The sequence below is a fragment of the Vigna umbellata genome, chromosome 2 (genome assembly GCF_029865625.1).
Source record: "Vigna umbellata cultivar VRB3 chromosome 2, Vumbellata_1.0, whole genome shotgun sequence".
NCBI classification, from domain to species: domain Eukaryota; kingdom Viridiplantae; phylum Streptophyta; class Magnoliopsida; order Fabales; family Fabaceae; genus Vigna; species Vigna umbellata.
Genome location: NC_142166.1, coordinates 42,148,481 through 42,220,569, shown reverse-complemented (window position 1 = coordinate 42,220,569; position 72,089 = coordinate 42,148,481). Strand labels below are relative to the sequence as shown.

General features: G+C 31.1%; 4 protein-coding genes across 5 annotated transcripts; 2 read left to right on the top strand and 2 right to left on the bottom strand.

The window, feature by feature from the left end:
• Positions 1 to 12,267: 12,267 nt before the first annotated feature.
• Positions 12,268 to 27,976, top strand: LOC124848275 (acetyl-CoA carboxylase 1-like). The gene is made up of 32 exons (XM_088106904.1): positions 12,268 to 12,905; positions 13,707 to 14,078; positions 14,453 to 14,659; positions 14,738 to 14,899; positions 15,121 to 15,213; positions 15,300 to 15,395; positions 15,475 to 15,648; positions 15,832 to 15,925; positions 16,824 to 17,011; positions 17,093 to 17,143; positions 17,220 to 17,259; positions 18,658 to 18,782; positions 18,866 to 18,982; positions 19,077 to 19,151; positions 19,234 to 19,290; positions 19,401 to 19,505; positions 20,231 to 20,317; positions 20,395 to 20,586; positions 20,666 to 20,854; positions 21,058 to 21,168; positions 21,255 to 21,341; positions 21,424 to 21,600; positions 21,985 to 22,062; positions 22,165 to 22,287; positions 22,500 to 22,769; positions 22,865 to 23,205; positions 23,502 to 23,739; positions 23,838 to 24,193; positions 24,280 to 24,493; positions 25,063 to 25,239; positions 25,350 to 27,503; positions 27,611 to 27,976. Exons 2-32 carry the CDS (start codon positions 13,731 to 13,733, stop codon positions 27,665 to 27,667), a joined length of 6,783 nt encoding a protein of 2,260 aa, XP_087963030.1. The 5' UTR covers positions 12,268 to 12,905; positions 13,707 to 13,730; the 3' UTR covers positions 27,668 to 27,976.
• A 1,356-nt stretch (positions 27,977 to 29,332) lies between these two features.
• On the bottom strand, positions 29,333 to 33,543 carry LOC148204056 (uncharacterized). Its single transcript, XM_088106903.1, has 8 exons — positions 32,942 to 33,543; positions 32,728 to 32,849; positions 32,435 to 32,638; positions 31,850 to 31,909; positions 31,443 to 31,581; positions 30,983 to 31,101; positions 30,223 to 30,453; positions 29,333 to 29,818 (listed from the first exon to the last, which is right to left on the bottom strand). Exons 1-8 carry the CDS (start codon positions 33,507 to 33,509, stop codon positions 29,624 to 29,626), a joined length of 1,638 nt encoding a protein of 545 aa, XP_087963029.1. The 5' UTR covers positions 33,510 to 33,543; the 3' UTR covers positions 29,333 to 29,623.
• A 3,163-nt stretch (positions 33,544 to 36,706) lies between these two features.
• On the bottom strand, positions 36,707 to 41,433 carry LOC148204055 (sulfate transporter 1.3-like). Of its 2 annotated transcripts, none has more exons than XM_088106901.1 (14): positions 41,294 to 41,433; positions 40,711 to 41,066; positions 40,550 to 40,598; positions 40,248 to 40,455; positions 39,905 to 40,085; positions 39,675 to 39,740; positions 39,458 to 39,571; positions 39,222 to 39,338; positions 39,006 to 39,132; positions 38,442 to 38,728; positions 38,152 to 38,342; positions 37,579 to 37,664; positions 37,384 to 37,460; positions 36,707 to 37,262 (listed from the first exon to the last, which is right to left on the bottom strand). In XM_088106901.1, exons 2-14 carry the CDS (start codon positions 41,047 to 41,049, stop codon positions 37,119 to 37,121), a joined length of 1,986 nt encoding a protein of 661 aa, XP_087963027.1. In that variant the 5' UTR covers positions 41,050 to 41,066; positions 41,294 to 41,433; the 3' UTR covers positions 36,707 to 37,118. The 2 variants fall into 2 exon arrangements, with proteins under 2 accessions (XP_087963027.1, XP_087963028.1); XM_088106902.1 differs by having other exon boundaries at positions 41,184 to 41,419.
• A 24,123-nt stretch (positions 41,434 to 65,556) lies between these two features.
• Positions 65,557 to 69,781, top strand: LOC148204054 (low affinity sulfate transporter 3-like). The gene is made up of 12 exons (XM_088106900.1): positions 65,557 to 66,077; positions 66,185 to 66,233; positions 66,328 to 66,535; positions 66,619 to 66,811; positions 66,984 to 67,049; positions 67,135 to 67,365; positions 67,465 to 67,591; positions 67,814 to 68,100; positions 68,766 to 68,959; positions 69,047 to 69,123; positions 69,215 to 69,291; positions 69,524 to 69,781. Exons 1-12 carry the CDS (start codon positions 65,769 to 65,771, stop codon positions 69,665 to 69,667), a joined length of 1,962 nt encoding a protein of 653 aa, XP_087963026.1. The 5' UTR covers positions 65,557 to 65,768; the 3' UTR covers positions 69,668 to 69,781.
• The last annotated feature ends 2,308 nt before the right edge of the window (positions 69,782 to 72,089 follow it).

The window sequence follows — 72,089 nt, the reverse complement described above, 5'->3', positions numbered from 1 at the left end:
TAAGGATTAACATCATTTTTTGGGTGACGATGATGGTGGATACAAATCTGTGCTAACCACGTGCCCATAGATTTTCGGGCTTTTACTTGTGACAACTTTAGTTTATATTAGTTCATACAAAATTGAAAATGAGTTTTGGATATATGAAATACCAAAACTATGCCACATTTGCTAATTTTATGCTTTTCAGGTTTGGTAAAACTCTAAAATGATTCATTTGCTAATAAAAAGCAAAGCATGAACGTCTGAAAATGCGTCATTTGACTAATTTGTTGTCAAAAATGATTATTTCATACATTAATTGAGTGAGAAATAATCATTTTTAGACGTTATTTGATGTAAAAATATGTTCATATTCCGATGTCAATTTATTTTTGAAAATAATCATTTTTTTATGTCGATTAACATCATTTTTAATATTAATTATATAACGTGTGCAAATGGTCATTTTTACGTTAATCAAGGTCTCTAGCGTTGGTATTTTTGCATATGATAAAAGTAAAAAAATAACATATGTTAAATTTAATGGATATACCAAGTGTAAAGACCTAAAATTAAGAAAATAAGTGTTTAATTTTCCGGAAATACATAAAGGAAAAAGTTTGAAAAACTGCATCATAACCTTTTATAATTCTCAGTTTTATAATAAAAATGTGTTTGTCTATTTATTTATTTTTAGATTATATTCTTGATATAATTAATATAAAGAAAAAAATCAATTATCATCACAAAAATTGACATAGATGACACATAAATATGTATTATAGTAAAAGAATACTAAAATTGAAATGAATATATATTTCATTAGAACATTTCCGGTATAGGAGTAATGATCTTAAGTTCAAGATATCCATGTTGTGAAATATCACATATTAAATTATGTTGATATGATATTAATTTTAAGATCTTAAATTATAAAAATAAAAAAAATATTTTTCCATTTTAAACTCATCTCTTAGGTCGCCAATCGAATGAAATAATTATTAAAATATGAATGTTGTAAACACACTTTCTTTCAGTATAAAATATTATTTTTAAGATCATAAAGTTAAGATATAGATATTATGAAATTTCTATATTTTGACCATATTCATATGATATAAACTTTAAACTTTTCGATTCGAAAAGAAAAAGTTATTTTTATATCTTAAAGATATTTTTATATCAATAAATAAATAAAAGTTAGAATATGAATTTTATAAATTATTTCATTGAAATATAAATATTTAAAAAATAACATGAAATTCGTTAAAAATGAATTAAGGCGTGAACGTGATAAGATGAGTTCAGAATGACTTTTATTATTCTGTATCTCATTTTTAATTAAAAATTAATTTTTATTTTCTATATTCATTAATTATAAAATTTTTATGTCCTTTTCATTCCATTAAACATATACCTATACCCAATTTTTCATTATTACAAATATTAATTAAATATTTTTTATATAAAAAAATAACATCAAATGTTAGGAAGTATTTAATATCAATGTATTTACTTTTTCTCCAATATCAAATAAAAAAAAATTATAATAAGTGTTAAAGAAGAACATCAATATTAAATTAAAAACTAAATAATGTTAAGTTATATCTTAAAAGTAAATTTGAACACTAAACAATTAATAAAGGAATATAATTTTTTATTATTACGTAATAAAATTAAAATATTTAAAAAAAATTTAAACATATAGAAGGATTGAACTAAATGACATGAGATGGTGACCAAAGTAAATGAGTTTTGTTTTTCAAATACGGGTTAATTTACTTTTGAAATTACATATATATGATTTTGAATTAATTATAAGAAGGATTTAGTCTATCTCATGATTACGATTTTGTTTTGAGTAAGTCATGAAATGTATATACGATTTTTTAATAAAATTGAAGTTATATTTGTGTTTGGTGATTTTTTGAAGATTAAACCTAATTAATTACAAAATTAATCTCACGGACATCATAATAGTAAGACTATTTCTGTCCAAAATCACATTCAAGTAAAATTGAATATAGGTTTAACGATTTCAACTTAACTTGTATATAGAAGATATTAAACATGATTTTGAATAGAAGGTTACGACGATTTTGTTTCAAGGTTAATTCCGTAATTAATTAAGTTTAATCTTCACAAAAATGTCAAATATAAATACGACTTTAAATTATTAAGTAGTCATGCATTTTACGATTTTTTTTAGAACATAGTCATGATCACTTAACCTTTTTGGTAATTAATTCAAAATCAGACCGATATTTATAATTTTAAAAGTAAATTAATCCAAATTTATAAAAAAAGTAAAATTAATGTATACATACTTATCATTATCTTCATATATAATTTACAAAAATAAATATTATTTTATTTTCAAATCAAATATAAAAAATATAATATTACCCATCATACTTATATTTATTTTATTCAAAATAATCATGAAGAAACGAAAAAAAAATAAAAATTAAAGTAATACCCAGATATTGATTTGTGATCCTGATTGTATTTTATATGGCATGGCTAATTGATGATGGTCACAACTCGCAATGAAGTTGCCCCCATAAGACAATGCTCGTCTTTAATGCGACCTCAACTCTGCACACAACGAGACAAAAGGTCCCAACTCTCAACATTGCCAATCACAATAATATCTATAAGATCCTCTAGCCTTCACCAAACATATTATTGCTCAAATAAAACGACTTTTCAGTATACAAACTGAATTTATAATTGTTCCACTCAATTAGTAATAGTATCCATAAGCTACAAGCATTCAAAAATTAATGTGTAACCTTTCTCGTTATTATTCAAATAAAGTGATATTAGACATCACTATCAATTCTCGTCATTATTATTAAATCTATTAACATCTATCTTATCAATTAATCAACATTTTTTCTATTTCTAGATCAGTACTGTGTCTTTGGATCCCATAAACAAGAGACTTATCACCACCACACAACTTCTTTGATCTTAATATGAAAAAACGTAAAATTAAAAAAATATTTTTCAAATACTAACTCTCGATGTTGAGTCTACCACCACTAATACGTATATATATAAAATTAAATTACAATATATAAATCAAATTTAGATATATAAATATTATTTTATAAAGTAATTTAAAATTAATTAAACTTAAAATTTACTATTTAATATTAGTTATATTTTTTTCTTCAAAAATTGAATGAAATAAAATCGAAGCATGAAACTAATAACTGCACATACTACACTCCATTTTGAAACTGCATGGACTCCCATTCCCTGAAAATGTATTTCTTTATGCATGGAATGCGGAATCTGAAGATGCATAACATTGATTAACTAACTCACAAGACAGTTTAGGCCACGCCAGCGTGTAAACCTCTGTGGACGACGTCTGTCATCATCATTTGGTCGGAACCTACCTATGCCAACATGCCACACAAAAGTTAAAAAAAAATGCAGAACTTCATTGTCATGTTGAAAATTGTGTTTTTGATGTCACTGTTTGGTCCGAACGGAGCTCCAGAGGACAGGGGTGGCCCCAATGGAATGTTAAAAATACAAGAACAGTTTCCAGAGATGTGAATCAAAAGATGCTTATAATTTAGAAAAAAAGCGATTTTTCACGTTATTTTTACTTGTTTTCAGTGAATGTAAAATTGCAATTTACCATACTCAAAGGTTGAATCAAATTATCGGAAAATAATATTTTTTTTATAAACTGGAATGAAGATTACAGTAGAAACTCGGTGACCACTGGTATTTTAAGTAAAGCGTAGGTCCCTTTCCGTTTGACGCTTCATTTCCCACGCCGTGCTTTAAAATTATACTACTGATGAGTTAGAAAATAGGTAGGCTGGTACAATAATTAAGAAAAAAAAATAATTAGTAGTCAGCAAGTTATAAAATATGGTGAAGTGCTAGAGATGGTATCCTAAAAGATAATGTTGATTAATATGATTTATTAGGTTGTATCCACTTGCATCAACACAAATAAGCATGAGGTAATGTGAACTGCTGTGGTTACATGTTAAGCCACTTTGCCATCTCGCTATTGACAAATCACACAAAAGGAAACCCACTCATTCATCAATTCATTATTAACAATTTTCAACGCTGTGTTCTGGCTTCCGGTGAACAAAATAGTAATACTATGTAATATAATTTTCTCCAAAGTATAAAACATTTTTTCTTTTTTTCAAAATGTTTTAAATTTAAATTCCGTATATAGAAGACTAAGAATGTGATTGAAATAAAGTTAGATTTAACACTAGAATCTGTTAATAATATAAAAAGATATACATAATTGTAGATAAGCACATTTGAAATTTAGTATAAATTTAACATTTTTCAATATGAATAGTGAAAATATCAATTTATAATATATAAAATGGATGTAAATATTATTTTTTAAGTTAATTTTATAATTTTGAGTTGAAATTAAAATTCATTTTTAACTATAGTGAGTTTTGGTGACAGACTAATATAAATATAAGGAATGAATGACCATAAATGTATATTACCTTACGATTTTATATTGAAAGTGATTTCAATTTGGTGTATGAGTTGGACTCGAGTTCTATTGGTTTTAAGCCTCCCTAATTTTCTTTTGGAAATATTCATTAATGGTATTATAATTATTAATTAGAACATATGTATGTACACAAGATGGTATAATGAAAATCTCACATCAATTAATGATAAAATCAATTTATAAAGTAACTAACAAGTAAAACCTTATAGGTGAGTTGTTTTCATGACCCACTTAATCACCCACATGCAACAATTGTGTAATAAAGTTTATACCTAAAAACCACTAGTACAAAATGTCTTTTTATATTGATTAAAAAATGTATTTTGATACTGGTTTCAGAACCAATATAAAAAAGGGGAGTATAAAAATTATTGAACTTTCTATACTGATTCCAAAATCGGTACAAAAAGTTTCATTTTTATACTGTTTAAGGCCACAACCAGTATGCAAAGTGTTTTCACATTATGCCTTTAATAGACCATCACTCATTCATGCATATTGGAGTCATTCTCATGCAAGAACAATTATATTCATCACATGATAAGTGAAAAAGCAAAAAGTAGAATCACCTAATGCACATAATTTATCATTTTCCAAAATTATAAATCATTTTTAGAAAGGAAAATAAATGTACTAACTTCTATTTTGATGTTTAATTGAATTGCATACTAATATCCCAACAATGTTTCATCTTTTCCCATCATATTACAATGATAAATAATAAAAAAATATTATAAGTCAAATAGAAAGAGGAAAAGATTGAATGGGCTTGAAGAGGGAGGGATAAGTGTGGTGACACTTGAGATTTTGCTAGAAGAGTTTCCATGCAAAGAAGAAGAAGAAGTAGTGGCATCTCCGATTAGTGGTTCCTCCATTTATAGGTGGCGATGTGAATGTCGCTCCACGGTTGCGTGTTTGGAGGAAAGAAAAAGGAAAAACCTAATGCCAACGGTGAGGTTTCATTCAGGCTTTGTGGTAGTGCTGACAATGATGGTTCTAACGGTGATAGAGTTGCACGACGGTGGCATTAGCCAAATGATGAAGACAAAATTAGGGGAGGTGAAGTGAAGAGCAACATCAGTGTTGGAAATGCTTCCAATGGTTACCATCGCTGTCGGCGGCCTTGTGAGAAACAACAATGGTATATGCCTTGTGTTTGCCTTAGTTAGATTGGAGATGAAGATGGAGGAAGAGGAACGACCATGTGAACGCAGTCACCGCAACCACTATGTTGGTTGAGAAACACCTTAGAAAATGAAACCTTAAACATGGTTTATAAATAAAAAAATTGCTTTTTATATGGGTTATAATTAGAATAGGTATAGAAAGTTTTTTCTTATATTACAAAAGTATCACTACATTGCTTCCTATATTGGTTATAACTCGAACATATATAAAAAGTTTTTATAATTTATTACAAAAATGCCACCACATCATTTTTATATTAATTCTAGGTTTAATGATATAAAAATTCTCGCATGATTTACAAAATTATCACTGAATCATTTTTTATACCTAATGGATTAGAATCTTTAGTAATATGTTGTTATAAAAAGTGTTTTTTGTATTAATGAATTCAACTTAGTTTTTCTTATACCAAAATTCCACCCCAACTTTAGAAACTACTGAAAATTAAAATTGTGATTGTAAATTCAACGTCGATTTGTACGATAGGTCTAATACTAGGAAAAATGTTGATTAGATCAATAGGTATAATACCTATATGAAAATAGAAAAAAGTTGTTTAATTCAATAGTACCAATATCAATCTAAGGATATGAAAAATGCCTATTAGACTAATAGGCGTAATATAAATATAGATATAGAAAAAATCTCATCGGCTGATAGGATAAATGTTAATAGATTTGATAATGATAAAGGAGTTAGAAGCTAGGAAACGTTTTATTATAATATTATTTAAATAAATGAGAAGTTTTTAGAATCTTGAGATTGATACGAATTAAAAAAAAATCTGAAATAAAAAAGAATAAAAAATATTTTGGAAGATGAAAAAAAAACATTTCATTTGTTTCTAACTAATTGATAATAGTACTTGTTGACCAGGAAAAGTTAAAAAAATAAAAAGAAAATAAAAGACCAAGACGTAGGAAAAACATACAATAACTAAAAAATCTAGTTTTTTTCACAAACTGAAGGACTACAGATTCCGGACCCTAGTTGCAATATATAAACTACATTACAGATTAACACATTTTTGAACCTAACTTGTAACATCAAACTTAAAACTTTAGCTTCGATCAAATATTAGTGGTATTACACATATTAATTTATGATTTTATTTAAATATAATTTTAATATATTATAAAAAAATATAAATATAAATAAATGAAGAGAACCAACACTATTTTATTAATAACATAAGAACTATTAATATTTATATTAAAACAATAAAAAATATGAATGTTGGACGGATGCGATTTTTCTATAAGTGAACTATACGATTTTTATTTTTTTAAAAAGTTACTTTGCATATTAAAACTTTAATTTTTAAATTTTTGCAATTTTTTCTCAAATTTTAGTTAATATTATATTTTAAATTAAAATAATAGAGATGAGTGACTCTTCATTAAAAATATAAAAAAATGGAGTTTTCATAAAAGAATTTACGATAATGAATACTATATTTGTTTAAAAACAAGGGAAGGGAATGTCTTTTATAATTAGAGATGGTGTGATTCTCATTTTCATAAAATTAAAAAAAATCAGTTTACAAAAAATATAAAAATATAAATTTCTGGGAACAAAATAAAGGAGATTAATATTATTTTAGTAAAAATACATAAAGAAAATACATATTTTTAATACGTGTGACTAGCAAAGATTTAAGCAAGATACTAAAGAGTATTTTAGTATATCCCAAATCAAGAAAAATATAGCACCAGAAAATAAATACAATTTCTCTTAAAAAATAAGTAGTTAATATATGAGTAATGCAAATAAGATATATAATTGTATTATTAATCACATTAACACTTCTCTTTATATTGTTTTTTCTCTTTAATATTTATTAGTCCAAAGTGTAAAGCCTATGAAAATATTTATCCTAATAAATGATAATAATTTTTTTAGTGTTATTATTAGTAATAATTTTATGAGTAGAAACTATGATTAATAAGTTATGAGGTAAGTTAAACAAGGTAATTAAAAAAGAATAAAAACAAAGAATAAACTAACTTTTGATGCAATTAGGATGCCAATCATCCAAGTCATTTTGGTGGATTGAAAACATAATAATGATTACGAATTAAAATAATGATAATAATAATAAAAGATAGACCTTTTTCAGTTTATAAATAGGAAATGATTGTTCTATAGAAATGGCAGGAATAAACCAAAGTTAAAGAAAATTTTAGTTGTTAATTTCATCATAAGAAGAGGAGAGTTGTCAAAAGGTTATTGGGCGCAATTTTCGACTGAGAGAAAATTTATGGAGAAGAGACAGGGAGAGCTAACTCTCTTTGTACATGATAGATGTATATTTTAAGTTTATGATTTTGATGTGAACATGATGGATTTTTTTGTACAATTAGCTACATGTTTACCGGTTTTAGTTGTTTTTGCCTATGTTTTTTTTGTGTTTTCCATTTTTGAGTTATCATAGTAAAACCTTAATCTCTATTTTGTTTATGGTTAGATTAAGCTTAAATTTTGATATATGATTCCTGAGATATATTAATACACTTTTACCGTTTAAAATTTTAATTTAAGGTTTGTAACTAAAGAAATTTTAATTTAAGGTTTGTAACTAAAGAAATGAATTTCGCAATCTTTTAAGTAAATTGATCACCACTTTATTTCTGTCTCAAAGTTACTTTAGTAAAATTTTAATCTTCACTTGATTTACTGTTAGATTAAACTGAAATGTTTACACATGATTCCTGAATGATCTTAATCCCTTTTGATCCTTAGGATTTTTATTCAGAGATATGTATTTAGAGGAATAAATTCCGCATTTTGAGTAACTTGATTAACACTATAATTCTGTCATTAAGTTACCTTAGTTAAAACTTTATTCCACGCTTTGTTTACCATTAGATTGACATGATAATTTGATATATGATCTATAAGACATATAAAATCATATTGACCGCTCGGATTCTTAATTGGATGACGATCAATTAATTTCGCATTTTTAGTAGATATGAAAACCACTTAAATTATGTTTTTAACTTACTTCTGTAAAACTTTAATTTCAACCTAGTTAACCGATAGATTAACCTAAAATTTTAATATGCAGTTCCTATGACATATTTATTCTTCTTGACCGCTCGGATTTTTAATTGGATGTCTATATCTAGAGAAATTATTTTCGGGTTTATTAGAAAACTCAACCCCATCTTAAGTAAAATTAAGATTTTCACTTCATTAACGGTTGGATAGAACTAAAACTTTTACAGTAGGTTCTAAACATGTTTTTATTTACTTTAATCAATCAAATCTTTGATTAGAGGTCTATAATGAGAATAATCATCCCACGTAATACTATAACTGTTTAAATTGTTAACAATATTTGATCATATTGGATGAAATTTTAAGTAATTGTATTTATTGATTTGTATGTCTAAATTTATCATTGACTTGAACATTTTTGTATGTTAAGCTACGAACATAATTTGTATCAAATATGTGTTGCATGATGAAATGAGTTGATGAATATGATCATGATTTGAGATTGATCAAGGGTCTTGTGGAGAAACTTTGTGGTTGTAATTAATTAGTGTACTCCTGTTGTTGGAGGTTATCCTGATACTCTAATAACCATCCAATCTCAAATAGAAAAAGATGAGTTATGTGTTGAGAGGGGCAGGAAGTCCTAGTCTATGTGCCATTTTTGGGCATAGGTGTTAAGGGCTAACCTTGTGGATGCATTAAGTATTGTATTGGAAGTATATGTGTAAAGATCAATGGAGGCCACCACAAGTGTACAACCTCTCGTGATTTCACATCAACATCTCATCTGGATGAGTGTGTTTGACATGATTATTATATGATGAGATGATTGTGTATATTGTGATTATTAAAAGCCTAGTATAATTAATATATGATAATATGATTATTGTTATGTGTAGTAATATAATTATGCATGTTTTATAAATGATGTGTTGCATGTTAGCTCCCTCCTACTTGTTTGTGTTTGTGTTAATATATATATTTTGTGAGATGATCGTATAACGTGTGTGTTATATGGAAATAAATGAGGGAATGTTGTCTGATCACTTCAAGTGAAGAAAATGATCGAAGAATAATATAGAAGAGTTTGAGTTATCTTTTTTAGTGTTGTATTTGAAATTTAAAATATGTATTGTAAGTGACATTCTTTATCTTTTCTTATGAATGACTATATAATGCTACAATATATCAACTATGAAATATCAAGAGAAAATTGAATGTTATATAAAATATCTGCAGATAATTTTTTCTATAAGATAGAGGTATTTAGAGAAAAAAATATCAAACATAAATATATCATTTATTTTGAACTGGTTCGATATTAAAAATATAGATGAGATGTCTAAAAATTGATTTAAAATTTATATGTTTAGACATTAGACCAAATTCCTTCTTATAACCAGTTTGATTTAATTAATATATATTATGGTATGAGAAATATTTTAGTAAAAGATAAAAGAGTTTATATTATGTTATTATTTTTAAATTTTGGAATTAAAATATTATTTTCTTATTTAGAAGATAAATAATTTATAACCATTTTATTTATAAATAGAAAGATTTACTTAAACTAAAACACTTCAATTTTCTGACATGGTTAACTTTAAGTTACATTATTTATTATTTATAGGTTTTCAATTTAGGACACTCAACTTGAAACAATAAGTAATTAATTCAAACCGTTATTTTCTTTAATATATTAGTTAAGTTTCATAAAATTATTATTAAAAATTGTCTCCATTTAAATATTCTATATTGATTTTATATTTAGTTAATACGAAAATTTTAATATATTTTTGGCTTAATTAAGTTTTAAGTTATTGATAAATTTTAAGACTTTCAATAGAATTTCTAATAAATTTTTATGTTTTATTCAACCTCTAATAAATTTATATTTTTCAATTGAGTATTAATTGTTTAATTTTTATATTAATTGAGAGATATAACTGTTAAGTGACTAACACAATTGTTATCTACATATTATTTTAAAATTCTATAAAATTACAATTATAAATTTATCATGGATTTAAAACTTAATTAAATCTATATTTTTTTTATCTTAAAGTTAAACATCTTAAACATAAGATAAATATCTGTAAATTATTGGATAAAAATTTAACACTGGATAATAAATAAACATAATAAATGTTATAAAAACTTGTGATACCATGCTAATTAATAAAACGAAGTTTACTATACATTGTCACGAAACTGGTTTACATGATTAAGATGATCTCATTTGTATATATATCTCTCTATATAAAAGAAATCTTGGTTAGGAGGATCAAATAATTAGAAAAGCATGTGAAGAAATATAAATTGTCTGCCCGGAAAACCAAGAAAAGAAATATTGGTTTGTCTGGCGTATAATCTTCTTGTGATATAACATTGGTATTTGGACAAATTTGTGCTTGGGGGCAATGGGCACGTGTAGTACATATAAATCCAGATTCAAATTATTCTGAGCCAGAAAAAATTCATTACCTAAGCACAGCCACTTATAAAGATTGCCAAAATAAAACTGGTCCTCACCTACCCACTTTCTAACACAAACAAAATCATTCTTCTCATACTTCCAATTCTAAAGTCGTGCTTCAAAAATGTGGTTAGTTCACAAACTTCTGCGTTTTGAGTCAATTCATGTTGTTTGAGCCCATTTTCTTTTACCTTGTGAAATTATGTAACAAAAATTAAAAAAATAAATTAATGAAGTAGGACTTTTTGGCGTGTGTTTATCTTTCACCGCACACATTAAATTAAAACCAAAATCAAGGGCGGTAGACAAAGGTGAGGATGTCATGAATAAACCTAACTCCCAACCATAAGCGTAGCATAAATTTATTGAAATTCTATATATGTTATATGTGTCAATATTAAATATTAACAAATAGTCACTGAATTACAATTTTACCCATATAAATAAGGACAATGACAGACTGTTAAGTAGTGCAAGAAATAATTTCTTATGCCATTAAACAATGTTAGTTTTTTCCATCACTATCTTATGTTATTTATACCTAATCATGACCACTAAAAACATTAAATTTAAATCTCGGTAGGAAAAAAAATAGACAAAATAAAATGTGTCCCATTTGAAGGTACACACACGTGCAAGATCTGATTTTTTTTACCGGAGTTTTGTTTTCATTTATGTTGTGTAAATTAAGATTTGTTCCCAGTTTTTAGTTTTTAAAAATGGTTACTATGAAATAGAAATTTACAATTATATCACATCACAGCTCGGAGTATATACATTTTAATTGATTTTTTCTTATTTCGGTTTATGTATATGTTATCAGTAAATATTTATTAATATAAACTTATATGAATTTCTTATACATAAGAATCTTGTTTTTAACGTAAAAAAAATTTCACGGCGAACAAAAAAATGGGAAGGAAATGTTGGTTCCTTAAAAATATGATTTGATTAACTGAAAGTAGCATGTATTTATGTGGATAATGGGAATTTGAATTAAAATAATACTAAAAAGGGATAGAAGTGGAGACGATGGATGCAGTAATTGTAATCGGTGAAATTGGAGGAAGGAACATAGCTTCCATATTTGACTCATCCACGTCTACTCGTAGAAGGAAGAAGGGTTGGTGGAGAACACCAGTGACCACCAACAGAACAAAACAACACAGCACAACGCATAGTCAAGAGAGGCACCTCAATCATGCTACATGTTTGTTTACATGTGTTGTGGTAGATTAGATTCATTCATCTTTTGATGACGTCACATACATCTCCTCCTTCTACCCAGCCAAACCCCAATTCTTTGAACCCTTTTTTTACTGATTATTTGAATTATCACCACTAATTTATTCGCATCAGTCACAAAGAGAGAGAAAGCGTGAGAGAGAGAGGTGGGTAGCTGGGAGGGAACTACTACTAATACTAGTTCCTCAAGAGGTGTGGCAAAGGCAGGTACCACGTGCAGCTTTCATTGAATAGAGCGACCCAACCCAACCCAAACCTACCTCACTCAATCCCATCCAACTTTTTCACTATTTGGTTTGGTTTGGTTTGTGCATGATCACTGCCACTGATCATCATCACCATTCGCATGGAATAGCCCAACAACTCTCTCACTTGTAACCCACCTTCTTAAGCTCTCAATGCTTCTCTAACTCCCACCAATTTTGTAGAATAAAATTAAAAACAACAAAAAGAAATTCTTGATTTCGTCAGCCCAGCTTTCTTTCCAAGGTCTGTGCTGTTATCCTTTATCTTCTTCCTTTTTTGTGTTCTCTTTGTGTAATTCTCTTTGACTTTATTTCTATTTTTGTTTTTTTCCGTTTTTTTTATGCACACCCACTTAATGTTGAAAACTCTGTGAATTCTATGCTGTTGGTGAAGGAAAAGAAGAGCCCTTTTTTTTTGTCCTTTTGTTTGTTTTTGAGTTTGTCTGCTCTAGTAAAAAATCTGTCTGTTTGCTGAATCGGAAGTTGAAGAGGGGTTAATTGCTTGAAAAGGTAGTAGTGAGTTATCACTAGATGCTGTCCTGTTCTTTAATGATTTTCTTTTGCAATTTATGTTTTCGCCATACCGCATCTGAGAGTGAGAGTGAACTAGTAGGATGTGTTTGATTGTTTGTATCTTAGAGTGAAATCTGCAGGTTTGGGAGGAATGGATTTGTGACAGATTTTTATGCGTGGCATCCCGATTTTCCAAAATGAGTTAATCGTATCAGCCACAGTTGTCAGTGTTTTCAAATCTGTTAGTTTCTAACCAAGTCCATATGTGGTTGAGCAAAAAGAACTTTGTAACTTTTTCTTTTGTTTTTCCATTTTCTTTTACATCATGCCGAAGATGCCTGTAAAAGTTGAGATGGATTTTTAACTTCTTAATTATATGATTTATCTTGAATTCATCAATATATTAAGTTGGACGAATGATTCTTCAAAAAGTTTACTGAACAAGCAATATAAATTGAGAAAAAGGAATCCTAGCTCGTAATTTATTATCGTATGTCTTGAGCTGCTGGTATCTTTTTTTGTTATGTTGTAGGAGACATACAGAAGGAGAACAATAATGGCTGACATTGGGCGTCGGAATGGATATGCAAATAGTGTACAGCCAAATAGGCACCCTGCTGCAATATCCGAAGTAGATGAATTCTGCAATGCCCTTGGCGGGAACAGGCCAATTCATAGCATTTTAATTGCAAACAATGGAATGGCAGCAGTCAAATTTATACGTAGTGTTAGGAGCTGGGCCAATGAGACGTTTGGAACAGAAAAAGCCATCTTGTTGGTTGCCATGGCTACTCCAGAGGACATGAGAATCAATGCCGAACATATCAGAATAGCTGATCAATTTGTGGAAGTACCTGGTGGGACCAATAACAATAACTATGCCAATGTGCAGCTTATTCTTGAGGTGTGTGATGTTGACTTCATGAGATTTTGTAATTCAAAATGCCATGCATATTTTGTTCAGAAAAGTGAAAAAAAGACAGTACGGATGGAAACTATACTTCGCCATGTATATTTAATTTTTCTAATTTTTTAAAGGTAATCAAATTGAATGTCATATATAACAAACATAATGCTATTGATCTTCCAGACATAAAATATTCATTCTATAAAAAGTTGGTATTGCCAATTTGTTCCTGTTGCTGGATCTTTGTTGCCTATAGCTCAATGCAGTTCATTCTTGTCACTATAGTGATTTGAGTCCTTATGTAATACTGATTCTTTTTTGTCCTATATAACTTACAAATTCTGTGTATTGGCATAAAATGTACTGCCCAGATGGCTGAGATAACTCATGTTGATGCCGTGTGGCCTGGTTGGGGTCATGCTTCAGAAAATCCTGAGCTTCCAGATGCATTAAAAGCAAAAGGAATTGTATTTCTCGGACCTCCTGCCATATCTATGGCTGCATTGGGAGATAAAATTGGTTCATCCTTGATTGCTCAAGCAGCAGAAGTGCCAACCCTTCGATGGAGTGGTTCTCATGTAGATTTCAATCTCCTATTATAGTGCTTTTCTTTTGTGAGAGATGCCCTGCTCACGAGTTGAAGTTTCTTCTTACAGGTGAAAATTCCTCCTGAAAGTTCCTTGGTTACTATTCCTGATGAAATTTATCGGGAAGCGTGTGTGTATACAACAGAGGAAGCAGTAGCTAGTTGTCAAGTTGTAGGATACCCTGCAATGATCAAAGCATCTTGGGGTGGTGGTGGTAAAGGCATAAGAAAGGTTTGCTTCTTACATAAACCCTACTGTAGCATTTAGAAAATCCTATAGCATTCACGCAGTTACCCTTGTAACCTTACTTTGTCTTCCAGGAGTATGTTAATTGTTTTCAAATTGAAAACTCCGTATATACCTATAAGAACAAGAAACATTCTTGTGCGGATCTTATTTTGGTATGATTTATTTGGTGAAATTTAGAAACTAACAGTCATGTGGCTTTTTAGGTTCATAATGATGATGAGGTAAGGGCATTGTTCAAGCAAGTCCAAGGTGAAGTTCCGGGTTCACCTATATTTATAATGAAGGTTGCATCCCAGGTTAGATAATCCACTGAACTTTGATCTGAAAGAACATGATTCTAAGGTCTTGGTCGAATTCTGATAATCTCTTTTGTTCTAAATAGAGTCGACATCTAGAAGTCCAGTTACTTTGTGATCAGTATGGAAATGTTGCAGCTTTGCATAGTCGTGATTGCAGTGTTCAAAGGAGGCACCAAAAGGTACACAAGCGTTTTGTTGCCAACAAATTGCCATGGTGAAATGAATCTCTCAATTTACCTAATCAATCGTCTGTAACAGATTATTGAGGAGGGTCCCATTACCGTAGCACCCATAGAAACAGTGAAAAAACTGGAGCAAGCAGCTAGAAGGTTGGCTAAATCAGTAAATTATGTCGGGGCGGCTACTGTTGAGTATCTTTACAGTATGGAAACTGGAGAGTACTACTTTTTAGAGTTGAACCCTCGGCTACAGGTAGCCCTCAACTACCTTTTAGCTTAATACTTATGTTTGGGAAATGCTTCTGTTATATTTTTGGAGATTAGTTAGGAAAGTGGCTTGGCTTGAAATTAGTTCTTCCTACTTCCCAGACCTTGTTTTGTTTTTATATTATTTTGTTTTTCACCATCAGTGATTGTTTTTGTTATTGTTATGTAGGTTGAACATCCTGTTACTGAGTGGATAGCAGAGATAAATCTGCCTGCAGCCCAAGTTTCCGTTGGAATGGGTGTCCCCCTCTGGCAAATTCCTGGTACAACTTCAGATATATTCTTTAGGTTAAATTATTGACTTGATCCCTAGGAAGCACTGACAACTTTGTAAAATAGCATGTCGCCAAATGACACATGTTGACACTCTAATATTGTCAGAATTATTCTTTTTAGTTCTTATACCTCTGAGAAATCTTGGAAACTTGGACATATTTGAACACAAGTAAAGAGAGTGAACCGCACCTATTATTGACTAAACACTTCCTAGACACTGCTATCATAAAAAAATAAGAAAAATTAGAAGAAACCAACTTATATTATAAAACTTGTAAGCCGCATAATATTTCTGTTGATGTTTGTTTTCATAAGGCTTAACTAGTTATTCTAACTTTTAAGATGTATGTTTCCAAAAATTTAATTGAGAGCCATTATTATAGAAAAACTATAACTTTACAAATTTGTTTTTAGTGTGAATCATATAAATTTTCATTTTCATTTGAGATTTTTGTTATATTAAAATAAATATTAGATGTGTCCTATACTTTGGACATTAGCCATATCCTGATGTCCATGTTAGTGTGTGTCCGGTGTCTGGATCAGAGTTGGTACTTCATTATAGTTGTACCAGCTTTAAATTTATTCCCTACATGAGAGAATTTTAAGTACTAGTCCCTACATTTGTATAAAAGATAAGTTGTACCCAAAACTAGAGATTTTTCTTGCAGTGTAAATCTGCTACTAAGCCTTCCTTGCATTGTTTAATTTTCTTCAAAATTTTATTAGGGACTAAAAATTACAATTTTCTCGTATAGACTTAAATTTAAAATGAGGAAACGGTTGGGACCCAATGAATAGTTTAAATTATTCTTTACTGATATTTGCTTTCCTATTTTCTATTATTTAATTTCTTACATGTATTTCATGTGTCTCCTTTAATAGAGATAAGGCGTTTCTATGGGGTGGAGCATGGTGGGGGATATGATGCTTGGAGAAAAACTTCAGCTTTAGCTACCCCTTTTGATTTTGACAAAGCACAATCCACAAAGCCAAAAGGTCATTGTGTGGCTGTGCGAGTGACTAGTGAGGACCCCGATGATGGCTTTAAGCCTACGAGTGGCAAAGTGCAGGTTAATTACCAAGTCCAACATCAATATCATCTGTTGCTTCATTCATCTTGTAACATGTACTGAGTTCAAGTATTTGTGCAGGAGCTTAGCTTTAAAAGCAAGCCAAATGTGTGGGCATACTTCTCTGTCAAGGTAAGTCTTCTGTTTCTTCAGATGCAGGCATAACAAATGTTGTGGTGCTAAAGTTTGTTGAATTATATATCTGCAGTCTGGAGGAGGAATTCATGAATTCTCAGATTCACAGTTTGGTAAGTAGTAAAATTAATTAATTAAACAAGTAAGAAAATTAACTACTATTGATTTTCAAATGACCAATATATCATTATGATCTTCAATTGGGAACTTGCATATTCCATAGTATTGTGTTGATAATGTTTAGAGTTCACACACCACCTGCCTTAATTCTAGGGTGTAGCTTATACGTTTGTTGGAAAACTTCATCTAATGGGAAGTGGTCTTAAGATGTAAACATGGTACAAGAGCCTATATACAGCCTATCTTGGTGAATCATATATTCCGGTGTCATCTCCTATTTGGTAGGCATCGAGAGAGGAGGGGTGTTAGAAAGTCTCACATCACTTGCCTAAATTCGTGAACTGCAACTTATAAATCAGTTGGACAATCTTCTCTTTGAGATTATAGGATGGAATCTAGTAGATGCATCATGTTGTGGATCTATCTTGTTCTTTTTTACCTTCTCCATCTTCTTTCAATGAATAATGAACAGTACACCTCACTTGTTATGGGACATATGATTAATATTTGAACTCATGATCTTTTAGAAGTAGAGCCAAGAGCTAGGATGTCCAGTTGGATTTGATGGAAGGTTGGGAAAACGGAAATCTCAATGCATGTATCAACAGATGTGTGCAGGCACATTTGCTTGTTTATGTAAAATTTTTCTTCATAGGTCTCGACAATAAGCAGTGGTAATAGTTTAAGGGTGAGCCTTGGCACAAGAATAAAGTTGCGCCTTGGTGACTAGTTGGTTGAGTTTAATCTAAAAATACCCTCTTTGCATATGCAAGAATAAGGTTGTGTACAATGACCCTCTTTCATACTTTCAATGAGCAGCGTTGCATAATAATTTCTTATGTGTAACTGACAACTCAATAGTCACTGCAGTTTTATGTTGGTTGTCATCCTCATGTGTGGATTAGTGGTATTAAATGGACTATGTAACACCCAATAGTTATATAATGTGTAACAACATTTGATATATTTACTAAAAATTTTACAACCTTCTTTTCCTGGGTTATATTTCACTCTGATAAAACAAAAAGAGACAGAGTGGCATTTTGCAAATTATAAGGGTGGAGTAGGAAAAATGTCGTCGAAATGGAGGGATGTTCTGTTTTTCAGATTACAGGTGCTAGGGAATAGAGATGATCATTGTTGGGCAAAGAAGAAAAACATCATGTCCACTCAGTTTTCTCAGATATAGTGAGAGCTTCTGATAATGATTTTGAAATGTTGATTCTTCTGTTAAGTAATGCATATAACAAACTTCATTATTGGTGAATTTGTTACGGTAGGGTATAAATTCTCCTTAACATTCTTGTTCATAAGGATTATGCATGTATTTACACAATTCCCATACTATACTCACCTTATACTATCTTCTAATCTGGTCTCTTTTACCTCAGGGCATGTGTTTGCTTTTGGAGAATCTAGGGCTTTAGCAATTGCAAATATGGTTCTAGGGCTGAAGGAGATTCAAATTCGGGGAGAAATCCGTACCAATGTTGATTACACCATTGATCTTCTGAATGTAAATTACTCATACGACTACAAATTGTTTTGTGAAAGTTGTTTAAAATGCTGAAGTGACAATATTACAATATTTGATCACAGGCTTCTGACTACAGAGACAACAAAATTCACACAGGTTGGCTAGATAGTAGAATTGCAATGCGTGTTAGAGCAGAGAGGCCTCCCTGGTATCTTTCTGTTGTTGCAGGGGCACTCTATGTAAGCAAACTTCGTTTGTTATATCTGTTATCTCCTTGAGCTTTTGTTAGTTTCATATGTGCATTCATAACCGTGATTGTTTCAATTAATGTAGAAAGCTTCTGCTAGCAGTGCAGCTTTGGTTTCAGACTATGTTGGCTATCTTGAAAAGGGACAAATCCCTCCCAAGGTATTGTGAATGGGAAGATCCTATAGTTTTCAGTGCCTTTAAACCCTATAGTGATGAAAATAATTTTTTGCAACTGTTACAGCACATATCTCTTGTCCATTCTCAAGTGGCCTTGAACATTGAGGGAAGCAAATATACAGTAAGTATTCTTATAAATGTCAATTTGGTTTTCTACTTACCTTTGTTGAGACTTATGCCATATCAGGCAAGAGTAAATTTGTGTAACTCATCTTGTAAAACAATTTCTAGATTGACATGATACGAGGTGGATCTGGAAGTTATAGATTGAGAATGAATCAATCAGAGATAGAAGCAGAAATACACACTTTACGTGATGGAGGTTTGCTAATGCAGGCAAGTATTTGTTCTCTAAACACCTATTTTATGCGTGTTATTTATTTTGCACTTTTCCCCATGACAGTACTATTTATCACACTCAATTATATCATCCCATGGTTTGTGAACATTTTGCATTTCTAGTTCAATCTTAATTAGATTCTTCTGGTATAATTTCCTTGATATAGACATAAACAATTGCTGCTCCGGCTTCTAAAATTTTAGTATCGGGATTAATCGTTTAGCATAAAGTCTTTGTGAATGCATTGTTCTTCTCTATCAGTATGTTAGAGAAATGTTATGTGTGAAAAAGTACTTATTTTTTCTGGAGATGTTCAAACCTTTTTTTTGCCAAACATTGGAAAGGAATGTGGGCATTTAAGTACAGCTGATTTATCGTTATCTAAAGATTGCATTATTTTATCAGAGTTAAGACTTAAAACAAATCATAACTGGAAAGATTTTTGTTAAAGAAACAAATAATACTTTAGTATGGATAGTGTATGATTGGCCTGTTTAGAAGAGATGATGTGTGTCTAAAGTACATTGTTTAATTGATGCTAGTGATAAAGTAAATTATTCACCAAAAGAAAATATAAACTAAATAAGTATTGGCTGCATCAATAACTTTATCTTCAATTTGGCTAATAGTATAGTTTATGCTAAACATCCCTATTTTATGACTGGTCTTTTGTTCTATATCTTTGTTCGAGTTATTAACTAGAGGCTTCCACTTGTTACAGCTGGACGGAAACAGTCATGTAATATATGCAGAGGAAGAAGCAGCTGGAACTCGCCTTCTAATAGATGGAAGAACTTGCTTGCTTCAGGTTAAATGAGTTTATTTTAACATTAACTATTTCTTTTGTGTCCAAGGTAAGTTTTTAAACCTTTTTTGTCTATACAGAATGATCATGATCCATCAAAGTTGGTGGCGGAGACACCATGCAAGCTTTTGAGATATTTGGTCGCGGATGACAGTCATGTTGATGCTGACACACCATATGCTGAAGTTGAGGTCATGAAAATGTGCATGCCTCTTCTTTCACCTGCTTCTGGAATTATTCATTTCAAAATGTCTGAAGGTCAAGCAATGCAGGTATTTAGCATTCAGTTCCATAAAGAAGTACAGGTGCTGAAATTGAAGAACATAAATAATATATTATCACTTTTTGCAGGCTGGTGAACTTATAGCAAGTCTTGACCTAGATGATCCTTCAGCTGTAAGAAAGGCAGAGCCCTTCACAGGGAGCTTCCCACTCCTGGGACCTCCTACTGCAATTTCTGGTAAAGTTCATCAGAAATGTGCAGCAAGCTTAAATGCTGCAAGGATGATTCTTGCTGGGTATGAGCACAATATTGATGAAGTGAGTGAAGTCTTCACCTTGATTCATAAACACTATAATTTTACTGCATTCTAGGTGGTTGAGTAATCTGTTACAGATAGGAGATTTTTGGATTCTATTATTATTGAGACATATATATATATATATATATATATATATATATATATATATATGTATGTATGTATGTATGTTTGTCTTGTTAACAAGCTAAACAACTATCTCAGGTTGTGCAAAGTTTGCTTAATTGTCTTGATAGTCCTGAGTTGCCTTTCCTTCAATGGCAAGAGTGCTTGGCTGTTCTGGCAACCCGTCTTCCCAAAGATCTAAAAAATGAGGTAAAGAGATACCATGCTTCTTTTTTTTCCCCTGTGGTTTAATACGTTAAAAGTAATCCAATCGGGTGTTGAACTTGGCTTTTCAGCTGGAATCAAAATATAAGGAGTTTGAGAGGATTTCAAGCTCCCAAATTGTTGATTTCCCTGCCAAATTATTGAAGGGAATTCTTGAAGTAAGTTTCTTTTCACGAATTGTTCATTTTGATGTTTCCCATTTTAATGTGAATAATTTATGAGGCATGTTTTACATTGCAGGCTCATCTTTCTTCCTGTCCCGAGAAAGAAAAAGGAGCCCAAGAAAGACTAGTTGAACCTCTTCTGAGTCTTGTTAAGTCTTATGAGGGTGGACGAGAGAGCCATGCCCATATAATTGTTCAATCCCTTTTTGAAGAGTATCTTTCTGTTGAGGAATTATTTAGCGATAATATTCAGGTTATTATAATTATTCAGCTGCTTGTACTGATATTATGTGGGCAATCTGTTTTGACCTTTTATGACTTCTACCGACAAAGGAAGTATTTTTCTGGTTGATGTTAACACTTATCTAGTTTTTACAAGATTCAAACTGATAATTATATATTTTTCTTTCTTTGTCTAAATCAAATGGTTTCTTTATTGTCTTGGGGAGCTTTATATAAAAACTAATAAAAATATTTAGTTTTCTTCTTTTGGCTGTTCATTTGAAGTTACAAATTACTGGTCTATCAGGCAACAAAATATAGACTAGGAGGAACTAAGTAACTCTTCTGATATAAAAGTTGTTTTCTTTATCTTTCAGTTTTCTAGAATATTCATGTTCCTTCCCTTGATGTCTAGGCTGATGTAATTGAACGTCTGCGTCTTCAATACAAGAAGGATTTATTGAAGATTGTTGATATTGTGCTCTCTCATCAGGTACGAACTTCTATAACCACTTCAGCTAGGGTGTTTTGCTTCCTCGATGTCTTGTTGACATTATACAGCAATTGAATTAACTGCATTTTTTGTGATTTTCAGGGCATCAAGAGTAAAAATAAGCTGATATTGCGTCTAATGGATAAATTGGTTTACCCTAATCCTGCTGCTTACAGGGATCAGTTAATCCGTTTTTCTTTACTCAACCATACAAGTTATTCTGAGGTTGGACATTACCCTGAGAAATTCTGTTCAAGCTGAAAATAGAATTCTATGTTAGTCATCACATATTTTAGGACATGGCATCTCTTCTACTTGGAGAGCATTGTGAATATACATCCTTCAATTATCTACTTTCCATTTCATCTTGCGGGTGAGACTTTTACATCTGTGGAACATTTTGAGCAAAATCCTTATTTGTAATTATTTTGATGCAGTTGGCACTAAAGGCAAGTCAACTGCTGGAACAAACTAAATTAAGTGAACTTCGATCCAACATTGCTAGAAGTCTCTCTGAACTAGAGATGTTCACAGAGGATGGTGAAAATATTGATACTCCCAAGAGGAAGAGTGCCATCAACGACCGAATGGAGGACCTTGTCAGTGCTCCTTTGGCTGTTGAAGATGCCCTTGTGGGTTTATTTGATCACAGTGATCACACCCTCCAGAGGAGGGTCGTTGAAACTTATATTCGCAGACTCTACCAGGTATTTCAGTTTTACTGATAATTTCAAATTTTTTAATTTTTCTGACTTTGTTATATTTATCACGTGCTTTTCTAACTTCTAGTATTTGCTATCAGCCTTATCTTGTCAAAGGGAGTGTTAGGATACAATGGCACAGATCTGGTCTTATTGCCACGTGGGAGTTCTATGATGAGTACATTGAAAGGAAGAATGGGGTTGAAGACCAAACTTCGAAGAAATCAGTGGAGGAGAAAGACAGTGAGAAAAAGTGGGGAGTGATGGTTGTAATTAAATCTCTTCAATTTTTGTCTGCAATTATCAGTGCTGCATTGAGGGAGGCGACCAGTAACCTTCATGACGCACTGACCAGTGGTTCTGCGGAACCAGTTAACCATGGTAATATGATGCATATTGGATTAGTGGGCATCAACAACCAGATGAGTTTATTGCAAGACAGGTACTGTTTCAGTAAATCCTCATATTAGTTTGAACCTTTCGTTTTTGTTTTTTTTCCTAATTGTTAAAGCATCAATGGTTTTATAGCTTACATTTTGTTTGAGATTTATAAAGTAGTTCTGGTAGCTTAGTTTTTGGTTTGATGATTGAGAAATATGGGACCACTGACTAAAATTAAAATTACAGTTTCCTAGAAGAAAACAAAGTATAGATGGACTAGTATACATATACTCTCTTTAGCTACTGATATGAACCTCCTCTTTCTTCTTGACACAAGCAACTTCTGATGTTTTGCAGCGGTGATGAGGATCAGGCTCAAGAAAGAATCAATAAATTAGCTAAAATACTCAAAGAGCAGGAAGTAGGCTCCACCATTAGAGCTGCAGGTGTCGGTGTAATCAGTTGTATCATCCAAAGGGATGAAGGACGTGCCCCAATGAGGCACTCTTTTCACTGGTCAGAAGAAAAGCTGTACTATGCAGAGGAACCTCTGTTGCGCCATTTGGAACCTCCTCTATCCATTTATCTTGAATTGGTTAGTTATTTTTTCAAGTCCCTGTACTTTATAAGGTGTGAGAAGGCAAATTCCACTTATATGCTAGATCTTAAACTTAAGCATTGGTCTGTTTATAGGACAAACTTAAGGGCTATGAGAACATACGGTATACTCCATCTCGTGATCGTCAATGGCACCTCTACACGGTTATGGATAACAAGCCACAACCAATTCAAAGAATGTTTCTTCGCACACTTCTAAGACAGCCAACCACAAATGAAGGATTTTCTTCATATCAAAGGCTAGATGCAGAAACATCTCGGATCCAATTGGCTATGTCCTTTACTTCAAGAAGCATTTTTAGGTCCTTGATGGCTGCAATGGAGGAGTTGGAACTTAATGCACACAACGCCAATATAAAACCTGAGCATGCTCATATGTACCTCTATATCATACGGGAGCAACAAATAGACGATCTTGTTCCCTATCCCAAGTAATTATAGCTACAAACTTGTCAAATATGTTCTTTTAGCATATAGCCAAGCTTTGTCTTTGTCTTACATTTGGATGTTATACCAGGAGAATTAATGTAGATGCTGGGAAAGAAGAAACAACAGTTGAGGCAATTTTGGAAGAACTGGCACAGGAGATCCATTCATCCGTTGGTGTAAGAATGCATAGATTAGGGGTTGTTGTGTGGGAAGTCAAGCTCTGGATGGCAGCCGTTGGACAGGCAAATGGTGCTTGGAGGGTCATTGTGAACAATGTGACTGGTCATACATACACTGTACATGTAAGTCTATTTTACTTTAAAATTTGAAGAAAATCTTTTCCCCATGCCACAACTTTTCCGGTTAGCTTTCTAAAAGGTTGCTTTTTACTAGCAAAGGTGAGATCTTAATAATTAACACGGAGTGTTTTGCATATATTTGATATAGAAATGCTAATTAGCATCAAACACAATTACATTTTTCCAGTCCTTTAAAGTATTTTTTAACCTGAAGAATTTGATAAATACCAGCTCATGTGTCAGCAATTCATTTATTTGAGTTTCTATAGAAGAGCTGTCTTAAACACTTTGCATCGATAAGGATCTTTGGGCAGGGAAAAAGTCAGACGAGTAATGTCTTTTTATCAAGTGGAATTTTATTCTTTTTCGTGATATCTTGAAAAGTTGATCAGTATTCACGAATTGTGACCTTTACAACGTAAAAAATATATATATGTGGACAATGGTGGTCTTCAATTTGTAGGGGTCAACAATATATTCTCATGTTTAGCTATATCTCATATGCATTTGAAGGATTATTAATGGGAACTATTTATAAATATTGATATGATTCTTAATTTGTATAATTTCAGATATACCGAGAAAAGGAGGATACCAACACTCATAAAGTGGTATACAGTTCAGTCTCGGTTAAGGGTCCACTGCATGGTGTGCCAGTGAACGAAAATTATCAACCTTTGGGAGTTATTGACCGAAAACGTCTTTCAGCAAGAAAGAACAGCACCACATATTGCTATGATTTTCCACTTGTACGTGCTATTTTGTGAATTTAATTGAAATATAAGTGTTCCACTTTTTGTTATGACCGGATGACACAAGTAGTCAAACCATGTTTCCTGAAGAGATATAATTCTTGCAGGCATTTGAAACAGCTTTGGAACAGTCATGGGCAATCCAACAGCCGGAATTTCAAAGAGCCAAAGATAAAAGTCTTCTAAAGGTAACAGAGCTTAAATTTGCAGAGAGAGAAGGTAGCTGGGGTACTCCTCTTGTTCCTGTGGACCGTTACCCTGGACTCAATGATGTTGGTATGGTAGCCTGGTTTATGGATATGCGTACCCCTGAGTTCCCATCTGGAAGAACAATATTGGTTGTTTCAAATGATGTGACCTTCAAGGCTGGTTCTTTTGGACCGAGAGAGGATGCTTTCTTCCGTGCAGTAACTGATCTTGCATGTAAAAGAAAACTACCTTTAATTTATTTAGCAGCAAATTCTGGTGCCCGTTTAGGTGTAGCAGAGGAAGTCAAATACTGTTTCAGAGTTGGTTGGTCTGAGGAATCTAGTCCTGAGCATGGCTTTCAGTATGTATATTTAACACCCGAGGACTATGCTCGGATTGGATCTTCAGTCATAGCACATGAATTAAAGCTTGAAAGTGGAGAAACCAGATGGGTTATAGATACCATTGTTGGCAAGGAAGATGGCCTTGGGGTTGAAAACTTGAGTGGCAGTGGGGCTATTGCTGGTGCCTATTCCAGGGCATACAAGGAAACTTTTACATTGACATATGTGACTGGCAGAACTGTTGGAATAGGTGCTTATCTTGCTAGGCTTGGAATGAGATGCATACAGAGGCTTGATCAGCCCATAATTCTTACTGGTTTTTCAGCACTAAACAAACTTCTAGGTCGGGAAGTATACAGTTCTCACATGCAACTTGGTGGACCCAAAATCATGGCTACAAATGGAGTTGTTCATCTTACAGTTTCCGATGATCTTGAAGGTGTTTATTCTATTTTGAAGTGGCTTAGCTACATTCCTTCTCATATAGGTGGTGCGCTTCCCATTGTTAAGCCTCTTGATCCTCCAGAAAGGCCAGTGGAGTATTTACCAGAGAACTCGTGTGATCCTCGTGCTGCCATTTCTGGAACCCTGGATGGTAATGGAAGATGGCTGGGAGGCATCTTTGACAAGGACAGCTTTGTGGAGACACTGGAGGGATGGGCTAGAACAGTTGTTACAGGAAGGGCAAAGCTTGGAGGAATCCCTGTGGGAATTGTTGCTGTAGAAACACAGACAGTGATGCAAATAATACCTGCTGATCCTGGTCAGCTTGATTCTCATGAGAGGGTCGTTCCTCAAGCTGGGCAAGTGTGGTTTCCTGATTCTGCAACCAAAACAGCCCAAGCAATATTGGATTTCAATAGAGAAGAGCTCCCGCTTTTCATTCTCGCAAACTGGAGAGGCTTTTCAGGAGGGCAAAGGGACCTTTTTGAAGGAATTCTTCAGGCTGGTTCAACTATTGTGGAGAACCTTAGAACATACAAGCAACCCATATTTGTGTACATCCCAATGATGGGGGAACTCCGAGGTGGTGCATGGGTGGTTGTTGACAGTCAAATCAATTCAGACCACATTGAAATGTATGCTGATCGAACAGCTAAAGGTAATGTCCTTGAGCCGGAAGGAATGATTGAGATCAAATTCAGAACAAGGGAATTGTTGGAGTGTATGGGTAGACTGGATCAACAGTTGATAACTCTGAAGGCAAAACTTCAGGAAGCCAAGAGTAACAGGGACCTTGCCGCCTTTGAATCCCTACAGCCGCAGATTAAATCCCGTGAAAAACAGCTTTTGCCTGTGTATACCCAGATAGCCACAAAGTTTGCTGAACTACATGATACTTCCTTAAGAATGGCTGCCAAGGGTGTAATTAGAGAAGTTCTGGACTGGCGTAACTCCCGAGCTGTCTTCTACCAGAGACTTCACCGAAGAATTGGAGAGCAGTCACTGATCAACAGTGTGAGAGATGCTGCTGGTGACCATTTGTCACATGCATCTGCAATGAACTTGCTCAAAGAATGGTATTTGAATTCTGATATTGCCAATAGTAAAGAAGATGCGTGGTTGGATGATGAAGCCTTCTTCAAATGGAAGAACAATCCAGCAAATTACGAGAATAAACTAAAGGAACTGCGTGTGCAGAAAGTGTTGCTTCAATTGACAAACATTGGTGACTCAGCTCTAGATTTGCAAGCTCTACCTCAGGGTCTTGCAGCCCTTTTAAGCAAGGTAAAGAACTTGAACTTTCCATTTCATTAGCTATGTCGTTACTATTTGTTTTCTTAAACTGTTTAGTTTATTATTTGCTTCATTATATCTTGGAAATTTTGGTGCAGTTGGAGCCATCGGGTCGTGGGAAGTTGACTGATGAACTTCGAAAGGTTCTTGGTTAGAGGAACCTGTATGTGTCTTATAAATGTAACGGATCCTATTGATTCCCTTGGCCAAGTTGTTGTCCCCAAGGGCCAAGTTGTGGAAAGAAGGCAGAGCATATCCCTATTACTGAAGGAATCCGTTGCTTTAAAATGTAAATGACATTAGTCTTGGATTGATTATTAATTTATGCAGTTAGAGGATCAAAACCAGCATCGCCATGTTCCATCTATTTATTTGCTGGTTAATTAATTCTCTTCCTACATTTGAATAAAAATGTAATAACGTGTAACTTTTTTATTCTATGCATAACAATTTTGGGTGGTCGATATATGCTTTACATCAAGTTACAAAATACTCGTCAAGCTATCAAGTTTTGTAACATCTGATTGTTCCATACAATTATGTTTGAGATGTAAAGGTCTGGTTTTTACAAAGTTGAAATCAAGGTTATCAAATTCGAGAGTTTGCGTAAACTTGTGAGAGTCGAGTAAACTTGACTCGGAAACTCGACTCGGAAACTCGTAAGAGTTTACTTCAGATGAAAAAAAATTATATAAATAGGTCTACAAAATTATATAACTTTAAATAAATAAAATCTATAGTTATATGGTTCATAAAAATAAATATTGTAAAACATAAATACTTGGATTATTGTCATATAATACATTTAATTAAATATATAAAACTTTCAAGCTCGCAGAATTGCTCCAAACTCGCGATTCTACACGATCTTACCGATTTCACAGTCTGATTATACCGAGTTTATGCAGAAAACGAGTTTACTTTCGAGTTAATTCGGAAGCCGTGTCTGGAAACGTAGTTTACGAATTAACTCGAGAGTTTGATAACATGGTTGAAATTATGACAAAATGATCAAGTTAAGGCTAAAACCATATATAACCTTGTGACCATTACCCCCCTCAGAATTTTGTTAATTCTAAAGCACCATCAATTCAAGTCTCTCATGATCAGTGGCCTAGTTCGTATATTCTTTCTAGCTTCAAATAACAGTCAGAGTATAAATCAATTTTTGGAGCAATTTTCTTACTAACATCAATCCCTTTAACAATTAATGTTCTTAATTTCACGTCATTGTGATTTTAGCAAAAGGGAGAAAAAAGGTATACGAGCCCCTGCTACTTCTCATTTTCATGTTTGCAAAACGCTATAGTAGCAATTTTTTTTGCACAAAACAAATAAAAGACCTGAAAATTAAAAGTCTTACGCGAAGAACGAAAAACTTGGACATCAAATAAGACCTGGGCAAACAACTAAAGACCTCAAAAAGACAAGCATTTAATCGAAGAACCAAGTATTCAGTAAGCTTCACCCGCAATCGAGATTGTTAAATCTCTGGTCCTGGCCCCAAGGAATGAGGAGTTGTGTGCCCCAAGGGAAAAGGGGTTCAGGCTTACCAATCTCTATTTGAGGGTGATGCATCCTTCTGAAATTTGAGCATGATACGTGCTCGGAATATGGTCAAACTCAAGCATGAAGAAACACAACAATTGAAGGAGCACACCATTAATTGGAACCAATCAGTTACAGGCCAATAGTGCCTTGGTGCGTATGCATATCTTGTATATATTCTTCTCATTCTCCCATATTCTTCAGTTTTCGACATAAATGTTTCAATTTTTTTTTAAATTAACATTGAAACTAAATGATTTTTGGATACCATGAAATTAAGAACTTCGTAAATTGCGTTTGCGGATTTCCTATTTGCAGTTACAATGTTGCATCATATTTTTGGACAGTTGATTTAAAAGTTCTACAACTCAATTTAAAAATCATCCCAACCACACAAGGAGGGGCTCAAGTGATAATCAGTACGAGAAACATACAACAAAACTGATCATGGCTTAAAATCCATGGGAACTGTACTGAACCAGATTGAAGTTGGCGTCCTATACATGAGTGAGAAATGTAAAGGAAGCTAGCTAAAAATCACCACGTACGTATTGGGAGTCTTTCTATTTACCAATACAGAACTTACCAAATATATTTGATAAAACCTCCTCCGATATATTTTCTCCACTTATTTGTCCAAGGGACAATGCAGCATCCCTCAAATCAATTGTCCAAAAATCCAGAGGCAGTTCCTCCTTTATTGATGATTGTAACCTTGCAAGTGCTTCCTTGGTCCGAACAAGTTGTTCACATTGTCTCTGAAACATCGTTATATCAGCAAACACAATCCAGATTCAAGACCTCCCCCCCAAAGAGAAGAAGCTTATTTTACTACTCTTTTTTGAGTATGTGGGTGCATGTGCAAGAATGTTGTCATGTAACAGAAGATCAACACTAGAGCCATTGCTTGGTTGGAGTGAAAATGGAATGGTAGAAAACAGAAAAGTTTTTGTTGAGTCCAGCAACATCGTTATTTACCATCAACCATTTTATTCTTAGCTAAGCATAATTTTGACCATTACTCCTTGTTCAAATTTACCAAATAAAGATACGTGGTCTCTAAGAGTCTATTCGTTCCTTCTCTTCCCATTCAAAAGGTTAAGAAAACTTTAAAGCTCCTACTAATTTGTAAGAAAGATGGAAAGCCAAAATGATAGTTTACCTGATTGACAGTCCATCTGCGACCCCCAGCAGGAATGCCTTCAAGACCCACAATCTGTAATACCGCCCTCTCTAAGTCTCGTAATCCTTGACCAGTAACAGCACATGTAAACACATGTTTGCTGAACATTTTATGACTCTGGAATCCTTTGTCCCATTCAGTCTCAGCACAAGGTTTACAATCTATCTTGTTGACCACAAGGATTACTGGGGTGGATGATCCAGTTGATCCCTGTCTTACAACAGAAAGGTTAAGTAAAGATTGCAGAATAATATGAAAATGCATCTTTTCTTTTCTCACCGCATGACAGAAAATAATAACAGGTACCAAGCTTAATACTAAAAGAAAAATGAAAGGTGTAATGCAATATTTATTATGTTTAAGAACAATATCCTGCAGAATGTAATTTTTAGAGATAACTACAGGATCTAAATGGTCTTATGTAATTGATCCCACCTAGCAGAAAAAAGTATTTTACCATTGTTGACTATATAGGATACCAAAGCATTTAAGGCAGCCAGGTGTCTGTATGCCAATTTATCATGTCATATGATATTAAGAATATGTTTGTGGTAAGATATATAGTTTGATGCTTCCCAGTTAGCATAGATATCTTGATACTACGTTTCTCTCAAATGTTAAATGATGCGACTATTTCTCCTTCAAATAAAATGTTTACGCTGCTATCTATATCAAAATAGTAATTAGATATAATGAATAAAACAAAGGAGAGAGGAGGAAAAAAATTATATGGTCAAACCTTGGTAGATTGAATCCTTTCGAGAAGTTTGGTGTCTTCCGATGTCCACCCTTCAACAGCACTCACTGTCATGATAATTACATCAGCACCCCTAGCAACTGCTTCAGACCGCTCTACGCCTAGTAGGAGAATAGAAATATAATTCCAGTACATCATGTGAAGTAATGATGTTAAGGTAAGTAGCATAACACTAGACGCATGCGAAAAAAGACATCTAATCCAACTATATAGCTAAGTCATCAGGCAAAGTCTATAGCCGTATTCTATCTAATTTTCACTAGATTTTATTAGTGTTTCATTTAAACTACACTTAAAGCAAGCAATAATTATTAGAAAGCTTGTATAAAATTACTTTGAGCTGACTATATTTAACTTATCCAAAAAAGAAAGAAGATGCTACAAAAACAAAGGAAAATTACAGATATCCTGAACTTAAAGGAGAAAAGAAAGAAAGCCGCACCAATCTTTTCCACAATGTCATCAGTTTCCCTGATGCCTGCTGTATCAAGAAGGGTGATAGGAATACCACTGACACTGATGCTTGCTTCAATCACATCACGAGTGGTTCCAGCAATTTCAGTAACTATTGCCCTCTCACTCTGCATGCTACAAGAAGATCATGCTCAATAAGTTAAACAATCACAATGCTTTACACACACAGACATACATACATATATATACATATATTTATTATGTGTGTTAGTTCTTCCGCTTAAAGATAAATTATGGACTTGAGACGCAGATTAAGTACAAAAATACTTCGAGAATGATTTAAGTTGGCCAACACCAAGGTTGACATCTAAAGAAGAGATTCAACAATAAATATCAAATTTAAGTTTTCGAATAACCAAAATGACAATGACATACTTTGCTCCATGCATTCAGAAGGCTTGACTTGCCAACATTCGGACGGCCAACAATAGCTATCTGAAAGAATTTCATATTAGGATAAAAAATAGGAACAGCAACAGTCATCCTCATATTCACATAGAAATAGAATGACAAATTCATGTTGTATCACAAAGTAATTTAAGCCTAATCAACTTTATAAAACCAGCTGGTAAAGTGAGGATTATCCCACTTATATAATTTGTTCATTTCTTAAAAGTTTATGTGAAATTTCCAGCACACTTTTATGCCAAAAAATTTGACATCTCAAGTGTTGCAATAAATATTTTTGAGTGAATCAATAGCATGTAACAGAATAGGTCTAATAAACCTTATTAGGATACTCTTTGTTTCCATCTACTAAAACTAATGCCAAAACATAACATGTGAGTGGGGACAATCCTTACTTTACAAATGGGTTGTATAGGTTTGAGTTAGGTCAAAACCATTTTGTAAGAGAAGAAACAAACTTATGTACCTAATACAGCATATTATGCGATGTGTTCCAAACCAGAAAAAAATCAGAAAACCTTAAGAATCTGAATACACCGTTCCAAACCATACCTGTAATCCAGACTGCAGAAGCTTGTCATAGTTTGCTGTCTCCAATGCATTCTCAACGTCTCGTGACATGTCATGGATTTTATCCATAACCAAATTCAAATCCAGAGGCGGCATCTCATCATCGAAGTCTAAACGTGCTTCAATCTCAGTAAGCAACTCAATGCACTGACTCCGCAAAGATCGAACAAGAGAAGAAAAGCCACCCTGTCAACAGACGCAACCAGCCAAGTCTTACACCAAACATGATGACGATGATACAGTAAAACACGGACACAGCGTCGAGTTAAACATACCTGAATTCCTTGCAGTGCAGCATCCGCAGCAGCCACAGATTTGGCGGCGATTAATCTTGCAACATTTTCGGCTTGTGAAAGGTCCAAACGCCCGTTAAGAAAAGCGCGAAGAGTAAACTCGCCTAAAAGAAGTAGACACTAATGAGCAATTTGGATTGGTTGTCGTGCGAGGGTTAAAAGAGCATTAAGTTTATTCAGAGTAACAGAGACGCACCTGGTTGAGCAAGCGTTGCTCCGGCTTCCAAACAAGTCCTTAGGACGCGGCGCAGACACACTTCGCTCCCGTGACACTGAAGCTCCACCACATCTTCGCGCGTGTACGACCTCGGAGCCAGCATCGGCACCACCAAGACCTCGTCGATGACGTTGCCATCGGAGTCCAAGACAACACCGTATTCGACGACGTGGGTGGTGGGCCGCCACGAGTTCCGGGCGGGCCGGAACACCCGACCCGCAATAGACACTGCTTCAGGGCCCGAAAGCCGAACGATTCCAACAGCGGCAGGTGGCCCCCCCAAGGAAGTTACGATGGCCGCAATTGTGGTCCCACTCCCAACAACCTCGTCGACACACTCTCCCGCTGTCAACCGCTCGTCTTTCTTCACTACTAACTTGTAACTGTCTGAACCTGCTCGGTATTTAACGGTTCTGGAGGTTTTGGAGGGAATAAGATAGTGCCACGTGACGCCACAACTCAAACGCAATGCCATAGGAAGGCGCGGCGGTGGAGCGAAGGTGGCGCACGTGTTAATGTGACGGAGCACAGTGCGGAGAGCACCCATTGATCCAGTTTCAGTTTCTGTCTGGCTGAAGCTTACTTTCTCCATCTATCTATCGATATTTATTTTCCGAAGAAGGGCCCATTTTATCTATATGGGTTTTGGCCCATCACTCCCTCCTTATATTAAGTCTATTTTGTTTTACTTCCTGCACCCCATAACTACTAAAACCTTATTAAGAAAAGCTGTGTGTGTTTTACTATATATTGTCTCATGAAAAACATCTGGGAAAAACATGGAAAAATTTATGGCGAGGAAAAAATACAAGAAGTATTTATTTCTCCTCTTCATATAAACAATCATCTTTCATGAAAGTCAATTGCTTAAAAGTTTTACTTCCTGTTGACGTTATTGAAAAAAAGGCTAGATTTTTACATCATTGTACCTCTTGAATATTTATATCGTCAACATTTTGAAGATTCTAAATGAAAATTAATTTTCAGCAAAATATGTTGTGTTATATTTTAATTTATCTTTCTTTAAGTAAATAATACAAGCAACATTAGCCTTACGTATATTTGTATATCATTAACTACGGGGAACTATAACCTTTTTCTTTTGTTGATTAATACTTGGATGAGAAATGATATAATAAATTTTAATACCTTTTTAAATTTATCATTTGTTATAATTAAAATTGATTGAATATCATGCAATTCGTAATTTTTTTATTTGCTGAGTTTCATTTGTAATTTTTAATAAATTTGTTTAACAATAACACTTTTTTTTGTTTTTATCAAATTTCCAAATTATATTAAACAACATAATACTACTTTAGTACATTTTGATCTAAATCTACTTGTTAGTTAGCCAAATCCTTCTCTAATCGGTCAATCTCGTATCGGTCACCGTTAGGAACAATTCGCTTACTAAGTAAGGTTGCTTGATCGCTGAGCTTGGCTAGGATATCCTTCGCGTTAGCTTCCCAGAGACCATTGATTAACTCTTTCTAAATATAAGTAAGGTTGAAGGGACTTTATTACCAAGTTTTAACTTGATACAAAAAATGCTTACGGCTAAAAGAGTAGACTTCTCTCCTCAAATGCGCTTGGAGAATCGAGTGGAGGAAGACTTCTTCCCATGCTTTCTCTTGTCTTTTTTCTTTTCCCACCAACCTTTAGAAGAACCAGGTGCAGGAAGACTTATCCCATGCTTCCTCTTGCATTTTTTCTTTTTTCCCCCAACCTCCCTGTTAGTAGGGGCGATGAAGATTGTGGATAGTAGAGGCATGTTCAGGATAGAAGCGACAATGTCTTCTGCATTAATCACCGTTTTGGTCGAACAATTAAGTGTAGCTAGACGGGCAAAGGCGAGCTCCTTGGACGCAATGGAGCTACTAATAGGTGTTGGATTCTTATCTAGTACTTTCCTATAAAAACCCACCTTTTTTGGATTCATGCTTATCATGATATCTATAATACAAGCAAAAATTTAGTCAAATTAAAAGTTAGACAACAAAATAACCGAACGAGGAAGGACTACTTACCACCAACATCATCGCCAATATTGCGAGACTTATAACACTTTAGCAGCACTCTGGTTGGTTCGGCAAGGGAGCTCCTCCAACACTTGAAGTGTTGATTATTCCGTGAGTGTCATCCTGGTATCACACTAAGAGGTTAGCCTTTCGAGATTATTCATTCTTGTTAAAGCAATATTTACAATAGTTTACCTTAATTGTCATCTTGAAGTACTCATCCTTAACTTTTTTTTACAAAGAGACAAACAGTTGAAAAACACACTTGTTGGATACACTTATCTAAGACAACCACCCCACCTTCGGATTTTGTCGTGTGCTTAAATGATAAAGAAATAAGGTCATAGTAAGGCTTAAGCCGAAGACCTTACACACTATTCTGAACGCTTGAATGGCCACCTAGGGATTTGGGTGGAGTTAGGTTAGAGTAACGTTCATTGCCCGTAATACTCTTGTCTGAAAATCATCAAATGGGATATGTATGCACAAGTTCCTCGACTGTGACATACTCGTTCGTTCCTTTTACACACCCTGAGATTGACGACATAATCATTGATGTTATTCTTAAGAATGTGGAACCGCTCGGCCAAGTCCACTAGCTTGCTTTCCCGCTGGTACCAAGAGTTATGTTCATGAATTTCATGGGAAAACAAACCCAAAAATCTCTAGCAAGTTCAACTCATGCCCCTCCACCGATGCATCAATTTCGACCCATTGGTCGCCCTCTATCCACTAACGCATCAGAGTTGGCAGCATACCACACGAGGTGTCCCACTTCTTCAAGCCTACAATAACTTTTTCAAATACATCGAATCAAATGCTAATATCAAGCGGTACTACCAAATTATTAGAGCATTCATCCCATCGCAACAAATTCTCGACCACTCGAGTTTAAAGGATTTATTATAGTACAAGCCGGTTCAATATAGACACGTAAGGTTAACCTTAACATAAGATTATTAAACTGATCCGACAATATAATTAGTGAGACATATAAAGTCACGTTATCTTATAAAAAAGCCCAACCAGTTACTTGAGTTATTGATCGAACTTATGCCTAATATGATTAAGGATATTTACAGAGATTGATCGATAAAAAAAATTTAAAAACTTCGAAGTTATTAATACTCAATCCGATCTAATATATATATATATATTATATTAATTAGCAAATACAAAAAAACCGCACTAGGATTGTCTTATGTCTGGCCATTAGCAAATTCAAAAGCAGTAATATCTTTCTCTTATTTAAAAGATTATTTCAAATATAGTTTCAAAGAGTTGTTAAGAAGTTATAACGATCTCAAAGATCCTTGTGTTTATTTATTTATTTATATACTCAGTGTTTTAATTGACTATTTTTATTATTTTAAATTGAATTTAATAATTTTTAAAATTATAAAAATGAGAAAAATCATATCTACCAAATTAGATTATTCATTAAATTTTAAAATAAAATAAAATTACATATTAAATATTTATTTTTTAATTATATAAAATCAATCCGTAATTTAAAGTTCTAACTTAGTTAAGGCAACAAAGGCTTCCTCTACTTTTTATATTCGAATCTGACGCTTGAATACTTTATTTCGAAAGTGAAAAACTTTTTACAAAGTGTGCTTACATGAATCTGGCTTTGTTTCGCCTCTTCGTTCATGCAAGAACCAAAGATGATTCATTCTCCTGTTGCATTTGTCTGTACGAAACAAAAAAGAAAGAAAAAGAAAAAGAAAATCCACCTGCTCCATTCATCTCCGCAAACTTGGTCAATTACAGAGTGAATTACAAACACAAAATGGAAGGAATAAAAAAAGGTACAATTTATTTGCTTTATATATTCTTCTAATATTTTCTGTGGTTCAATAAGAGAGGAAGGGATGATGAACAACTGCTTCCCTTCTGAAAATGAGACCATATATACTTCATACAAACAACCAAGTAAAAGTGTACCTTGTAATTTTATCTTTCTTTTCAAAATATTAACTTTAATCTACACACTTTAGGATAAGGATCCTACAACCAGCACTATCTGATAGCCCACTTCTTCCACTACACCTTTTTCTGTCTAATGCTTTACTACCTAACTACTATACTGAAGATTTCTGGTCTCTACTCTCAACAATATTTCATCTTTTTCAAGGGTCCTCGGCCACCTTTGGAGAACAATATGCAACCGCCTCTGCCACGGTGAGGAAGATCTTCTCCTCTCCTATGGCGTTTGCTAAATTGGATGCGTAAAGCTTCTCTGTCACTACTGGACCAGGATTTGCCAGAACAAGCTTGCATAAAAGGAAGAACTCACGGTAAGATGCTATGCCAGTTACATAATATATCATTTTCTAACCACTCATGCATACATATTATGAGCATATTATTGTTGGCCAGAAGTTAATTAGTTACCTCAATTTCTCTCTTTTGAAGACTTCTATGTAACTCTTCGAAGGCTTGGATGCCACTTGTATCAATATCAGTAACGGCTGCATCATGAACACGAAACTCAATAAATAATAAAAATTAACAAGACGAAAATGAAGGTTTTACTCCGGGAATTTGTAAGGGGTATAACGAATTAAGGATTAAAATAAAGACTCTCACGTGACATTTCAACTATCAAAAACTGGATTTTTGTGGGGTAGTCTCCTTTCACTTTTTCTTCTTCATCCGTCAGCCATCTTAATGTCCTGCAAAAGAGTAATTATTAGGCGACCTGAATATGCTAAATTGAAACACAGTTTCACAAAATTACGTTATAATTCTCTTTTAAACCAACCTTCACTCTTTTCCACCGGATTTATACCTCATTGTAATAACTCAAATTTTGTCGCACCTTGAAAAAATTAAGGGTTTTTTTTGTACAATGACAAACTCTATTCCTCTTTCTTTATCAGTGAAAGATATATTGGATAGAGACTGGGTATTTTTTCATGAGTAACAATGTTAGTATTTTTACATCCACATCTAAATTTTGTAGCATGGTGCGTATGGTGTTCCCTAGTTTTGAATCACATATTTGTTCTTAATCCTTAGGCATTTAGATTACTGCCAAAAGGCTTTTTCAATTAAATTAGTGTTCAGATTGAAGTGTTTCACTTCAGCTCATTCAAAAGAGTAAAGTATAAAACAATTTCTCGTTGTAAACGAATAAACAAAGGAGGAACAAGCCTTTACCTTTCTTTGACATAATTGGAGTTGGAAAAATATACTGCAGAATCAACTCTTACAATCAGTACACCTGGAACCTTACTAGCTTCTGGATATTGTTGGATGTTTCTATAGACATTAGTCCTAGGAATCTTCCCCAGAATTGCGGTTCGGGGTCTTGTTACTTGTAGTAGGATCTTTGCAAAGGATATACAGACCTGCCATAGAATGTAGCAATTAACATACGAAATAAACAAGATTAGTCAAAAATTACTTTGACCTTTTAGAGCAAGATAAGCATTGACTATAGCACTTACAGCAATTAGAAGTCCTATCTCCACCGAGACAAAAACAACGCCAAAGAATGCACCCATGCAAGCGACAAAGTCAAATTTATCTATCTTCCAAATCAAAATTGCTGCCTCATAGTCTATAAGGTTGATGACAGCAGAAATGATGATGGCAGAAAGAATGGCATTTGGAGTGTACTTAAAAAGTGGAGTGATGAATTCCAGGGTTAAGAACACAACTACTGACATCACAATGTTAGAGACTGCAGTTTGGCAGCCAGCCATGAAATTTACTGCTGACCGAGAGAAAGAACCTGAAGGTAACAAAAGTATAGATCAGGGGCCAAAAAACTATATAAATCACTAGACTACAAGATAAATATAGTCTCAAATTCTCTGTACAGGTAGACATTAAACTCTATAGGAATAGATCCAGCTTTATCTCCTAGTATTTTGTTTTTTCCATTTTTGTTTGGTATTTTAAAGCTAAAAGTAGATATTTATGAAACATGACCACCTTTACATATTTCTTAGACATGCAATTTTTAGGACAATAGTAGATAGATACATAAACCTTGTCTACGAGCTTACCAGTCGCCACATAACAGGAAGTCATCGAACCAACAATATTCATTGTTCCTAGTGCAACCATTTCTTTGTTTCCGTCCAGTTGATAGTCCTTCATAGATGCAAATGTTCTTCCAATTGCCGAGGCTTCCTGGCCATCGAAATGTAATGGTTTAATTAGAACTACATGAGTAAAATGGACAACTCTTCAAGAGACGTATTGGTGTCAAAGTTACTCACAGTCAATGCTATCATGCCTGCCACGATGCCAACTTTAAAACCTTTTCCAAGGTTTTCTCCTGTTAAATAAAGATCTTTAACAGATGATGGATTGATTCCTTTTTCTATTTTTCTCACCTTCACATATCAATGGACAAAAACTTCAGTTATGATGTAACTAATATTATGACACTCTTGCCATCAGTTGTTCCTAAAATACGCTATCAGTCTTTTGATGAGAATGAACATATACTTACAATTTCTACTCCTTGCTTATCTGCACGGGTTATGAATACAAAAAAAGTGGACAAAATAACGGATATCAATGGAGCAATTGCTGGCAGCCAGAATAATCTCCTGTTTTTCTTTCCCTGACGCACATAATATGAATGAATGAGAAAACAATTTACAAACTCCTAACGATTAATTAGGGAATAATAGCAACATGCATAAAGGGGAGGTATAATGTCTTACAATGTATTTGGTGACCAGAAGAAAACTCAAAAAGCTAGCTCCAATGACTATAGTTTCCCAGTTCCACTGCAACATAAGTGTTATAAATTATTAGTCAATTTTGTGTTCAACACACAGATAACAGTAACACTAACAGTTGGCTATCTAAATTTAGGCACGGACTTGTTCAGATTAGGATTCCTGGTAATTAATAATTTGCATGTATATTGAGAGAGAGTAGGAGAGTATACTCCATGATGGGCTGTATGGAATACTGAATGCAGCACAGAGACAATATCAGTTTTCGTTGTGAACATTTTAGTTTTAATGCCAAGAAAACCTTTGAGCTGTTGAAGGGAAATTGTGATAGCAGCACCCCCCATAAAACCGACAATAGCAGCATGGGATAGGAAGTCGATCAAGAATCCTAATCTGGTTAAATAAATAAATAAATAAGGCAACCATATTATATGGTGTGATATTAAAAACAGTGTAACATTAGTTGTAACTGGTAGCGGTTGCACAAGACATAAACTTCACTGGTTGAAATATCTAAATTCAAAATCCATATATTGGGCGGTAGTGTTGTCATACCTAAGAACACCAAGCGTTGCTTGAGTAATCCCAGCAAAAAAAGTGGCTGTGAAAGCAAGTCGCTGATATTCTTCCGCATTTTTAATAGGATCAATCTCATTACTAAGTAGGGTCCCCAACAAGAGAGAAACCACTGCTACAGGTCCTATAGCAATATCACGAGAGCTACCCATGACAGCATAGATCAATGGTGGAACAAAACTTGAGTCTGTAAACGGGTAGAAAGAACAAAATACAAAAGGATCAGTCAAACGTGCAAAGAAAAAACTTGAGCTGCTGGTGAGAGGCAAGTAGAGTCTTACACAGTCCATACTGTGGAGACAAATGTGCAAGCTTGGCGTATCCAATATCCTGTTTTTCAGCCAAGCATTAGAAGTTAGAACCGTGAAAAATGGGGCATGCAACAGGAATTATTCTCATAGACTTCAAAACTTGAAATCCACAGTAAAGCAAATTTAAATACCTGAGGAATGCAAAGACTCGCAATAGTGAGACCAGATATTAAATCCCCTCTAAATTTTTTAAGGTTGTAACTTCTTCCCCACTTAAGTATTGGAAATATGGCCTCAATACCGAGGATGAACTTCCTTGATATAGATTGATCTTTGAAAGGTCTTAGAGGATCATCAGCAAATAATATTTCTTTTATGATGTCTTGGAATTCCTTGAAGAGGTTCTGTCTTGGAGGAACTGCGACTTTGTAGACTTGTGGTACCTGACCATGTGAAGAAGACGACATACTTCTCAGATCGATCTCTTTGGTTTCAAGGTTCTGATCAGAAGGATGGCCCATTGAAGTCATCAACCGGGACCTTCAGTCTGTAATACAGGGAAAAGTCATAACCAGAAATACTGGGAAAAATAAGGACATCAAGGAGTGTGATTGATTAGCAATCACAAAATATGGTTTATACTGCATGCAATAATGAAGTTTACCATGTTGCTTAAAACTATAATATATAGTCCAATAATGAAGATAATCAGGCCCCTACTATGGAATTTTGGATGTTGATTTGTGACTGATAGATTTTGAAATGCTTACTAACCTGAATAGAAGAGAAGGAGGGGATACGTGATAGAAGATTGGAATGGTCACTGGTTCAAACTGTAATGCCTTCTTAAACAGATAAGTTGTGGATTATAACCTCAAAGACTTTATCTTTCAGGTCAATGTTCTCAAGCTGGGATTGGAAAACAAGACTATATAATGTGTGAACCGGATCGAATGAATACAAGTCAAAATCATGCATTACAATGCTTAATATTCAATCCTGACCAAACTACCCTGGAATTCCCAAGTCGGACAATCTTCTTAGAGCAAGTATCCCGTAACTTCAGAAGAACGACGGAGAATACAATAAGTCTTGTAAGTTTTGGGAAACTTAGTACAGCTAGAAGTTAATAAAATCAAATTACAACAGCAATTTCTATGTGCTTTTTTAAATTCACGAAGTCAATAAAGTTCAAATAAACAAAAAGACAAAGAAGTTAAACATGCCAATGGCAACCATCCATTAGAAGTACTAATTCTTGGGAGTGGAATTTTTAGCCGATTTATTAAGTCAAATCTCAAGACTAATTTGATCAAAAGAAAGATTCGCAGATTTTATGATGACTATCAACATGTCTAATGTAAGCTAAAGATAATCAGAGAATAGAGTTCATATTAAGGAAGACCGATGGCAAAATTTGTATCCAGTATATAAGTAAAGGGTCTTTGTTTGAACCTCTTCATAAGCACGAACACGAGTGAACTCACGCACAAGTCCCTCTCACTTACAAACCATAGGGACAAAATTCTCAATTATCATCCTTTTTAATTCCAGAACAATTAAAAACACGTAATTAGAAAGGAATCAAATTCTTAAACCAAAATAGAATTCAAAAAACCATAAAGTCACTCCAAAGGGAAATAAACAATATTCAACAAGTCCAAAGTCCAAATCGTGTTTTGACTGAACAACAGAGCACAATAATTGAATCTCAATAAATCGCTTGCTAATGTGAAGATCAATATGTAATTATCACACCCTAATCAAATTTAATGCTGATCCATAATTTACATCCATGTTATTTATCCATAATATGCATTCTACAAATACTAATATATAATACCATTTTCCTGATTTCACTTTATGTGACTGCAGGCTAAAACAGTAAAGAACATGACAGCATAATCCATTCAGAACCAGACAACCAAAACGTGGACTTTTCCCAACTCTCAGCCCTTTGTGATTTACGAACCACCAAGTGCTCATTCCAAAATCGTTTGGAGAATAAAGTCTAAAATAGACTCCCAACAAACACAACCTTCTTAGGCTTCTCATGCAAGCCATTGCCAGTGGAGGATTCCAATTACACTAACACCAAAAGTATTCTTTTTTGTTCACAGACTCACTTTAACCCTTCCCATGTCAGAATTCGTGTAAAAGCACAAAATAAAAAATTGCAAAGACAGAATGACCCACAACACACGGAAGTGAAAAAAAGAAAGAAACACTAACTATCAAACAGACAAATTTTACATGGTAGACATGTGGGTTTATAAATATGCATATCTCAAGAGGGAATTAATACCCAGAAATTAAAAGAGTAAACTAAAGAGGTTGGGCTTCCATTCCACAGGTATCATTACCATCGGTTTTCCTTCTCACATGTCTCTCTGAAAAGACTGCTCTTCTACTTTTGATCGTAAAAGCCGGAGCAGACAAAGTGACAAACGCAGCAGGGCTTGGGAACGGAGGAGTTACATTAAAGAAAAAACACGAACAGAACCAGGCACAGTCAGCGAATACTTTGTCCTTAAACATGTTGTGTTACAAAAGGACTTTATTAATAAATTTATTTAAGGAAAAAAAATAACCCCAATCACTGTCCAGGTTCGATGAATCATTCGGGTTCAGTTCCAGGTGTTAACTCTTAAATCTGAGCCTACAATAAGGTTAGGTTAACAACCGTGAACCTCGGAGGATAAACCCTATTTGGTCGCCGATAAAAAATGGGTATCCAAACGTCCGACAGCAAGAGAAAATAGAAAAGAAGATCCCAAAGAAAAAAACGAAAAGGTTAAAGCTAGCTAATGTCCCCACGATACCTTTCCGAGGAAGAAACAGCGCACTTGGTTTACAAAGCTTATTTTAATATGAAGTACAATTTATTATTAATTCTAATGATTACCGTATTAATACTTGCATGGTAACACTCTTTCTTGTGGTCGTTGAAGTCTCATTTATATTTCTAAAATAAATAAAAAAATATTAAAAATTTGACACTTCGAAAACAAAACAAGATGGAGTGAGTAGTAATCACTCTATTAAAAATGTTGTAACTTACATCTTTGGAAGTGTGATTGACGATTGAGAGAGGGATAGGAAACGTAGGCTGGTTGTGTTTTTTTTTTTTAATTTATTTATGAAATGAAAGTGAGTGGGACAATCTTGTTTTTGCAGTGTGTTGGGCTACGCGAGGGACCCACGTTTATGTAATATGGATTGAAGTTTAATGAAGGACGACATAGCGTCCACATTCAAAGTCAGCATGTGGGGATGCTCTTGCTGGCCTCTCAATATTCAAAGTTTGAAAAACTCTTCCCTTCATTTCTTTCCAAAGCAGCAGCTTTTTAACTTTAAATAAAATTTAAACTTTTGTCCTATTTTTACTTTTACAATAAATTTTTATCATATTTAATGGATCTATTCTACTCAACTCTACAAATTAGAATATTGTGTATATTTATTTAATTATGGAAGCAGTATTTCTATTTTGTATAAATCAACTCTACTGAACTCTACATATTTAATTGTAGAATATTGTGTATCATTATGTCGTTTTTCTATTTTACTTATTTTATTTTATATAACTATCAGGTTTCTATAATTAAAAGGTACGTTATTCTTAATTTTTCTTTTTTGGTTCTTTAACTTATTATAAAATTTGATTGATTTAAAATGTCAAGTCTAAAATAATTATGTTATTGGTGTATGTTTGACTTTAATTAGTATTTATTCATGCATCATCATTACATTGATTAGAATCAGTAATAACGGAAATTCTTGATTGTGTCATTTCTTTGAATAAGGTTTTGGATCTTGAAAAAATTCAAATACAAACTTCAGTTTTTTTAGCTTGATCAAAGACATTGTTATTTAAGTCGGGAAAAGAACTCATGTTTAGCGATAAATAAATTTTAAGTCTAAATATATTTTATAAAATCAAGTTGTAAAGTAAAACTTGCATCAAAACTCAACAAACACCAAATTTTATTATAGTAGACTTTTAATATATAATTCTATCATATTAAAAGATAAATTTTACGTCTAACTCAATTTAATAAAATTAATTTGTAAGATGAAATTTAATTTAAAACTTCTTACACCAATAAAATAACTAAAATTCAAATTATGATTAAGATTACAAAGAATTTATAAGATCGTAGATGGTCCTGATACAAATAGTAGATTTTATCTTCTACTATAAAAATAATGATTAAGATTACAAAGAATTTATAAGATCCTGACACAAAATTTCATCTTCTATTATAAAAATGACAAATTATTAAAATAAAATTAATCTCTCTATCAATACTTCACCAAAATTTACAAAATTAATCACTTTGTGAATTCGTTATAATCCTAATAGTTTTAAGGATGTAACAGAAAAAAATTTTAATTGATTGAGATTCAATGAAAATGATATAGAAAAATCACTCTTTATTTAATTAGATTTTATTTTAATTAAAATTCATTCAAAAATATAAACGTTGGATGATGTTGCAACTAACAATACGAATAATGTAAATTTTTAATTGTATTATATTTTATTAGGTTAAACACAAGAAAGGTTAATTTTAATTATATTTACTTTTATTAGATGATATTACAACTGATAATGCACGTAATAATTAATTTTTAGTTGCATTTAATTTTAATTATATTTAGATTTTTATTTGAATTGGATACATTCACCTAAAAAGTAAATAATAAGTGGTGTAATGAAAAAAACAATGATTTATATGATTGTACGATTTTATTACAATCATATTAATCTTAGTATGTTACTATACTATACGTGAATCTAACTCATAAATATTTTTTAAAATCTTAAAATTGTAAGATTTAAATATTGATTTTAACTACAAATACAATATACTAACGAACTCTTAGTCATTGATTAAACTTAAATGTTTTATTTAGTTTAGACTTGCCCTTTTTCTTTGTGTTTATAACAGGTTAACGGTACATCTTTCATGCGTGCCACATAATTTCATTCGACGAAGAATTTTTTTTTTAATATAGGCAATGACAATGATTTTCTTCTTCAAAATATATATATATATATATATATATATATATATATATATATATATATATATATATATATATATATATATATATACCATAACCTTTTTGTTTTTTTATCAACATCATAAACTCTTTGTCTCCTTTACTTCTTTTGCCACTTTAGAAATACTTTGCATCTTTGCTTCTAGTTTGTTATATCCTTTATTCTTTATTTTTGTCGTTTGTTTTATTCTTTCTTCTGTTTAGCTTTTTGGTTCATTGCTACTTTCATTTTGTGTTGTGTCTTTAGTACTTGTGATGGATTATATCAATCTATATATTTAGGCTAGGTTAAAAATCACAGAAGAAACTTCCATTTACACTTTCGTGAAGAGTTAAGGGCTTTTATCCAAGCCCTCAATATCATTAAGGTGAAAACGAATGTAGTAGTCGGAGTTTTTCGTCTAGAAGATGTTTGAATATAAATTCCTAAAATGGTGGTCCTTTTTGCTTTTTGTATGATGTTGTTGTGTTTGCTAAGTTGGGGTTGAGATTTTCTCCTGACCCTTTTGAATGGTGTGATGAATGGGATTTCGGCTCAACTACATCCCAACAATTAGACTTTTTCTAAGGTTTTATGTCTTGTGAGGTTGAGCAACATCTAATGCACAAGAAGATGAAGATGATAATCTAGAACTTTGAAAGGGCTAGCTTTTGTTGCCTTTAGAAAAAGAGCTGGTAATACACAAAGAAAAGAGGAGTTCATACATGTGGAGTCTGGTAATAAGGTCATGGACTTTCAACATTCAGAGTTTGATGTTCGTGTTTGGATTGTCCTCATAATTTTACCCACTTAATGCTCAACATCTATACCTTCAATATATATATATATATATATATATATATATATATATATACTCAAAATATGTTATTTTATTTATTAGGCTTAATACCATTGTTGATCTTAATTTTTGTCAATTTTGTTCGAAATGGTCGTAAATTTTTTAGAATGTTCGATGTAGTCTTTTATATCGTAATTTATGTTCAATTTAGTCCTTTTGGAAAACGACGTTTAAATCGTTAACAGTCAAATGTCCAACTGAGCACTCAGTCAATGACATGCCATTTATTAGCTGACGTGGACATTTTAAGGCATAACGAGGTAGATTTTTTATTTTTAGAAGTGATTTTCTGATATTAGGGTTTTGATTTTTCAAGTATAAACGTATTGTTTTCGTCAATTATAAGTTTGTGATCTACAAACTCCACAAATAAGAACACAAGGATAGAGAATCAAAACCTCAATTCTCCCCACTGATCTGCAAGGTAGAAGAACCAACCCAATTCTGAATTCAGAGAAACCAACTATTTCTCAAATCGAAGCGAAATGAAACCCTATATCCCAAATCACAAAAAATCAGATATCCAAACAAAACCCTAAGGAACCCAATCAAAGACAGAAGAGGAGGAGGAGAAGGAAGCTTCCTCCTTGCGACAAAGTCAGAACAGAGAGAAGAAACTTTCGCCGCCGTCACACGCACCGCAACGTGAGAAGGGTGTTCGCCAACTAGAACTGAGAAGGAGAAGACGAAAGGAAAGTTCTCCCTCACTTCAGAACGAGAAAATAGGAAAAAGGGGAAGAAAAGATTCCCCTCTTGCACGACGAAGGCCCTACGGTTCCATGATAACCGCGGTCGAAGACAAGAACGTCACCTGAGTCGTGCCTCCACAACGCCGGTGATTCTCACTGCCACAAGACCATCTTCCATGTACGAGATGGAAAAATCCAAAACGAAGAAGAGGAAGAGAACCCTAATTTTCAAAGCCAGTCTCATAGACAACCCCAACCTCTGATTAAATTTCAGAAAATCACTTCCAAAAAAAAAATCCACCTCACTATGCCTTAAAGTGTGCACGTCAGCCAATACATGACATGTCATTGATTGAGTGCTCACTTGGAGATTTGGCCGTTAACAATTTAAACGCCGTTTGCCAAAAGGACTAAATTGAACATAAATTACGATATAAAGGATTACATTGAACATTCTAAAAAAATTATGACCATTTCGAAGACAAAAATTGGGACCAATAATGATATTAGACCTATTTATTATAATCAATTATTTATCTAAAACTATTATTTTTTTTAACCTTTTTTTATATTTGAGACAATTATTCATTCTTTTCTCCTTTTGACCACAAGAAGACGATAATCATTAAGCCAACTTTATTCTATCAAAATTTTGATATATTTCCTTTTTTAACCTTAAATTTCACTTTTTTTCCATTTTTATTTTTATTCATGAGTGATGTTATATGATTGCACGCAAATTTTAATTGAAAAGACAAATTTATATTACTTTAGGGTTGTAAGTGAGGTTTGCACTCACTTATATATTAGTCTTATCTCTAGTCGATATAGGAGGTAAAACAATATGTCCACACAAATCTTGCTAGGGTAGGCTTTAACCTGACTCTGATACCATGTTAAGAAGTGAACTTTAAGCCTAACTCAATCCTACAAAATCGGCTTGAAAGGTGAGGTTTGCACCCACTTATATACTTTAAATTGAGCTTATCTCTAATTGATGTGGGACTTCCAACAGAAAACAAAGAATTTGAAGTTAAGGTAAATTGACATATTTTGATGAATTGAGGTTTTAAGAGAGAATAGGTTGAGATGTAAATTAAATCTTTAGTTAAATTGATAAGAGTTCAATGTGAGTTGAAAGTCTAAGTGGATAAGAAAAGTGACTAGTATAAGTATAATAAGTCATAAATTTATTGTTTTATTCTCTATTTCTTGGGTGGATTTCACTATTTACCTGAATGGGAAGAGACAAATTTGTAATTTCTTTCGTGTTTGCATAAACAAAATTAGAGGCGATAATTCGTGAGATGTATTTTTTTTCCATTTGCACGAATAATATCATATTTGAGAGTAATAATGGTTGAAAACTCGTTTTTACCCCTAAAAATAATTTATTCAAACTGAATAAACTGGTGGAATCGGTTATAGAATTAAGTTTTAACATTTTCTAACTTCTTAGTATACCTCAGGAAGTGATGAAATTCTAAGAACAATACAAGTGCATGATTAATTATGAGAAAATATCTTAATTGACTATTCAACATACTAATCAATTACGGTATGTTAAAAGAAAAAAAATTATGACAAAGAGTAACTAATAATGAAGGATCAAAAGTCAGTCTCAAAAGTATTTCACCGTATACCATTTCAAAAAATTAAATTTCAATCATAAAAATTTAACTTTATTTACAAAAAAAATTATTTTAATAATTTTTATTTTTTTCTAAAACTTAATTTTTTTTACCAATAAATATGTTATTTAATAACATAATTTTATATTTTTATTACTACCAAGTACAATTTATAATCTTTATTTTTTACTATTAAAACATTTTTTTAATCTATCACATCAATTAAATCTCTGAGAAACTTTCATAAATTTTCATAAATTTTACTTCTAAATCTACTCTTAATCACCTTCAATTTTTTTTCAAAAAATAATACACACTTTATTTTTAAATCCCCTCAAATTCAATAATTCACTCTTCTTCAAATTCATCCTCACAAATACAAACTTAATGTTTTGAACTGAAAATAATATCATGTACTCGTACATAATTTATTTATTGGTATCAAATCTTTCAGCGTCTTTTTCTACAAGGAAAATCTCACATAAAAACTATGTGAAGATTTAATAATAATTTTGATTAGAGTATAGATTCACAGTGGACATGATTAAATGTCAAAATTTGTCATTGATTATTAATATGTATAGTTGTGAAAATGGTCCAATTTGAAAATCATATTTAATAACTTTAAATAATTGAAAAGGAAACAATTTTATGAAAGAGATACATAGTTGAAAATTTTATTTTAATTGTGTGGATTTGTTTAATGGTTATTATTAAATTTGAAAAATCATTTTCTTGGTGTAATAAGTTTTTCAAGAAAAAAAGAAAAAGTTAAGTGTTGGAAAATCAAATTAAACATAAAGAGAGAAATATTGATATAAAACCATATTAAAAGATTTTGAAATGTAAAATATTAAGTTTTGATTGAGTTTGAGAAAGAAAAAAAATGCTTTTAACACGTAATATTATTTGCATGATGTGTTTATCGCCCAAACTACATTGAAATAATGATGTTCAATGTTATGTCAGATATTTTTATTCTCAAACCAATCTTCCCCATCCAAATAATTTGTAGATATACAATAGAACTTAAAATAAAAAGGTATGTAATTTTTATCTCTAATTTTCATAAACTTTTCGGAAATAAATACTATAGTTGCAACTAGATATTTCAAATGGATAACTCCTCTTCACTTCTTTTAACGAGTGCACTAATCTTAGGTCCAATTAACATTGAACACCGTGTTTATTTACATTGGTTTAATATAATTACGGATGGTTTTGAAGTGTATTTTTTCTTCTTCTTATAATTGATTATACATAACCTGGTGTTTTTTCTATCATAAGAATAATAATTTTAAAAATAATGAATAATATATAAATTATTAACAGAAGATAAATAATCTTATTTTCTATTCATTTTCATTTTTCAACTGATCCAATAAAATTATTTTCCACCCTAATTCTCTTATATTCATAAAAAAAAAAACAGGAATAACAACAACGCTTTTCTTACAAGCAATACCTTGATACCAACAAAGGTTATAATAATCAAAAGACAGTTTAACTTGATTTTTCTTATATTAATTTTCCGTAAAAAATTGTAAGACAAGAAAAAAGCTTGAATATCATTAATTAAAATTAACTTACATATGTTTTAGATTTTGGAATGAAAAAAATTATATAAAAGTTAAATAGATAATTAATTGAATTTAGTTTGTAGAAAAACTTCAACTTATTTGCTTTTCATAATGAAAACCTCATCTAAAACATAGCGTATATATGTATATATTTTTAATGGTTAGATTCTGGTATGACTTTATACATGAAATATGTGTTTCTAGTAGAATTGCATGTACAATATCAATATACTAAGATATTAGGTTTGAACTATTGAATGGGAAACATCATTAATAAAAGAAAAATTTAAAAAAAAAAACGAGTTTGACTAACAGTTTCAACATGATCAGCACAACCTAACTTAAAAAGGGAATAGACGACCCTACCAACTCGATAACTTAAATTGAAAATTGACTTCCACTAAAGCTACAATCATTCAAAAAGCATAGCATCTTTGAATTTCATCACACAGGCATTCTTAGAGAGCCCCGTAAACTCCAAAATATCATATCACGAGTCAATCCTATTATAACACGATCACCCTCTAAAACAGGGACTATTTCCACGTATATTGCAAAGCTGCCAGAATATTTTGAATAATGATATATTCATACGTTTGTAGTCTCTAAAGTAAATGTAAAATTAAAATTTCTTAATATTTTTAAATTTTTATATATTTTGATTTTTAAACTTAAAATATAATAAATACATTTAAATTAAAATAATTATATTTATTTATTTTTAAAATTTAAAAAAAAACTGTATCAAAAATTAAAATAAAAAAAATTAAAAACTAAAATTATATTTAATCATATTCATATTCTTATAAATCAAAGACCTCATCATTAATGAGACTCTTATAAGTGTTTAGATGTGCATGGGATATATGGCTTTTTCTGTTACATGCACTTAGATATTTATTAGCGGCGAATCGATTTGGATAGGGATGAATTCCATGATAAAAATGAAAAGAGGGAAGAGGAAGATTAGTGTAAGAAGAGAAAGAGTGTGAGGTAATAAGGTTGAAAGAGTTGGTGATGCAATGGGAATAAGAGTTAGTGCGTGGGCTAAAAAGTGGTGCACAGTAACATAGGGCGGTGGTGGTGCTCATAGTCTTTTCAGGAGCATTGAAAAACCAGAAGAACCAAATTGGGTATAGTGAGGGACCATACCATGGCAGAATAATGTGCTCTCCCTCCCAATCTCCTCCATACATACCAAACTGTCAAATTTAAGTTGTGGCATTGCCACTTCCACTCTTCTGCTTATCATCTCTATCTCATATCACTCTTTTTCTTCCTTTTCACCTTTCATCTTAAGCTTAGTTTGGACCACTCCAACCACGCATGCTTCTGCATAATTCACTTTACCATAATTCTTCCTAACTCAATTCTTTCTAGATAATACATATATCAAACTTTTACCTTGTGTTTGGATGAGGAATTTCAAAAATTCTAAAAAAATAAAACAGATAGTATTTAAATTATTTGTAATTATTTTTTTTTATTTTTTAAATAATTTATTTGGATGAAGTAATTTAAATATATTAGATTTCCATTTTCTTGTTTTAATAAAGTAATTTAATTTCTATTTGCAAACTCAATTTTATTTTTGAGCACGAGTTGAGTTAATTTGATTTGGAATTACTCATCTCAATTTATTCAACTGGATTGATTTAACTTGTCCATTAGTTTGAGCTGGCTCAACTTAGTTGACTTGACTTTTAGTTCAAATTGACTCGATTTGACCTTCAGCACACATTGACTCGACTCAATCTTCGACTTGGCTCAACCTTTGGTTTGGGTTGAATCGATCTAACCTTTGGTTTGGACTGACTAATTTGAGCTTTAACCCGAGTCGACTTTGCTTGACCTTTGACTTAAGTCGACTTGGCTTGACTTCAGCTCGGGTTGACTCAACTTGGCTTGACTTTCGATAATGGGTTAACTCGGATCGACCTACGGTCTAAGCCAACTTGGCTCGCCTTTCAACCTAAGTTGACTCGTTTTAACTTTCGACCGAGACGACTTAGCTTGACTTCGGCTTGAGTTGACTCAACTCGACATTCGGCACTAACTAACTTGACTTCAATTCGGGATGACTCGGCTCAACTTCTACTCAGACCAACTTGGTTCGACCATCAACCTAGATCGACTTGGCTCGACCTTCGACCTAATCGATTAAGCTCAACCTTCGACCTAATCGATTCAGCTCAATCTTCGACCTGGGTCGACTCAACTCAACCATCAACCCTTGTCAACTCAACCATTAACCCTTGTCAACTCAACTCAACATTCATCCTAGACCGACTCGACTTGATTTTTGCTTCAAGTTGATTCAACTTAACCTTTATTCCAGACTTATTCGACTTAATCTTTAGTTTAGATTAACTCAAATAGAATAATAATTGTATGAAAATGAATTAAATCTCAATTTCTTCTTTTTTTAAGTAAATTTTAAATTTTATTATTTTAATTATTTAAAAATCTTGTTAAAAATTCTTAATTTCAATTTTTTAAGTCATCTAAACAAATAATTTATTTTAAAACTTTTTTAATTATCTAAATACATAGATTACTTTCTTAAATTTTCTTTTCCATATTAAAGATGTTATAAAACAATGTCAATTGAATTAGTTAATCATTCGTATATGGTATAGTCTATATTCTGAACATAATTTAAAACTTAATTTCTTAATATTTTGATTTTAAAAATTGATTTTATGAATTAAAAGAGAAATTTTATATATATTTTTCTTAATAACTTTTAGAAGACCTAAGTATTTTGAATTCTAGAGATTGAAGTGAGTTCACATCTTTAGATGGAAAAACTCAGCCGTTTATTAGAGATGTTATCATGTTTTATATTTTTCAGATATTAGCACCCTAACTACCCACTAGGATCACAACTTATAAACAATCTTCTCTTTTCTTGCTAAGCTGTATATCTTTTTCTTTAAAAACCAGTGGAAGTTGGAACCTATAATTTGATCTGAGATAATCTTATTTCAATCTAACAACTCCTTCAAGTTTTATAGTAACTATTCAGTTATTTATGTAACTTCCATTTTTTAATATACTTATAAGGCTGACAAAAAAACATAAAATTTAAATTTTGTTCCGATTTTATAAAATCGATTTAGGAAAATATGAGTATATATTATAATATTATAATTTGATTATATTCTTAACCAATATGATGTATCTAACACATCTTATCACATTAATATTATGAAAAATAGAGGATGTCCCATACATTAGATTCAACTAATATCGATTAAAATATGTTCTTAAAGATTCTATAATATTACGTTAAGAAATTATTTTAATTTATCTTAAATAGTAAAATTTAAAGCTATTTCAACCTTATTTAAAAACCAGCTCAAAGAGAGTGAAATTGATATCTATCTATATGTTAAATTTTGATCATATCTAAAACATGTGGTTTCCTAAATAAAGAGGTGACTAATTATAAATTTATTGATTTACTTCAATTCATATATACTTACATTGTTGTGATTAAATTCAAGCCTTCCTCATCTAATTGGTATGTATATAAATAAAAGTTAGTTAATACGAGTATTTTTTTATTTTAAATAAAATATTTAAAAATATAATTTAAAAGTAGTTTTAAAAAATTAATTAATTTTTTGGAAAAATAAAAAAAGTGATGATTTAAAAGTATAAATAACTTAGATTTGAGATAGAAAAGAAACTTTGAAAGTGATTAAAATTGGCATTTGGAAAAAAGTCTAAAATAATTAAAATAACTAATACTGTAAATGTTTTAAATACGACATATAAGGATTTTTAGTATTAAGAAAATAATTAAATTATTCTTTTATTCTTGCATTTGTTTGAAAATTTTAATTAAGTTTTTATATTTTGATTAATTTTAATTGAGTTTTTATATTTTAAAATATGTAACAATTATATTAACAACGTTAAATATGTACTATATGTTAGTTGATAATTTTTTTAAAATTTAAATTTGTTTGTCACATTTAAAGTCATTGTCTGAATCTTAATTAGATATTTGTATTTCTTAAAAAGTATATCATAACTAAATTTAACTAGGATTCGCAATGTTTGAGGAATTAGATAAGAACAAATAGTGATTTTAGTTGTAAGATATGTAATAAAACCATCACTAGAATTGAGATCTCATTCAAAACAAAAATATCAAATATCTGAATTTCCTTTTTGTATATTATATGGATGATCTGATTTGTAAAGACCATAATTGAAATTTTTTTATCTTCTTTTCTTGTGAAAGAGGTGAAACATACTCAACTTCGGGACAACTGTTCAAAATCTTAGTGAAAGACTAGATTTATTATCTCATATTTACTTTTCATGAAAAATATGAAAGGAAGACATATCATAGTTCGAATCGAATTTCTTTAGAAAGCAAATCTTTTGTTTCATGCTATCTTCCTCCAGTTCCCTTACGAAACTTTCATTAGTGAGGTTAGCCATACACTTTACATGTTTATAGCGATTCACGTGGTATTTTAAGATAATACAAGTGTTAAATAAGAATCTACAACACACTAGAACATCCTTGTTGACGATCTTTTACTCCGACAATATCTAGGGTTCCTTGAACAATGTGATAATTGACGCCAAGTAAATCTTTAATTTTTTTTCCTCTTACTCTGACTACATAATGTTCTTGTAAATTATGGCCAATACTTGATTTTATAAACAATAATTTCAAATCCAGAAGTTAAACAATTTTACGTAAGAAAGTTACTTTAATTCAGTTCGTTTTCATTTTTTTTTAAATTAAGTCATTTAATTTCTTTTGAAATTAAGACAATTTAACTTTTGTATAAATGTTATAATAATATATTTATTAAAAATGATATTTTTAGTAAATATTTTAACCAAGTTTATTTAAATTTTTATTTTACGTTAAATTTTATTTAAATTTTGTTTTAAAAATTAAATATATTTTGACACGTCACAACATAATTTAAAAAAAGTAAAAATATAAATATAAATTGTTTTTTTTAAATGAAAAGAAATTAAAAAAGTCACAAAAGTACATTATACATATTTCATTAAATAAATAAAGAGGAAGATTTTTATGATTAAAAAAGTATAAAATGATACTTTACGTTAAAAATATATAATTATACAAATAACAAACTACATTAGGTTATTTGTCTCTTCAAATGAGTTTATGTCCAGTATAAATCGTTTGAAAATACAATGGATCAATAGAAGAAAGTACGATATCAATTTATTGTTAAGTGTAAAATATCACGATAACTTTTTAGAATTTAAGAAATTTAATGATCATATGCATGAAATTTTCATTAGCTTACTAACCCGTCTTCTCAGTAGAAAAACTAATCAATCTTTAAATTTTTAAAGCAAACTAGTCTTAGGTGTAATATGAGTCTAATAAAGAATTTCAAAGAGGAAATTAGTTGGATTGGTACATTTTTTGTTTACTCAAATTGAGTCCAGTAATTTCTGACAAAATAACTGAAAAAAGAAGATAAAATGCATTTTAGTATTAATTTAGTATTAATCTATTAATACTATCACTGTTACGTCATTTTCATTAAGTTAAAAATAATCTCAAACATCTTAACAGAAAAATTTATAATTTCAAAAGAAAATTAAATTATATTACTTTTACTTTGAGTTTTTTTTTTAAATTTCGTTTAGATAAAGTAATTTAGATTTATTGAATTTTAATTAATTATTTTACTTAGATTGAATAAAACATTAAATACAAAAAATAATATTAAAATACATGAATAAATAAAAATGTTAATTTAATAAGTATTTTAGTCTATATCTTGCATTGATTGTGTATGAGAATAGGTAATACATGATAATTTTAATTGGATATGAAGATGAAAAATGTATATGTAGTTTATGTTATTATACTTGTGATAATACTCATATTCGCCATCATCTTTATTTTCGTTTAAATTATTAAAATACTTATAATTTATTAAAAAATTATATATATATATATATATATATATATATATATTATAATTTTTATCTTTTGTTTTATAACATTTATTTTTCACATACTTTTCTTTATCTTTTCAAATTGTTTAGCTTGCAGTTTTATTCAAATTGTCTTTATAAATTAAATATTTTTTATGTCACATATTTAAATATTCATACTCTTTTTAATATTTTTATTTATTATTTATTTTTTCATATAAAAATATTTAACTTTCAATTTAAGTCTTGAATAGTATAAATTCTTCATTTATTACGTAATACAAAACATTATCTTCTTTATTTGTTTATTTTTATTTTTTTCAATATTTTTAATTTTTTAATACTTTTATTTATTGTTTATGTTTATCATGTAAAATAATTTTTGATAATTTTTATATAATTATTTTTATTTTTTAACTTATTATCATAAATATAATTTTATTATGACAATTGTATAAACAAATTTCATTTACTATCATTATTAGTAATCTTGTTTATCATTATATTGAAGTTCAAAAAATAAAGATTCATACTAAATTTTAATTATTATTAGTTTAATATTTGTTATTTGTGTGAATTCGTATTATAATTTTTGTTAGAGTAAAAAAATATTTCTTTTATTTTACAAAAACAATTAATTAATATAAAACATTAAAAAAAATATGAATACAAATACGAATATATTTATAATTTAATAAAAATGAAATGGAGACAAAAATTTATATCAATAAAAATGATATATTTTCTTTATAAATAAATATGGACTAGTAGAATCTATCTCACCGTCTTCTAATACCTACATAGAAAAATGTGTTATTTGATTAATATTGTCATAAGTTACTTTGAAAGTATGGGTCACATCATGGTTAGTATCTATGGAGCAATAACTTTTACTGGATCATTTTCAATAAATTGTTAAATCGTGAATAACTAAAAGTAACTTTTTACTTAATGTGGATTGAAAAAAAGAGTTGTGGTTGAGATCAATTAAAAAGCACAGTAAATATTGGAAAATAAAAATTCTAATTAATATAGACTGTAAAATAACATTGATTTGCTGAAAATATCCCTCCTGGTAAGCATTTTCTATCCATGAGAAAACAAATATTATCTTAATGGGTATAAAAAGTATGATTGTGCTTCTAAATTCAAATTCCAATCACAGAAATACATTTTAACAAAAAAATGTTATACATTATTAGTATTAATTATATTATAATATGACATAATCAAGTTGGACCAGTTTACTTGATGTCATTTCAAGGAAGAAGCTTGGGTATGCGACATTTTAGGATGACGTGGAGGACGGGTTGTCAGAAGATAGGAATCAAATTAAAAAGGGAAGACGAGATAGCGAATTTCAATTTAAGCCAAAAAATTTCAAAAGAAAAGCGTAAGCATATCCAACACATTTATAAAATTATAAATTTAGGGTTGGCATAATGTTGGTGCTGAGAGTGACTCTAACTTATGAAAACTATATTTTGTGTTTGTATTGTAGTGGGAGGCCTCAATATATAATTCATGGGATTCACATTTAAGTATTCTTATGCTTCTAATTCACCTAAAGAGAAATTGTTCTAAACACACACTAAACAATTTTATGCGTTCATTGATTTGTTTTTTAATAGACTTCAATCTCTAAGTCACTTTTTTTTTTTTAAAACATTTTAAGGTAATCAATCTCAGAAAGTAAAAGTGTAAAGTATAATTTTTAGAATGGAAAATCGTTAGTGATGAAATTTAAAATAAATCACTATAATATGTGATATTTCATTTGTTCTTTTCAAATGTCTAAGGTTTCTTAATAGAAAATTAAGGAATGTAATATATGATTTTTTAAAATAAAATATTTGTTACCTTCTTCATTTATATTAAGAAATGAAATTTCGTTACATAATCAATATGTTGTTGTTAAGGCTAAGGTAGACTTAGGTGGAAGGCACATGTGTTAACTGTAAAGTCAAAAAAAAATGTTATCTATTGCAATAAATAATATCAATTATTTTTTTTGTAGTAATAATTTTAGAGGTAGAAAATATAATTAATAATAAAACTTATGATAAGAAAAATTAACAATTTAAGATAAAGGATTGGAGTAATTTTAGAGAGTTTTTAACAAAAAAAAAAAGAAATGAATAGTTGAAAAAAAAATTAAATTGTGAAAGAGATAAACACTCCACGTAGAATTGTAGAATTGAATCATGAGAGATAAGAATTTAGCAAATGATGATTAAAATAATATTTTTGTAATAGTAAATGAATAGTAAAAAATGAATAGTAAAAATGAATAGTAACATTTTTTGGCTATAAATAGCCAAGGGAAGGCTGAAAATTTGCATCAAAATTCTAGAAAAATTTGTGAGAGAAGAGAGTTGGAGGAAATTCTGGAAGTTTTCGGAGAACGGTTTCAGAGGAAGAGATTAAGTCTGGAATAAAGGTAAGGGGAGTTACCTTTAAGTTTTTGTTTTGTATTATCTTGAGTCTTGCATATGTACTATTTTGCTTTTGTTTGATCTTAAATCTTGAATATGAAGTATTTTGTTTTTGTATGATCTTGAATTTTGAACGAGAATCTGCTTCTGTGTTTAGATCCAAGTGTGATAGTTGTAAAATGTGATGCTAATTATGTTATGCCATTTGTATGTTATTAGTTGTTTATTTTTGTATTTTTGGATGGATTAGAAGTTGTCTAACCAGCTCTGCCAGATTCAACTTCTTGTTTGTCCCAAACTTTTTATTTCTTTTTTTATTTATTCTTATTACATTTTTGGAAGCATTAGAAATTGTCTAACCGGCTCTGCCAGATTCAACTTCTTGTTTCCCCAAACTTTTTATTTCTTTCCTTATTTATTCTTATTACATTTTTGGAAGGATTAGAAGTTGTCTAACTGGCTCTGCCAGATTCAACTTCTTGTTTCCCCATACTTTTTATTGTTTTCCTTTTTCGTTTTTATTTTTGGAAGGATTAGAAGTTGTCTAACCGGCTCTGCCAGATTCAACTTCTTGTTTTCCCAAGATTTTTGATAATTGTCAAATACTTGATTCTTTTCTGACCATTTATAGTAATATTTCATTTGTTTATAATTATCTTGTATGAATTCTACTATGAATGTATATTGTAATGTTTGATATGAAATTATGCATTTGAAATATAGTATGAGTCTCGGGGAGAGACTCTATAATGGTATGATATTAGTGTATATGTTGATGTTGAGGGTCCTGTTGTTGGTGGTTATCCTAAAATTCTAATAATTGTTCAGTCTCAATTAGAGAAGGATGTGTTATGTGGTGAGAATAGTAGGAGGTCCTAGTCTATGTTCATAGACGTTAATGGACTAACCTTGTGGGTGATGTGATATATTATATTTGGCCATAACTGTGTTGTAGATGTCACCACAAGTGCATGACCACCCGAGACTTCCATCAACATTATATCCGGATAATAGAGTCTAGTATGATAATTGCATCTTACAAGAATTTATCGTGAATGTATTACGTATAATAATAGTGTAATGCTTTTCTTTGAATTTTGCATGGTAGCTCACCCTGACTTGTTTGTTTGTGCCAGAAAATCTTATTTTTGCGATGATCGTATAAATAAGTGAAGGAGGAAGCAGCAGAAAAATGAAGAGTAGTTTAAAAAAAAAAATTTAGGAGTGTTTTAATGATGTTTTAAAAAAATGTATTTCCAGTGTGAACTATGTTACTCCTAAATGGATGATTGTAATACTGTATGATGTTTATATTATTAATGAAATAATTTTGTGTGTGAGATGTGTTTAATTTTTGGGGTGTTACATTAATAGTCTTTTATTTCTTTTGCACATTTCTTTTGTTTTTTTATATGTTTTTTTTTACGAATTTCCATCGTTGTTTAGTCCGTGGTATATATTTTAGGATTTAGTGTAGGCTTAATTACGAAGGTTCTGTATAACGTTGTTTAGAAGAAAACATTTCAGAATTGGTTCTATTGTCGAAAATGGACTATTCCTTTCTCTTAGTAGAAATTGGAAGTAGCGTTCTGAATGATGAAATTCCACAAATTTTTCTACTCTAATCAAAATGTTTTCTTTTGATGTTTTTCTTTCCCACCAACATTATTTTTGTTGTCATTGTTTGTTTTTTATTTGCAGGATGATTAAACTATTTGATTTTGATAGGGTCCACATGTTCTGTTATAATTCTAAGGTGGCATATCTTAATACTATTTTCTTTTATCAACGCATATCTTAATACGATTGTACATTCTCTTCACAACATAAAAGTAATATTATTTTAACAAACAAAAAAGTAAAAATTAAGTAATTAATATTATTTTAAACTATGGAAATAACAGTTAAATAGAAAGAAAAATAATTTTAAAATAGAATAGTTAATGAAGAAAATTTATATTATATGTTTTTATCAAGAAAAGAAAAAAAAATAACAAATAAAAACTATCACAAAGTCTATACCCATACATGAAGAGGAAATTACATGTTATGCATTTAAAAAAAGAAAACTTAAGTATAGGATAAATTATAATTAAAACTAAAAAATAATACATAAAATAGAGTATTTTGTTATGTTATAGATAAATTTTGTAGAAATATACTCTGTCAATGTTAAAATTTAACTAAATTATAAAAAATATTGAAATTTATCTTAGATTCATTTAAAAAGGTGACCTATCGTAGAACTATTCATACATAAATTTTAATAGTCGACTAACTCTTACCTCAAATTAGGGCCATATATATATATATATATATATATATATATATATATATATATATATATATATATATATATATATATATTCTAAATTACTACTTTAATTAATAAAATTGTTAGTAATTCTTTTACAACAAACTTAAGAACTAAACAGAGTTTTTAAAGAAAATACTATCTAATATTGTTTTACAATGGTAATGATGAGGCTTGAATCCAGATTATTATCGTTTTTATACTAGTTAATAAAATTATTATCTTTTTAGAGGTAAGCTTTATATTATTTCATTAACGATGATAGAATATTTACAGTGTGGAATAAAATGATGAACGCGGTTTCTAATATAGAAAAGATAGACTTATATTATTTTTTGGGTAGAAGTAATAAGATTTTTTAATTGTTTGTTAATAAATATAGTTATAGTTTCCTTTTTAAAATAGATTGCTGGCTTTAGAGAAATAATTAAATATAAAAATATATACATTTATGCAACTTGGTTTGAGACGTATAATGGAAATGAAAAAAAACCAAAAATCTTTTATCCTCTAAAAAAAGTAAGAACTTTGTCATTTTACGAAGGAATCTCTGCTTTTATTTCTTTTTATTCCAAAGCATGAGGCAAAATGCTTAATATAAAAAGAAGACCTTTCTTCCTTCCTATTGTCCCCTTATTTCAATCTGTTGCATTTTAATTAATTGTTTTTCCCTCTCCTCAATGCCTAGCCATCCATTCTTGCATATCTAATGAACCTCACAAACATGATGCTATTTTTTTTTTTAAATTTTAATTATATCAAAATAATATATTTACCGACAATATTAAATTAGCATTTTATTTGTCACAAGCATATCATATAATCGGTTTTCGTTTCGTCGTTTTAAAAACTAACTAATGTTACTTCCAAAAATTATTTTAATAACATGAACTATTACGGCTTGCATGAGACTTAATATATAATATGAATCCCTTGTTGACCCGCCACCAATAATACACACACATATACATATAGTAATATGACACTTTGACAATAATGATTATGTAAATCAAAGAGATATTTTTAAATATTGCATCCTTATTATTAACAAATATAAGTTTATAAAAATTAGTTAAATTATTGTAAGGATGAGTTACAACCGACCAATTATTATATTTCCTTCCATTGAAAAATATACAAGAAATGAGATTGGATCCAAAACTCAAAGCTAGTGCAACCATAATTGATAATTAGTAATATTGTTTCCTTTCATAATCTATACTATTTATACTTCTATATATTATTATATATAAAGATATATTATTGTATATAAATAGTATTCATATGGTGTTCACATTTTCTTTTTCAATTTTATCCTTTAATAACCACTTTTTTAAAATTCAAATAACTACTCATAATAATTTTTTTATCCCTTATTGACTTTTTTTTTAATTTAACTAATTATTTATAATAAAATATACAAATTATTTTTTTATAACTATTTTAAAAAATCATTTTATAGTTTAATAAATTCTTATTAAAAGTGTTTTAACTAGTACTCATGATTTAAGTTAGAGAAAGATAATAAAATTTATTAAATTATATTTCATTATATTGTTTTTCTATATTATGTATTCTTTTATTTGACTTGAGGAGTTAAACTTGTAATTTCTCAATAGAGTACATTAGTGTTATTTCTATAGACATGTACTTAGAAATGATGTTTTGATTTGGTAACGTGGGATAACATTCGATAAAATATTTCTTAAAAGAATTACTAAGAATATTTATGATGTTTTTGAATTTTCTCATATTTTAAAATGAATTTTTTATTTTAGTTTTTATAATAGTAAATAACATATTATTTTCAAATACAATGTTAATAATAGATGATACATATTGTATTCGAGAGAGTCTAAATAATGTCATTAGTACGAGATGACATTGCCTTTCTAATAACTAGAGAACGCACCACATATTAAATGACATATAAGAGATTAAAATATTTGAAACTCATCTAATCTAGTTATTGCCTTGAGTGTAGGCCAACTTACCTAATAGTTCATGAAAATAGTATAAAAGGATATTATTCATGAAGTATGTATTCATTGGAGGTGTCTTTACAAGTACCTCCAATCTTTCTGACATAGAAGACCTTGGGTGTGTCGAAGAAAAGAAAGTAAAAACATTTTGACCGCTTGAAGAATAAACACATATTAGATTTGATAGATGAATACCTAAATAAAAATTGACACACCTCAATAAATAAGAACATATGAGAAACAAAGTCAATATTTTGTAAAGTAATAAATTATTATTCAAGCATTATTATTTTTAGATGGCACTAAGAAAAGCAATTATATTGTTAAGCTCTTATAAAGATTAAATGATGGATACAATTATCTAGTTTCCTAAAGTGTTGATTAAATTTAAAGACCTCAATTTAGTCAAATAATCAACTTATTGTCATATTGTAGGACGATTTTAGATAAATACAATCTAGTTAAGATTTTCTTTCTAGATTTAAAAACGACAAATTTCTACATTCACAATTTTTTCTCACTTTCTATATAAATCTAATCACATTCATCTTTTTCATTTACATTCATAAATATTCTCACATTTTTCTTTTTCATTCACACTCACCTCCTTTGCTCACATTTATCTTCTTGGTTTACACTCATCATTTTCACCTACCCACATCTTCTTTATATACATTTTTTTTCTCCATCTCATTTATCCATATGTTTTTCATCATCTTCATTCATACTTATTTCTTTTATACACATTCATTTCCTTTATCACATTAATTTCTCTCATCTATACTTATCTCCATCTATTATAACTTCTTTTCTATCTTTTTCATTTATATTATTGAACATTGTGTAGTTTTTTTGAAGATGTTGTCATTAGTATTAGTCAAACTTATAGAAATTAAACTAATATTAAAAATGAATTTTGTTTAACATCTTCATATTCATAATAAAGTTAAATTAAATACATTTTAAAATATGAACCTTTTTAATTTTGAGTGTCTCAGATAAAATTAGACAAACATATAAAAAAATTACTTGAATGATCATCTTTGGTATCAATTCAATCAAAGTGGTCGCAAGGGACTGACTAAACGAACCAAATGTATACATCTACCACACAAGTTATCAAACATCATTTCCAATCTATATATTGTTTGAATACATTTGGTTGATAGCCACATTGCTCAAGGGCTTTATATGGTTTCATATAGACGAGGAAGTCTGATACCTCCTCCTTGGCTAAAACTTTCTTCTCTTTTTTTATAACCAATACAATTTTGGCGATGTGATACCTCCTTCTTTTTCACATCGGTTTACTAATCTAAAGCTTTCTCCTTTTTCGGGAAAAAACTCATGTAATTTTTGTGGTGTTACCCATAAGTGGAAATGACCTACTATAGGAAGAAAAAGATGAACTTAAAAAGGTCATTTTAATTTAAGTTTCACGTATTTTAGTCTCAAATGATTTGAATAAATTAAACTTCTATATATCTAAACTTGAGAAAACATTGCTATTTACTTATTTTCTTTTACTTTAAACCATCAAATTATTTTTTTAGTTTAATATATATTTAAGACGTAAAATTATTTGAAATTTTAGAAATAAGAAATTAAGTTAACACTCGAAAAAACTCGAAGAATTCCATGAAACGCGATAATTGAGTGTTGAAAAACATGAAAGTTTTTTTTGGAGTTAAATTTGATGATTTGGTTTGTTAGTATTTCGTAGAAAACAAGACTGCGTTTTGAACACGAGAAAATAGCCAGAGCTACAAGTATAACTATGCACTCGGATTTCTTAAGGAATAAAATAAACCCAATTGAAATAAAAGAAACAAAATAACAAAAAGACAATAGTACATTATGAATGGAGCACTAATAATATGTTTGTACGAATCAGTTGAAATAAGCCGTGCTCTCTAATGGTGTGAATTCTAACGTTTTATAATTATATTTGGATATCAATTAATATTATACAATCAGTATGGTGGAATAGAATTACTTCTACCTTTTATATACATATGTATAAAATTTTTTGATAGTTAACTGTGATCTTTAATACATTGACTTAACTAATGATGCGATAAATTTAATAATAGTTAATATGGTAAACTCTGATACATTTTAGAAATTTTATTTAATTATAATATAATTCTACAGAATCAATTTGCATAACTAGAAAGCAAAAATTATTTTCCACTTATATATAGTAGCTTCTTCGTAAACAACGAGGAAGTAAATATGAAAACGCAAAACCCGAATTTAGCATGCGGTAAATGAATTTCCAAACCAACTCTATCAATGCATCTGCTTTGGTGAATTCATGCACGTTGAACTCTAACTTTTATTTTCTCACAGTAGGTGATTGGTGGATTAGCGGCATGGAGTTTCACAGAGAGCAAAAAGGGATGGGTAAAAATTTTCTATTTTTGCAAAGAAAAAAAATAAAATAAAAAGAAACGTAAGATGACAAAGAAAGTGGTGAAAAAGTGGCGTGAGAATTATAAATGAGAATAGTCTTGTCGAGAGAGGACTCATACTCATCGTCAGACATTCTCAACTTTTGAGATTAGCCAATCAAAGTGGTGCCACAACTAACATCTCATCTAGCTCAGCCTTAAATCAGTACTTCCTGCAACTCCTTTCACGCAATCATCCAAATAAAACACCAGCCACATAGATACCGAGGTGTTGAACTTGCATTAATGCACTATAAGAAGAGCAAGTGTAGCAGAGTTCCATCACACACTTCAAACAACCATGAGTTCAACTCCCAGTACGAGACTCAGCCAGCAGGAACACTTTCATCTTGAAGATTCTGGCCAAATAGAGAGGTCCCTTTGGGTTCTGGAACCTCCCAATCCACCACCTCTAAGGAACAAGCTATTCACTCCACTCAAGAAATCCATCTCCTCTTTCTCATCCAATAACAAGCCTTGCCATCGACGTCTTCTTTCATTCTTAGAGACTTTGTTTCCCATCCTTTGCTGGTTCAAAAGTTACACAGCCTCAAAGTTTAAAAATGATTTGCTAGCCGGTTTAACTCTTGCTAGCCTCAGCATACCGCAGGTGTAAATTCACAAACATTGCTTCTAATCTCATGGCAATGCATCAGTTGTATACCATTACATTCCTCTCAGCCTTTTTCTCATCACTTTTATCATTTGGTGTTGCAGAGTATAGGATATGCTAATTTGGCGAAGCTTGATCCTCAGTATGGCTTGTGTAGGTCTCTAACTTTAGTTATGTTTATTATGATATACTATATACTATACAGATGTATCGTGTTTTAAATTTTATTTCTTTTCACTACATTCAGACACCAGTGTTGTTCCTCCTCTTATCTATGCTGTGATGGGGAGTTCAAGAGAAATAGCCATTGGACCTGTAGCTGTAGTATCATTGCTTCTGTCCTCCCTAGTCCCCAAAGTGGTAGATCCTGCTGCTGATCCTGATGCCTACAGGAGTGTTGTCTTTACCGTGACCTTATTTGCTGGAATCTTTCAAGCTGCATTCGGTATTTTCAGGTGGTTTCCCCATCCGTTTGCAGATTTCTTGTGAATGTGTAGGTTTCCTTAAAAAGTAAGCAGTTTATTCTTCAAATCTGCAGGTTGGGGTTTCTTGTGGATTTTCTTTCACATGCTGCACTTGTTGGATTCATGGCAGGCGCAGCCATCGTTATTGGTCTGCAGCAGCTGAAGGGGTTGCTGGGGATTACTCACTTTACCAACAAAACTGATGTAATATCCGTGTTGGAGTCTGTATACAAGTCACTCCGCCAACAGATAACATCAACAGAAAAAGTTAGTATGGAGAACTTGGTTATTAGTTTCAGTATAGGGAAATAAATCATTTCATTAATGCCTTAGAGAAAAAGAAAAAAAAAAACTAATGATGGGGTGATAAATTTTAAATTTTTGAATGGAACAACTTATCATGATATTTGACATTATTATTTGCTTTTTACATTGACAGTGGTACCCTCTGAATTTTGTCATCGGGTGTTCATTCCTGATATTCCTGTTAATAGCTCGATTTGTTGTAAGTAATGAAATTTCTGACATTCCTATTCCACCACTATATTTTCTCTGTTTGATTTGAGGTTCCAATGTGTATGTCATTTCAGGGCAGAAGAAACAAAAAACTTTTCTGGTTGCCAGCTATTGCTCCTCTTGTGTCGGTTTTACTATCAACTTTAATTGTTTATTTGTCAAAAGCTGATCAGAATGGGGTTAATATAGTAAGGCATGTCAAAGGAGGCTTGAACCCAAGTTCAGTTCACAAGTTACAATTTCATGGTCCAAATGTTGGACAAACAGCTAAAATTGGATTGATTTCTGCCGTTATTGCTCTCACTGTATGTTGCATTATTTGCTCTTTTATCTTTTTAAAATGATTTTTCTTTTCCCCAACTCTTAAGCACAGTCTTACTGATGTATATATTCGTCAAATTCAGGAAGCAATAGCAGTTGGTAGATCTTTTGCTTCCATTAAGGGATACCATCTTGATGGCAACAAAGAAATGTTGGCAATGGGATGCATGAACATTGCGGGATCTCTCTCTTCATGCTATGTGGCAACTGGTGACACTTTGTCTTGGTTGCGATTAATTGTTTGATCATTGCAAGTTTGGATTAAAATTGGAAGAGTCTGAAAGTACTTTCACTCGGGAGACAATTTTTGTGCACAGTTCACAAAAGCCCTTTTGAAATTTTAATCCAAACACAGTCTTAATCTGAATAACTTCTGTGCAGGGAAGTATATGTGCACCAAACTTATTCATATTTTGCACTAAACATTTGCAGGTTCTTTCTCAAGGACTGCAGTAAATTTCAGTGCAGGATGTCAAACATCAGTATCAAATATTGTGATGGCAGTTACTGTGTTTCTGTGTCTTGAATTGTTTACAAGGCTTCTGTACTACACTCCTATGGCCATACTTGCATCTATCATTCTCTCTGCACTTCCGGGATTAATTGACATAAATGAAGCTTGTTATATTTGGAAGGTTGACAAATTTGACTTTCTTGCTTGCATTGGTGCCTTCTTCGGAGTCTTGTTTGTATCAGTGGAAACTGGTCTTCTTGTTGCAGTAAGTAGTTGACTCATTTAAAAAATTACTGTGCATCACTAGTTCTTTTCATTACGAAGTTTAGAAGAAAAACAAAAAATCATTCGAGCAGACACCAAAAAACACATCAGTTGGCAACTAGCGTAGAATAGAGTTGAATGCGTGACATGATTTCTGAATACGTGAAAGACTTGGTGTTGTCACTGCTAATTAGTGGGGTTCCATCCATCAAATAATTTGACCTAGATAGTCGTGTTGTGTTGCTCATACCTTCCTTACTTATTAGGCTTCTAGACCAGACTTTGGTCCACAGATTTGGCGTTATATGCTTGGCTTGTATGATTGAATTCAGAATTCACATCATAATTTCTTATGTGACAAGTGTGATATTTAAATATAGTTGTAATCCAAATCCACTACCAATTTTGAGCTGTTTAGCGTATGTCTCTCCTTTAATTTAGTTGAGACAAATTTAGTTCATAAACAGGAAGAAATCAATATTTCACCCAAATATTATTTATTGTCCCCTATCTACCAAGAATTATGTCTTTTCAGTAATCACTTCCTAGAACACTTGTTAGTTATGGTCATTTCATTATTCATCCATTAAATCAAATTAAGGTAAAAAGGTGAAGAGTGGGATGAATAATTGATGATGTATCTGAGTGTGAAGTTTGTTTGTGCAGGTCTCAATCTCCTTTGCAAAGATACTGATACAATCAATCAGACCAGGGATAGAAGTTTTAGGCCGAGTTCCAAGAACAGAAGCTTTCTGTGATGTTAGTCAATATCCTATGGCCACAAGCACTCCAGGCATTTTGGTGATTCGCATAAGTTCTGGTTCACTCTGCTTTGCAAATGCTAATTTTATTAGAGAAAGGCAATCACCTAATTTAAAACATTATTTGGAGAGTTTTATAAATTTAATTACCAAACTTTGAAATCAAAATTATTTAATTCTTTCCAGAATACTGAAGTGGGTAATGGAAGAAGAAAACGAACTTGCCAAGGGAAGGGTCAATGCAGTGATCTTAGACATGGGCAGTGAGTCTCAGAATTGATCATGACCGTAATAATGTATTTCATGGAATTTATTATAACCTTGTGATCATCTTTTTTCAATTGTCTTTGATAGATCTCATGAATGTTGATACTTCTGGGATTCTAGTACTGGAGGAACTGCATAAGAGGTTGTTTTCGCGTGGCGTACAGGTCAGTCTGTCATGAATATGCATCTTGACAGAAATTGTTATCATCATCTCATTTTTGACACATAATCAAATTTTATTAACTCTTTCATAAATTAAAAACCCGGATACGTGTCATCAGAAGATTAATCAAGATCATGAACACCTACTGATCTTAATCTTAGAGCATAAGATCTTGTAATGATTTCTCAGCTTAACTGCATAATTGAACAGTGCTTTGGTGTGTGCTTTTGCAGTTGGCCATGGTGAACCCCAGGTGGCTAGTGATTTACAAGCTCAAAGTGGCAAACTTTGTGGATAAAATTGGAAAGAAATGGGTTTTTCTTACTGTTGCTGAAGCTGTAGATGCATGTCTATCTTCAAAATTTCCTGAACCATGATTTCATTGGCCTTATCTGTAATGATAGATGTTTGACGTTGTTCGCTCCCACTGTTAGTGGAACTGTGTCCTGTACGAAAAAAAGTCATGTATGGGAGGGTATTGTTTCACAGAAGGACACCTTGCACGGACAATTTTGGTAGAAGCAATGTCAAACAATCAACTACAAATAAAATAAGCATTTCATTGCTCAAAAAAAAAAAAAAATACTAGAAAAGAAAATATGCAAAATTAAAATAAAATTTAGTGAACTTATATTTCGCAGCACCAGTCATTTTCACATTTTTGAAATAATTGAGAGAGACGTTAGGATTTTTGTTTTTGTTTTGTTTTTTTTTTCTATATATATTTTTTTTCATCCAAAAAAATGTGATTTTTTTAGAAAATTTATTAAAGTACTATAGCGGAGAAAATTCTACTTACGAAAGATAAGAATTTTAAGTTTGTTGACTACATTAGAATTTTATCAGTGAAATTTTTAAACAATGTCTCGTAAGAAATCTACCAAAAATATTTTCTTGTTTTTAATAAAAAATATATTGACATTGGTCTTTAAAATTTCATTCAGTAATTCAAAATGTCATAATTTTGAAATAGAAGTCATGTTTATTGTTAAATAGATTGTTGAATTGATTAGAAGTAAAATTTGATTGATTCATAATTAAGTTAATTTGAGAAATACTTTAATTTAATCTTTTGCGAAAGAATTTTAAGTCTTGAGTTTTGAGCGTAATTGTGATGGATAGATAACCATGTGCTATTTCTATTTAACTTGATTCTTTTATTTGCAACTTACAGTAGACACATGCATAGTAATTGAGACATTTTTTGTTTTTATCTATTGGGTCAAAAAACCGTGATAATCTATTGATAATTCTTCTAAATCTTTTTTTCTTGTTTTAAGTACATTGCAAAACCTTTAAAAGAAGAAAAGCATGTTTTCCTCACCTTAAGAAGAAAGAAGTTAGTGGGTTGTGTTAGAAATGACTTATACTTAAAGGGTAGGAGTGAGTAACTCACCATAATAATAAGTAGAAAAAGGAATAAAATGCAATGAAAGATCATGACAAAAAAAGTGAAAGGAAAGAAAAAGAGAGAGAGAAGTAAAAAAAAGAAGTGAAAAACGAAATGTAGAAAGAAAAAAAATAATTATTTCATCAAGAATGACACAGAAAATAATATATTTGTTTTTCCAAAATCTTTGCTCCTTATAATTCTTTTTATCCAAATTTTTAAACCTCTACATCTTAAAATTTTTCTACCTTTGTCTCGGTCACATTACAATCTTTGAATGTATATTTTCCAAAAGTGTGTGAATATTAGAATTTTGCTAAGTTATAAGAGTGTTTACCTACATGAGTAATTTGAGTGAGCTTAAACACTTAAGAGAGCATTAGTGAGAAACTATACATTTTAACTTGTGATTCCTTTCAAACTTGATTTTTTGGTAAATTCAAAAGATTAACTCATTTATTTAAAATAAAGTTTTTTCATTGGCAATGATTAATGACAATTTGATTTATAAAGTTGATAGTTTTTACTGAAGTTATTTTCCTTTGGTTTAATGTTGATATGAAAATTGAATCGAAATAAACATTTGAAATTAATAAATTTTGCCTTGGATGCAAAATGATAAGTGTATGGGGTATGATGAATGCATCTTTATGCTCTCATTTAACCTTTAATTGGTTTTTGTGCTTTCAAAGATAATTTTAATTAAGATTTGTTATGATTGGATTTATTGAGCATGAGATACAAAAACACGTTAAAAAAACATTTTAATTGTATAAATGGTCTTTGGATATTTTGAAGTGTATTAGTGTAGTTGTAGCTGAGTTTAGGTCATGAAGGTGTAGAAATTAATTGATTAAAGCTTCATGATACCTTAAAGATAAATTCAATAATAAAAATTAATCAAAACGACAAAAAATCAAGCCAAACATTGCATGTAAAAGACAAGAAAAGAATGAAAAAGTGAAGAAGTTTAGCTTAAGCAAATTGAACTTAGCAAAGTTAGGAAGAAGGAACGAGTAAAAAAAATTAAACCTTGTAGTTTTTTTTTTTCATAAATAGGTTTTGACAATTCAAAAGAATTTATGATAAAAGATATTTTGAGACAAATATATAAGAAAACATCAAAAAATAATAATTGTCAAATCTTTTGGAATCTGACAAAATCTTCTTACATATTTTTAAATCTTTCTAGCAACCAAATATATCTTGAAGATATTGAATTTAGTTACAAGATAATTAGAAGATATTACATGATTATAAAGAAGATTATAAAGAAGATTATAAAGAAGATTACAAAAAATAAAACCCGAAACAAAATCCAATCTAAATTTTATATAAAGAGACTTAAGAAAACACATAAAAAGAATTTAGGAACCCTTTGGGAGACCTAATTTTATATTCTCCACCAT

What these genes read in the sequence shown, in the direction of transcription:
- LOC148204056 (XM_088106903.1), bottom strand. Translation starts at nt 33,509, where the DNA reads ATGGGTGCTCTCCGCACTGTGCTCCGTCACATTAACACGTGCGCCACC. An exon ending in AGCAACGCTTGCTCAACCAG is followed by an intron (nt 32,850 to 32,941) that starts GTGCGTCTCTGT and finishes TACTTCTTTTAG; the next exon opens with GCGAGTTTACTCTTCGCGCT. An exon ending in CTGCACTGCAAGGAATTCAG is followed by an intron (nt 32,639 to 32,727) that starts GTATGTTTAACT and finishes GTCTGTTGACAG; the next exon opens with GGTGGCTTTTCTTCTCTTGT.
- LOC148204055 (XM_088106901.1), bottom strand. Translation starts at nt 41,049, where the DNA reads ATGACTTCAATGGGCCATCCTTCTGATCAGAACCTTGAAACCAAAGAG. An exon ending in ATAAGCAAGGAGTAGAAATT is followed by an intron (nt 39,339 to 39,457) that starts GTAAGTATATGT and finishes TGATATGTGAAG; the next exon opens with GTGAGAAAAATAGAAAAAGG. An exon ending in TTTGATAGTTGAAATGTCAC is followed by an intron (nt 37,461 to 37,578) that starts GTGAGAGTCTTT and finishes TTCATGATGCAG; the next exon opens with CCGTTACTGATATTGATACA.
- LOC124848275 (XM_088106904.1), top strand. Translation starts at nt 13,731, where the DNA reads ATGGCTGACATTGGGCGTCGGAATGGATATGCAAATAGTGTACAGCCA. An exon ending in TAATGAAGGTTGCATCCCAG is followed by an intron (nt 15,214 to 15,299) that starts GTTAGATAATCC and finishes TGTTCTAAATAG; the next exon opens with AGTCGACATCTAGAAGTCCA. An exon ending in GAAGAACTTGCTTGCTTCAG is followed by an intron (nt 20,318 to 20,394) that starts GTTAAATGAGTT and finishes TTGTCTATACAG; the next exon opens with AATGATCATGATCCATCAAA.
- LOC148204054 (XM_088106900.1), top strand. Translation starts at nt 65,769, where the DNA reads ATGAGTTCAACTCCCAGTACGAGACTCAGCCAGCAGGAACACTTTCAT. An exon ending in TGATCCTCAGTATGGCTTGT is followed by an intron (nt 66,234 to 66,327) that starts GTAGGTCTCTAA and finishes CACTACATTCAG; the next exon opens with ACACCAGTGTTGTTCCTCCT. An exon ending in TTCATGCTATGTGGCAACTG is followed by an intron (nt 67,592 to 67,813) that starts GTGACACTTTGT and finishes AAACATTTGCAG; the next exon opens with GTTCTTTCTCAAGGACTGCA.